Source organism: Leuciscus leuciscus (genome assembly GCF_965113295.1).
Source record: "Leuciscus leuciscus genome assembly, chromosome: 16".
NCBI classification, from domain to species: Eukaryota; Metazoa; Chordata; class Actinopteri; order Cypriniformes; family Leuciscidae; genus Leuciscus; species Leuciscus leuciscus.
Genome location: NC_138740.1, coordinates 16,066,105 through 16,127,052, shown reverse-complemented (window position 1 = coordinate 16,127,052; position 60,948 = coordinate 16,066,105). Strand labels below are relative to the sequence as shown.

At 38.0% G+C, this 60,948-nt stretch overlaps 3 protein-coding genes and 2 long non-coding RNA genes across 9 annotated transcripts; 4 read left to right on the top strand and 1 right to left on the bottom strand.

The window, feature by feature from the left end:
• Nucleotides 1-1,811: 1,811 nt before the first annotated feature.
• hnf1bb (HNF1 homeobox Bb) lies at nucleotides 1,812-13,448 on the top strand. Of its 3 annotated transcripts, none has more exons than XM_082140419.1 (10): nucleotides 1,812-2,327; nucleotides 3,672-3,871; nucleotides 6,394-6,598; nucleotides 7,072-7,292; nucleotides 9,112-9,257; nucleotides 9,627-9,750; nucleotides 10,278-10,334; nucleotides 11,510-11,659; nucleotides 11,745-11,842; nucleotides 12,733-13,448. In XM_082140419.1, the coding sequence occupies exons 1-10, from the start codon at nucleotides 1,957-1,959 to the stop codon at nucleotides 12,751-12,753; spliced, it is 1,593 nt and encodes a 530-aa protein (XP_081996545.1). In that variant the 5' UTR covers nucleotides 1,812-1,956; the 3' UTR covers nucleotides 12,754-13,448. The 3 variants fall into 3 exon arrangements, with proteins under 3 accessions (XP_081996545.1, XP_081996543.1, XP_081996544.1); XM_082140417.1 differs by having other exon boundaries at nucleotides 1,813-2,327; nucleotides 6,322-6,598; XM_082140418.1 differs by lacking the exon at nucleotides 10,278-10,334 and having other exon boundaries at nucleotides 1,814-2,327; nucleotides 6,322-6,598.
• A 1,292-nt stretch (nucleotides 13,449-14,740) lies between these two features.
• Nucleotides 14,741-26,767, bottom strand: tlr22 (toll-like receptor 22). 2 transcript variants are annotated; one of them, XM_082140413.1, is made up of 3 exons: nucleotides 26,640-26,767; nucleotides 22,502-22,584; nucleotides 14,741-19,290 (listed from the first exon to the last, which is right to left on the bottom strand). In XM_082140413.1, the coding sequence occupies exon 3, from the start codon at nucleotides 19,207-19,209 to the stop codon at nucleotides 16,321-16,323; it is 2,889 nt and encodes a 962-aa protein (XP_081996539.1). In that variant the 5' UTR covers nucleotides 19,210-19,290; nucleotides 22,502-22,584; nucleotides 26,640-26,767; the 3' UTR covers nucleotides 14,741-16,320. The 2 variants fall into 2 exon arrangements, with proteins under 2 accessions (XP_081996539.1, XP_081996540.1); XM_082140414.1 differs by having other exon boundaries at nucleotides 22,506-22,584.
• On the top strand, nucleotides 23,464-29,418 carry ddx52 (DEAD (Asp-Glu-Ala-Asp) box polypeptide 52). The gene is made up of 15 exons (XM_082140415.1): nucleotides 23,464-23,623; nucleotides 23,992-24,225; nucleotides 24,311-24,441; nucleotides 24,993-25,178; nucleotides 25,271-25,414; nucleotides 25,540-25,651; nucleotides 26,026-26,098; nucleotides 26,259-26,462; nucleotides 26,660-26,750; nucleotides 26,912-27,034; nucleotides 28,373-28,523; nucleotides 28,603-28,678; nucleotides 28,791-28,862; nucleotides 29,039-29,137; nucleotides 29,272-29,418. Exons 1-15 carry the CDS (start codon nucleotides 23,533-23,535, stop codon nucleotides 29,342-29,344), a joined length of 1,860 nt encoding a protein of 619 aa, XP_081996541.1. The 5' UTR covers nucleotides 23,464-23,532; the 3' UTR covers nucleotides 29,345-29,418.
• Nucleotides 29,419-40,258: 10,840 nt separating this feature from the next.
• Nucleotides 40,259-43,046, top strand: LOC309477243. The gene is made up of 3 exons (XR_014198584.1): nucleotides 40,259-40,485; nucleotides 41,685-41,771; nucleotides 41,846-43,046. It is a non-coding gene; the product is annotated as an uncharacterized lncRNA (long non-coding RNA).
• Nucleotides 43,047-44,283: 1,237 nt separating this feature from the next.
• LOC309477414 lies at nucleotides 44,284-47,126 on the top strand. Of its 2 annotated transcripts, XR_014198628.1 has the most exons (5): nucleotides 44,284-44,887; nucleotides 45,662-45,709; nucleotides 46,645-46,734; nucleotides 46,817-46,848; nucleotides 47,004-47,126. It is a non-coding gene; the product is annotated as an uncharacterized lncRNA (long non-coding RNA). The 2 variants fall into 2 exon arrangements; XR_014198629.1 differs by having other exon boundaries at nucleotides 44,289-45,709.
• The last annotated feature ends 13,822 nt before the right edge of the window (nucleotides 47,127-60,948 follow it).

The following is a 60,948-nucleotide window of genomic DNA, read 5'->3' as shown; positions in this document are numbered from 1 at the left end:
TTTGAGTCCAAGTCAAGGTCCAGCTTACTGACCGGAACTCATCTTTCTGGTCACTGATTCCCCAGCTTACCCATCATGTCTAAAATGTGTGTGTAAGTCTAAAAATTTTACTAAATGCATCTTTTTAGCATATTTTAGCCATACTTATAAAAGTTTAATATATCTGTAAACGCCTCATTTAGATCAAATATCTATGAATGGATGCCTATCGATCGACTATGACACCTTTTGGTTCAAACTGCAGGCAAATTAGCCACATTTACAAAAAGAAAAAAACATTCCAGTGGTGGAAAGGGAAGGGGCTTTGATACACAGACAGCAGAGCCTTTCATAGTGTGAATAAACCACATACAAAACCTGGTCAGAAGAGAGAGAGAGAGAGAAAACTAACAAATTATTCATCCGATACAGTCACACTCCAGTGCAGCTTTCACAACAGAAGTAGTTTCACATCCTGGAAAAAAATATGTAATTTCTGTAAGTTTGTTATTAACTGCTGTTAATGATTGAGAACTGACCAGTCCCCAAAATGTGTGAGAAAGGTTGAAATGCAGCGCGCATTAAAATTCTGTTCCAGCAGCAGATTTGATCTTGAAATACTCATATTGTGTCTACGATTTTACATTTTCATAATGATTCTTTTTATGTAGCATTTTGATTCCAGTCTATTTATGAAAAACATGAATGCTGAATTTTCACACACATTTTCTGTTGATGTGCATCTTATCACTGATCAACATTTTTTGCTCATTAAAAAGTCACATTTTGCTTTTCAGGATCAAATAAATGAGAAAATGATTATATACAAAGAAGAAAAGATGGGTCTACGAATGATGAAAAATTAGGTGTTTTTCTCACTGTAAAAAAAAAAGTTGTTGCCTTAAATTTTTAAGTACAATCAACTTAAATGTGTAAGTCATTTCAACTTAAATTACATGAAACTGACTTTAAAAAAGTATTTGAATATTGTATAATTTATAAAAATATAGCAAATGAAAATTGTTAAACTTATTTTGATGAGTTAACTTATTGATCATATAATTTTTATTACTCACATTTGAGTAATGATTATCTCATAATGAAGGCATTATGAACACAACAAAAACTAACCAATAATAACAAATATAACGATTAATAAATTATCTTTTTTATCAGAGGGGGCACGCCTTTCATTCTCAAGTAAAAAAAAAAAAAGAAAAAAAAAGTAATTTAAGCTTATAACAAAGTAAGACATACAAAGCAAATAAATTAAATGAAGAAATACAAATAGATTTGTGACTATTTAAATCACTAAAGAACTTTTCAGAAATGTAAATGTAAAATGTATTAGCCCATTGTTATTAAATGTTAGTAAGTTAGTATTTATTTATTTATAAATAAATACATTTTAATTACAATCAACTTGGATGTGTAAGTCATTTCAACTTATATTACATTGAACTGACTTTAAAAAATGAGTTGAATTTTGTATAACTTACAAAAAAACTTATTTTGATGAGTTACAGCAATATAAAAACATATGTTGTCATAACTTATTGATCATATAATTTTTACAGTGTAGCCTACTATTAATAGGCTGTAGGCTAATAAGGAGTTTATTGAGGCAAAAGTCGTAGTTAATATAGTAAGAATTGGACCCTAATCTAAAGTGTGACCCAAAAGTAGACTAATACAGAATTGGATTCCTCCAAATTTCTCATTTATATTAGCATTATTCATAAAAGTGTAAATCATTTGCATAAGGTGCAACAGCCAATGAGCATGCAGTCAGCTCCGCCCACCGGGAACGTGGAACGACTTCCTTCAGCAGGTGCGCTCGTGCACTGGACAACTGCAAAACTTTGCGTTAAGACACTTTAGTCTCATGTGCTTGCGTCCTTAAAAACACTCTTCGTTTCAGTTAATTTCGCACGTCTATTTACCGAGGCCGCGAGGATTTTCAACGAGACCGGATTGATGTTTACTGACATGGTGTCCAAGTTGACATCGCTTCAGCAGGAGCTCCTGAGCGCCTTGTTGGACTCGGGGGTCACTAAGGATGTGCTGGTCCAGGCGCTGGAGGATTTATGCCCGTGTTCCGCCGAATTCGGAATAAAAATGGAAAAACCCTTGTCCCCATCGAGTGTCAACGGCGGCAGCGACTCCAATGATTCAAAGCCGGTGTTTCTGACTCTGACCAGCGCGCAGGGGAAAGGCGGTAAACTGTCCGGGGATGAAGGCTCTGATGACGGGGATGACTTCGACACGCCGCCGATCCTGCGCGAGCTGCAGTCTCTCAACACAGAGGAGGCGGCGGAGCAGCGCGCGCAGGTGGAGCGCATGTTATCGTGAGTTATTCACATACGGATACTTGACTTTTCAGTTCATTAACTAAATGTCACCTTATTAAAATATTATATGCAAACAATGCAACATGTTAAATTACAATGTAGGCCTACATACTTTTTTTTTTAGTCGCAATACGAACAGTGCGCAATAATGAGCAGCTCTATAAAATAACCGTGAGCCTGTAGGCTAGTTCTTCTACATTTTCTGTAGAAATTTGTCTAATTTTATCCTATATAATTTATTTATTTTCTTTTATTAATAATTTATTTTTATTTTTGCTTGCCCAATTTTTTTTTTTAAATAAAATGATCTAACGAAACCAATACCAAAATTTGCCTATTGCGATGAAGCATTTTTTTCTTATTTCAGTATTATTTTAATATTGTTTTAATTAGCCTACTTAATTATGCAACTTTAGGCACAAAAAAAAATCGAATACATTTTAAATTTCGGCAAAAATAAATAAATAAATAAAAATATCGAAATGTTCCTGTGCAAAAGTATAAAGAGGACAAGATATGTATATTGACGTAAAGTCAAAACGAAACCACGTGTAGTTGTTATTAATTTATTTCTATAAATCATCAACAGAAAGATACACAATGTCGTATGAATAGAGGGAAAAGATATCTAGTTATTCATTGTCCAAAGTTATAGTCTTAAATCAACATCCTCGAGCACACTAATGTGAGGGGTTATTTCCCCAAACAAACATTAGCGGATCCGTCAGACATTTTCATTTTCTTTTTTCTTTTTTTGTTTAAACTTATTGAACCGATCACAAGCGTTTTACTTGTTGTATGCTGATTGCTGGTGTTTTTAAAAAAAATTTTTTTTACAAGAGGCCTACAATTAACAGATTTATTAAGGCATTTTGTCGGCTACGTCAAATTAGAGACATTTAAAATGATAGGCTACAACCAATGTCATGCAAATATGGGGCCTATAATTATTTATTTATTATTTTATTGTATGACTATATACAGTTCGTCTATATACAATTATTATTATAGTTATTTATCGCAAATAATCAACTCAGTATTGATAGGAGGGAAAATATTTTTTTGGGGGAAATTAGCTAAACAAAATTAACCTATGAGAGTACTTATACTCATTAGACATCATTAATTGTTTTGATTATGTCTGAGTTACTTTTGAAATTATTATTTTTTTTTTTATGTTTTCAATTAATATTAAATGTTATTGCATGTCAATTTAGACGTTTGAGCCTTTTTTTCATAGTTGGGCTTTTCAAAACAAAAGGCATACTTTTGCACAACCTAACATAACACTTCGACACATGAAAATAATGTGGAGTTGCTGGGTGTGTGTGTCGTTGTCAGCGAGGACCCGTGGCGCGTGGCTCGCACGGTGAAAGGCTACATGCAGCAGCACAACATCCCTCAGCGCGAGGTGGTGGACGTGACGGGCCTCAACCAGTCGCACCTGTCCCAGCACCTCAATAAAGGCACGCCGATGAAGACGGCCAAGCGAGCCGCGCTTTACACCTGGTACGTCCAGAAACAGCGCGAAATCGACAGACGTAAGTCAGCATCTCAATACAATCTATAGGCCTAGCGTATGTAGACTGTTTTGTTCCCTTTGCAAGCTTAAAAAAGCATTATATAACAAAATATCATACAAGTGACATTTATTTTTAAGCTTTAATTATTTTATAATCTCTCGTTTATTTATTTATTTTTGCATCTGGTATTGATGTTTTGTTATATAAAACAATGCAGTGAATAATATTTTTTTTGTATTATTACATTTGTTTACATATTATATTACATACTTGTAAAACATGTATTGTAGCCTTTTGGTGTTTATTTTATTTTATTACAGTTCAATTCAGTTCACGTTTATTTGTATAGTGCTTTTCACAATACACATCATTTCAAAGCAGCTTTACAGAAAGTGCACGAGTCCATATTGCAATTTAGAGTGATCTGTTATTTGAGATAAATGTCTAAGTATTTCGGAAATGTACATTTACAAAGATTCAGTGTTTGCGTCATCTGAAATCTTCGCAGGAAATCTTCACATGCAAAATCAGGGAGAGCGGGGCACAACCTAACACTTTTTGACTTTCTCAGTTTGTGTAAATTCACTTCAGAGTATTTATTTCCCCCCCTCAATTAATTTCACAAGTCTAGTACAATTATGTGGTTTTGTTTCATTAATACAAATACAGTGTAGCCTATACTTTTTTCTTGATTTACCCCGAAATAATGGAAGTGAAATGTGACAACATGCCCAGGTGGGGTCCATTGTAACTTGACCATATGAAAGCTTCAAATGTTATCTGATCAAATAAAAAAATATTTACAAGACACACAAAAATACTTTGTCAATAAAATACAATTCTTACATTTTTCAGATAAAATAATGGCATTTTTTTGTGTGTAATTTTTGAGTTTGACAACAAACACACCACAAAACACAGTTATACAGCATAGTTCAAAACATAATAATAAGAAATGATTTCTTAACATTGACTCTCAGTGTTTATTCACCTTTTTCTCAATAGATTTCTCAAAAGTAAAGAATAGAATAGCATAGTTCTATAGAAGCACATTGTTACGCAGTTACAACATGCCCTATCTGCGCAACTGAAACCCGAAGCATTAAAGAACTATCTCAACTGTTAAATAACAGATATAAGATTAAAATAATTTAAGATTTGTCTAATTTTAAATAAACAAAATAAACAGATGAAAAATTAACTTTTTTTTATGGTTAAAATAATGTTCACTGATATCTTCCAAAGATTTTTTCATTTTGGCAAAATCTAAAACCAGTCGCATGGGTACATTTTTTGAAATTGAGATGTATACATAATATGAAAGCTGAATAAATAAGCTTACCATTGATGTATGGTTTGTTAGGATATGACAATATTTGGCTGAGATACAACTATTTGAAAATCTGGAATCTGAGTGTGCAAAAAAATCGAATCATTGAGAAAATCGCCTTTAAAGTTGTCCATTTATGTTCGTGATTGTGCTGCATTCACTCACAAAAATAAATGTTTTATATATTTACGGTAGGAAATGTACAAAATATCTTCACGGAACATGATCTTTAATTAATATCCAAATGATTTTTGCCATAAAAGATAAATCGATCATTTTGACCCATACAATGTATTGTTGGCTATTGCCACAAATATACCCGTGTGACTTATGACTGGTTTTGTGATCCAGGGTCACATATAGTGTTGATATGCCAACTAGAAAATACAGTACATTTTGTCATGCTGGCATGTGTGGAAAGTTTTAAACCATGTGTGTTACAACAAGTAGCCTCGTGTTAGTTTGTGCCCCACTCACCCCTACACTGTGTCTTTTATAAATGACCTACAGCACTTTTGATTAAATCTATATAAAAAGCCTCTTTTGTGAATGTTTTTATCTTGTCAATTGTTATATACTCTTGTTTCTCAAACTTTGGTCAGATAATTTAGAAGATAATTTATTCATATTTGTAGACTGCATAATACATGTTCTCTACTTGCTCTGAATAGCCTACAGTTATGAAGGACATTCATTTTTCAAGGTCAACATGTTAATTTTCATACAAATTGGTGCTAATTACTTACTTATGTATGTATGTATGTATGTGTATATATATGTGTGTGTGTGTGTGTGTGTGTATACTGTACGTACTTTCATTCAAAGTGACGCTAATTACTTGTGTGTGTGTGTCTGTATACCGTAGATATATATATATATATATATATATATATGTATGTGTGTGTGTACAGTGTGTGTGTGTGTGTGTGTGTGTGTGCGTGTGTGTGTGTGTGTGTGTGTGTGTGTGTGTGTATACACATATATATACATACTCCGTTCTGTAAGCCCCATACTTGGATCTATTATTATTATTACCACCCTCAAAATTGCATCTTCATTATGGGCCTCCCCATCCAACACTATCTATCATGATTCTGCCTTACTCTGCCCCAATCGTGTCCCCCTCTTATTTCCGCAGAGTTCGACCGTGTTCAGGGCTCTGACCTCAGTGACTCAGGCAGTCAGGATCAGGTCCTGTTTTTTTTCCCAGAGTTCAATCATACCGGACACAGTTCGGGCACTCCGGGAGGTTCTGGAGGACCAATCGGAGACGAGGGGGAGCCAGGCTCTAAGAGGATGAGACGAAACCGTTTCAAATGGGGTCCGGCATCTCAAGAGATACTTTATCAGGCTTATGAGCGGCAGAAGAACCCCAGCAAAGAAGAGAGGGAGGCGCTGGTGGAGGAATGCAACAGGTAATGCTCTCTCGCTCTTCTGTTGCTGTCCGTTTCAGTGAAATTACAACGTGAACAACTGCATTCACAGACATGCAACTGGAGTTTGATCTATTTTTATGTTTTGCATTTTATTATATTACATACAATATATACTATATATATTTTTTAATTACCGACACCACATTAATTTTAATGTTTATAAAATCTATGTATAAAGTCTTTTGTTTTTATTTTTGCTCAATTTTCATATTCTCTTGTTTCTCAGACTTTGGTTGGATACTTATTTATTTTATTTATGCTTTAAAACACAGTGGCACTCATGCATTCGTTTTAGTTTTATTAAAAATATGTTTAATATATCTGTTAAATTACATTTAATTAATTACATCTTTTGTTTCTTTTTTTCTGTTCGACAATATAAGATATACATTTATTTGAACACATTTGATCTATTGCAAGCAGCGGTTGGTTATTTTTGGGGATGTTCTCAGGGCAGAGTGTGTGCAGAGGGGTGTGTCGCCCTCTAAAGCTCATGGACTTGGATCTAACCTGGTCACGGAGGTTCGTGTGTACAACTGGTTTGCAAACCGGCGGAAGGAGGAAGCCTTCAGACAGAAACTGGCTATGGACACATATCCACCCCACAGCATGAACCCCCTGCTGTCCCATGTGTCTTCACACACCCAGCACCATCACAGTGCCTCCGATTCAAGTAAGTGCATGTAACAATCACACAGAAAACAGAAGTGCAGACTCTGTTCACACCTGCTATTAACATCTGTCTCAGATGATCCGATGTCATGCTAACCGGAAAAGTTGGAAGAGTTATTTTAGTATTATTTATATGCTATAAATAATACTAAATCGATCTTGGCAACGATTAATTGCATCCAAAATAAAAGTTCGTGTTTACGTAATATATGTGTGTGTACTGTGTATAATTATTTTGTATATATAAATACACACACATGCATGTATATATTTAAGAAAATGTGTTATTTATATATACAATATTTATATTTATATATAATATAAATTATGTGTAAATATATATACAGTATATACATGCAAATGTTTCTTAAATATGTACATGCATATGTGTATATTTATATATACAAAATAATTATACACAGTACACACACATATTACGTAAAAACAAACTTTTATTTTGGATGCGATTAATCGCGATTTATGTTATGTGCTTTTGTCACTTTTATTATTACTTATTAATATTACTATTTAGGTTTAATTTAAAGGTTAAAGATTTTAGTTCAGTTTTAGTTTTTATTGATTTATTTTTGCAGTTACTAATTTCAGTGTTTCAACTTAAACTTAAGACAGCATTTCTGATTTTTGCTTAAACTTTTTCATCTAATATTTATTTCAGTGAACACAACTGTTTTTATTAGTTTTAGTTAATGATAATAACCCTGGTTTACCGCTGTATTTGAGCGTTATGGCCTGGTTTCACAGACAGGGCTTAGATTAAGCCAGGATTAGTTCTTAGTTCAATTATGACATTTAAGTAGCTTTAATAAACATTCCTTAGAAAAAAACATTACTGGTGTGCATCTTGTGACAAAACAATGGCACTGACATATTCGAACACAGTTTAAGATATGCCAATGCAAGTTGCTTTCAGTTAAAACAGCTCAAACATGCATTTTAGTCTGGGACTAGACTTAAGCCGTGTCTGTTAAACCGGGGTTATAATGAGGTTTAGTATCAGGTGTAAACAGGGTCACAAAAGCAGTAAGAGTGTGTTTGTTTCATTGGAATTCTTCCTCCCATTGGTGTGTGAACAAAACACACAGCCACACCCGCAGACACATGTGAGATACAAGGACATAAAATCTTTAGGGTCAAACCAGGGTCAAGTCAAGGTTCGAGCTTTGTGTCTGGGAGGGTGTGTTTTGCTCCCTCAGAAGATCGATAGCTTGTTGGAAAAAAAAGTGTTTTAAACCCAGAAGGATCATGCAGTGGCTTAAAACGATCATATAATAAAATCAAAATGCTTCAGCTTAACTTTTGGCAACTACAAAAGGGCACTTTTCTGTGGAAAAGCCGTATACTGTCAGCCTGTGAAATGGACCGAATTCCGCAGAATGTTTACAAATGGATTAATATTACGTCAAGAGAGTGAGTCAGAGGACAGCGTGTTTGCTCAAGCTGTGTGTTCTGCTACAGTCACTGACCTCCAACGGTTCAAAAGCTCTTTGATTGTATTTGTTTGCCCCGGAGCAAGAAAATGCACAACATTTAGCATAATCAGTTTTCAGGTATGTTTACGAGAATGCGTTTAAGGAATAGACGGCCTCATAAAGGCCTTTCAGTGTTTGGACTGCAGACTCTTATCATTCGAGCTGCATTTACAGCTACGCAACTAGGTCAAATAAAGATAGACGGTATCGGGTCAGCATGTGCCGACTAGCAGCTTTCTCTTTTCCCCAACACAACAAATTGCACATTTTTGTCTTCAAAGCATTCACTGCACAATACTACAGAAGTGTTTCTTGTGTTTTTCGGTGCAGAGCTCAGGTACAGTCAACAAGGAACCAGTGAGGTCACTTCCTCCACAACCATCAGTCACCATGGCAGCAGCCAATCAGTATTGCAACAGGTGTCTCCGGGTAGCCTGGACCACTGCCACGGCTTGTTATCGCCGGACGCCAAAATGGTAAAGAAAAAACCGTCACGACGTGCACGCTTTGACAAGTACGGGTCTGCCAGCCCTTTTTTTCAACCGTGTAGTCGCAGAGATCAATGTACATTTTACAGACATGATTGATAAAGTCGCCTTTATTTGGAAACTGACTCAACTAGGTCAAAGAGAGCATTGATCTAGCATGTGAAGGCAGTATGTTTAACACAGAAACCCTTCCTTTATTCGCTTTCATTCACTTTTATGCTCCCCCCAATAAACATTTGTAATGTTATGTTAGTGCGCTCTCACAGTTCAAAAACTACGTTTTTCACCAGAGGAAAGGAACCACGTCCTTACTTGCAAAGTGTTTGTGTACCTTATATGTATTGACATTGTGTCCAGATCTCGGTCTCTGGTGGAGTCTTGCCTCCTGTGAGCACTTTGACCAACATTCATAGTCTGTCTCAGTCGTCTCATCATCATCATCAGCAAGCACAGAGCCTCATTATGAGCCTGGCCGCTCAAAGTGAGTGTATCGCCATTTTTATTCACTCTTCCTTCTTCTTCTTCATATCTTACATCGTAAACTGTGGTACGTACTGTACACTGTAAAAACATCCTATTAAATTTACGATCAAAACTGCTGCTGTGGTTGCCAAAAATAAATACAGTGACTACATTTCAGGTATTTCTGGATGGCATATTGGTGACTGTATATATTGTTATTTTCCACTGCAATTATACAGTACATAGTTTTTCTGGCAAAAACTCAAATGCAGTATTTACATACAATTGCTATGTTAAACCATTTCCAGTTTTTTTTTTACATATATGTAAGGTATCTTGCAGTTAACAATACAGTTTTACTGTAGCATTTATTTTTTTATTTTTCTCACACATTTTGACATTTTCTGATGTGATGAAAGGTGGCATTTGGCCTGAAACTTTTAAAAACCACTAACCTACACTGTCATTCATTTTTTTTATCAAATGGAATTTCAAAAATAATTCAAACAGGTTCTCTCAACACTCCCTCCTCTTTCTATTGGTCAGACAAACAGATACCCACGCCCCCAAACTCATGTCATTGGTTGAGACACTGCATTACTGGTAGGGATTCTTAAACAGAGCAATGTTTTGATAGCAGGAGCAACAGCATCTTGCTGATCTAGTTAGATCATAAAAAAACGTTTATAGCTAGCTACCTGAGTGATAACACATCTGGTGTAATGACACTTAAAGGTCACTCTATCGCCCTCTTGAGTGCTGGAGTGTCTGACTGCCACAGTAACACTAAAACATTTGATGAGTAGGGCAAGCATTTGAGTCCTTGTTTGCACACTTGCCTAAGCCAGTAAACATACGACAAGCCGATCCTAACAGAGTTCATTTACAGGTTCATTTACAAGCCTTGAAGCTACAATAGCAAAATCATCCTGTTTAATTCTAAGGATCAGATTTGTGAAACAAAGATTTGACAGTTCTGGCGCAAAATGAACATTATAAATGGACTTGTGTAGGATGTGGCCCCTTTAATTCTTTACATTTTTTATTGCAACGTAATGTAACACATTTTTACAGAAATATTGGAGAATGTAAAAGAATACTAACCGGACAAAAAAAAACATAGATAGACGAACATTTCAAAGAAATTACATATCATCTCTATATATGTGAAAAGTACTGTGTGTGCGGTCATAAATATCAGTGTTATTTTAGTATAACTGAGACTATTACAACAACTATTATAACTATTATAGTTGTATTAATATTTTCAATTAGTTTTTATTTTAATATTTTTCATTTTTATGTTAGTTTAGTGCTAAAATTGTAGTAATTTAGTTGTGTATTTTTGCCAGTTAATTTTTTCTCTATGTCTATATGATCTATATTTAAAAATATAGTTTATAGTGTCTATATATAATTTTCATTTCAGTTTAAGGTTTAGTTTTTTTAAGTACATCAAGTTAAACTAAATAAAAATAAGAAAAAATGAAAAGAGTTTGTTTTTTATTTTATTTTTGTTAACGATTATTTCATTTTAAGTAACAAAAATGTTTTCTTTTATGGTTTTAGTTTTAGTTAAATATAATAACCCGTGTGTGTGTGTGTGTGTGTGTGTGTGTGTGTGTGTGTGTGTGTTTGCATGTGTGTGTGTGATTTTAAATAATATATATAGTCTAGTATAAATGATTATTATTATTTAAATTATTTTCTTTTTTAAATCTTTTTGAACAATTTGAACAACAAGTTCTGACTTTGACACGGTTTTTACGTTTCACCAGGTCTGGCTTCGCCTCAGTCTCAGAGCGTGCCCGTCATCAACAGCGTGTCTGGCCTGGCCACCCTGCAGCCGATGCAGTTCCCACAGAACACCAGTCTGACGCAGCTGACCACAGCTCACCTCTCCCAGCAGCCCTTCTCACAGTCACACAGTAATGACCCCTGCTCATTAATGCAGAACGTTCTGTGATTCTGAACGACATTGTGCAAAACTCACATTTCGCTTGTCTTTTTCAGTGTACTCGACCAAACAAGAAGCCGCCCAGTTTTCCCATCCATCTCGATATACGACCATGGACACCAGCACTATCACACACCTCGGCTCCAGCAAGCAGGTCAAACTTCAGTTTCTTGTACTTTCTATCCACCTTACTTCTAATGTAAGAGCGGATGCAGCCATTTGTAACTTGAATGTGCGAGATAAACACTGGTTTGTAGTGTAAATAGTTGTACAGTTTATTGCACTTTGTTATTTTTCTAGTTATTTACCTATAGGCCCTGTTTACACCTGCTATTAAGATGTGTTTTGGTCGATCGGATCACAAGTAGATGACGCTAAATACAGGTGTAAACGGGGTCTAAAACGTTTTGAGCTTGTCCACTTTCATCCACTTCCAGAGGTAGTTGAAAACACATTTGACCGGATTGCTTTCGTAGTGTAAAAGCCACGAAAGACCGTCTACTCTCCGCTTACTGACCTAATGCGTAAACATTATGGGAAGAGCTCTAGCCAGACTGGATTTAAACTTTGTCGGCTGAAGACCCAAGTTTGGTTTGAAGACGAAAAATTCTCTCACCATTCCTGATTTCTAACACAGTCTTGCGTCTGTCAGAGCAGAAACCAAAGCTGATGCTCTCCGTAGGTTTTTCCATCGTCTCCGTGAGCTTATTTTGTCCATTAGAACGAAAGATCTGAAAAAACACATAGACTCTCGCCTCAAAGAAATCAGGACAGAAGTGGTTAAAAGTGGACAAAAGAGACGGATTAAAACGGGTATGTGTCCCTCGTCTACTTGTGAACCGATCAACCAAAACGCATCTTAATACCAGGTGTAAACAGGGCTAATGAATCTGAACAGAAAGTAACTTACTTCCGCATTGCAAAATTAGGTGTATACATTTTTATAAAGTGGTCAATGTTGATATTTCTCTCTCTGTACATAAACAGTGCCTATCTGTATTTGCGTTCCTGATGGATAATCGTTACTCTCTGTTGTCACTGCAGTGTCCATTGCAGGCCTGGTGAACAAACGCAACCGAAGCGAGAACTTCCTCGGCAGCTTAGCAACAGCGGTCCGTGACCTCTGCGTTTCTCAGTTACGCTGGTAACCTGTCAGCATGGAGAAACAATAGGAGCAGAACTGCCTCTGGATTCTGCAACAAATGAAGAATAATGATTGATATATTACAGCTTTAAGCCATATGACAGAACAAAACTGGCGGAACTTGCTAAGACGATTGAATACTGAGCCGAAGCTTTCACACCCATCGGTTTTAGGGGATGGAATCTTCAATGATACTGTACATACGATTTAATGAGGAAATATGGTTTGTTATTAAATACAAGGTCAAGTTTTCAGGCAAAGCAACAACAAAAATAGTCAGTCGATCACGGATGAGATTTTGTTTTCCACACGCACGTTTGAGATTTGAAATGTATCCCATATTCTTAAAGAAAATCATCACATTACTGTGTAAATTCACAACATCAGAGTGGTCTTTCCATTTCAACGCATGGACTTGCACATAAAAGTAATCCCAAAAGATGCTACAAATATAATTGCTTCTCAGGGATTGATTTCACACTACTCCATTGTAGCTAATATTATGAGAATGTGTATAACTGCCTAAAGGCTTTGCTATTTTTTATATAAGTTTTGGAATCACTTCAATCATATTTATATTTGTGTAAATCGATAAATAATACATTTTTGAAGAATACCTCCTGGCTTTAGTGCTCTTTTTTATTAGTTTATGACAATGATGTGTTTATTTCTTTGAAAATTGTTTTGTCAGGTAATGTGCCATAGCAGAACGGGCCACACTTTGCATTTATAATGTGTTCACACACTAATGGAAAGTCAGAGGTGTGAAGGAGGGGTGGAGACAGGACAGAGATGGGCAATAAAAGGGTGTGTATTTGTTTTCCATGCCCCATTAGGCCTATTTCCCTTGTTGTCTCTCTGGTCAAAGGGCATGAAAGTATCATCTGAGTTTACTTTTAGGAAGTGAACAGGTGAAGTCATTTCCTTTCCTCTTCTCACATGACTTCTCTAGCATGTGATTACAGTTTTTCCCCATGGAAACTAAACTAAACTAATTAAAATAGCACCCTGGGGATTCGTTTCTTGATGAAGCAAGTGCATGACTGCAAAAGTGAACGGTATCAGTGTATCAGAAGAAAACAAGTACTGATTTATTACTGAAATTGGCAGTGGTTCTGAATATTTACGAAGTCCCGTTCAGGTTCAGAAATGAAATGATAGGAAAATATGCAATAAATGAATGTATGTAATGTGTAAAGTATTACAGAGTATTGGATCACTTGTGCAAAGTGAAGATAAAAAAAAAAAAAATGTTTCTTGAGCGGCAAATCAGCATATAGAATAATTTCTGAAGGATCATGTGACACTGAAGACTGAATTAATGATACTGAAAATTCTGCTTTACCATCACAGGAATAAATTACATTTTAAAATATATTTATATGGAAAATAGTTATTTTAAATTGTAAAAAATATTTCACAATATTACTATATTTATTGTATTTTTGATCAAATAAATTCAGCCTTGTGATAAATATATATACAAACATTCTGCTGTGCTAGGCAGATGCTAATCAAATGGCTTTTCATTTTTTAATTCAACTTTTAAGCAAAATTTTTTTTTTATGATTCCAATGTAGTTTCTAATAAAAATTATTTAGAAAAAAATTAACAAAATACAAATGTATTTCCACTAGTGGTTTCAGACATTTGAACTACTCTATAAGAATCAGATTTTAAATGGAGGACAGTGAGGGAAGAATAGAATATAGCAAGTAAAAGTTAAGTTATGTATCACTACATTAAAATAACTGTAACATATTTTACATTCCCTCTTTAAAGTCTAAAGAACACAAAAACAAAACCTACAATATGACTGTCCATACATGTTTTGATAAATGTTGAGACTGAGATGTTCTGAAGCACTCATGTTCTGGCTCCTTCATTTAACAATACCAACAACAAACATATTATTGGTAACAAGTTTATTGTAATAGCTATGCTAAGGTTCTGGGCTGGTCTGTTTATGGACAGAATCAACAGTATTGTAATTGTAACATGTTAGCGATTAGCATACTAGCTTCTCCTGTAAAATCCATAGCAGAGGACACATGCTGGGACGTGGACAATAGAGGACAACGTGGAGGCGATGAGCAATGAATGTGCAGACGTCTTTCAGAGCAGGTCGGCAGAAGTGATCTTATGTCAGCTACTGCTGGGGTCAAAGGTCAGAGAGACAGGAGACAGAAAAGCTGACTTTTCCCCTGTAACCCTCTGTTCTCTTCCCACACTGCCATAGCTTGTGTTGAAGGAATGTTCCAGATTCAAAACAAGTTGCTTTATCAACAGATTACCACAGACAAATAATGTTTGAACCATTCCTTAGTTTGTAGAAGCACATTTTTGTAGCCTAAATTGTATTTACAATAATGCATCTGGAGGGTTTAAAAGCATAAATATGATGCGTATTTGTTGACAAACTGATATAGCTTCTTCTGTTTAAAAATGTGTTAATTGTTTAAAAAAGGCTTCAGTGGTGTTCAATGTGGTAGATTTCTGGTCATAACCAACATAACTCTTATAAGAGTATTTTTCTCTATTTTTGAACCAAAGGTTACATACTTTACCTGTTTTACATGGACATCACAGAGGATCAAATATGATGATGGCTTGATGAAATTAGAGAAAGGGCCATTATTCCTTGACCATTTCCACCCCCGTGTCCAGCTATCAGGGGTCAGTGTGTGGGCCGAACATCAGCCCAAAGTGACCCCATACCAAGATCTTCTTGACTTGTTGACTTAGTTTTAAACATGCTGACTCGGGATATTGTTCATTCATCATGTTTTAAGATCTATAGTATGGTATTCATACACAATCCGCCCCCAAAAAACAAAACAAATTTATACACACTCTGTTCAAAAGTTTGGGGTTGGTGCGATTTTTTTATTGATTTTTTTTTAAAGAAAATGTTAGGCTACTTTTATTCTGCAAGGACAAATTAAATTGATCAAAAGTGACAGTAAAGGCATTTACATTGTACATTATAAAATGTCAAATGCTGTCCTTGTGTACTTTCTACGAAAATTCAACTTTGCACACAGGAATAAATTACATTTTAATACATATATATATATATATATATATATATGTGTGTGTGTGAGTGTGTGTGTGTGTGTGTGTGTGTGTGTGTGTGTGTGTGTATTTCACAATGCTACTGTTTTCACTGTATTTTTTATCACATGAATGTAGCCTTGGTGAGCAACAATTCTTATCCGCCCCAAACTTTTGAACAGTTGTAGTCAGTAATAGCGCATTGCACATTTCACCAACCAAATAGAGCAGAATATTGTGAATAAAATGCATGATGATCTACTAAAAGACTACTTTACATATAATGGATGCATTTACACTTCAAAGAATTACAACAAAATGTTATTCCAGTGAATTCGCTCCACAGAGTCTTTAAAAAAAAAAAAAAACATTTGCAGGACAATTCCCATAATTTCTCAAAGGTGATAGTGTAGTACCATATTGTTATAATATCCTTATAAAATTGCTGTCTGATTTATGACTGATTTATGATTTATTTTGGTTTCTAAAGCCATTTTTAGCTTTTGCCAGAAGATCTTAGTATCTTCTCCAGGTTTGGGCCAGCGGAGGTAAGTTTGTTTCTTCACCAGCTTCCGCATCCTGTGGTACGGAGAGAGCTGATGTGTGGGAATATCCTCCAGGAACACCAGAACCAGCACATCCTTCTGCTCATCGAAGAGTCTGAAGCTCGCCATCTGGACCTCGCTTGAACACCAGTTGCTCTTCAGGTAGTTTCTAGTGATCAGGCAGATGGTCTTGCGGCTGCTGTATATGCCATCAATGATGTTTTCTATTATTGGCCTTCCTGGTTCAAAGTCTCGGTGGTGAAGGCACAATCTCCAGCCTTGTTCTCCTTCTAATTTGGGAATGAGTTCCTCCGTGACCCAAGGCTCATCTTGGGTGTTGTAGGAAATGAAGGCGTCGTACTGGAACCTTGAACCGTTCCGCTTCTTCTTGCTGTCGTAAAAGAAGGCTAAGAGGAGGTAGTAGGCATAAATCACCTGATAGCGCAGAAACTGCCAGACAAACGAACAGACGAGGGTGAGAACGACCACAATACTGCTGCAAAGAAAGCAGATGAAGTCGATTTTGAAGGCGCAGGATTCGGTGTCGAAAGCGGACAAGCTCATGCCTCGTAAGGAACGAGGATAGCTACACGTGTACTTGTTGAAATAAAACACCTGAGTAGAATTACTTTTCACGGCCCACTCAAAGAAGAACTCATTGTGACAGTCGCAAGTGAACGTGTTTTTCTGCAAGTCGAGGACTTCTAGTCGAGGCAGTGACTGAATCAGAGTTTGGTTGATCGCGTCAATCTCATTGCCCTGGGCTCTTAAGGTGGAGAGTCTAGAGAGATTTGCATTCAACAGGAAGTTCAGTGAGCGAAGCTGCGTTCTAGAAAGGATGAGTTTGGTTAGCCTCGAAATGGGGTGGAAGGTCTCGGCCGGGATGGAGTTGTCTTCAGACAGTGCGTTCTTGGATAGATCCAAGAACCAGAGCTGGGGGCTGAACTTGAATGTATCAGGATTTAGATGACAAAGATTTGTGTTTCCAGCGTAAAACATTTCCAAGGAGGATAAACCTTGAAGCAGATTTGAGGGTATTTTGCCGATTCCACGGCGTTGACTGTGAAGGGTCAATACCCTGAGTTGCTTCAGCTCCTTAAAAGGAGGGTGTCTCAATGTATCATCTGTAAATAAAATGCTGTTGGCGTACAAATCCAAATTTTGGAGGTTGGGTATGCCTGAGAACACATTCAGGTGTTTGATTAATGTTCTAGCTGTTATTTTGTTTGATGACAGAAACAGAGAGGTCAGGTTCTTCAGTTCTCCAAAAGCATGGGCCTCAATCTCTGAAATCTGATTGTCTTGTAAGGTCAAACTGGTTAACTGTGACAACTTTCTAAAAGTGTATTTTTTTATTTTGCTTAGCTTATTAAAATTAATTTGCAGATCCTTCAGGGAATGTGGCCCTTTGCTGAAAGCATCGTCGATGCTTAAAAGATTATTTGTCCCAAGCTTTAGGACTTCAAGACTCGTGAGGTCCTTGAACAAACAGGAATTAATGAGTGAAATTTTATTACTATACAAGTACAGAGTCTTCACCTGTGTTAAATTGGCAAAGTCATCACAGGTGAGCTCTTTGATGCGGTTTCTACTGAGATCTAGGAACTCAAGAGTGGAGAGAGTTTGAAAGGAGTTCGTTATTCGAGTCAGATTATTGATTTGCAGAAGCAGTTTTTTTAGTTGGGTAAAACCTCGGAACATAGTCTGCGATAACTTGGATATTTCATTTTCTCCTAAATCCAATTCCGTCAGGTTAGAACAGGGATCAAACATGTGGTCGGCGAGGTGTTTTATTTTGTTAGTATTTAGCCGTACAACTCTTAGCGTTGGAGAACATGCGCTCAGCAGAAGCTTGGTCTTGTTGAGCTCAACGTTTCTATTAAGCCTGATTTTATTCAATGAATTCTTGAAGCTCAGAAGCACATCATCAACACGCTGGGGTGATATATGAACATTCATGAAGTATAATGTTTGCACTGAGGTCAAATATGTCTTTTCTGTAACATTCCATGTCATGGTCCCATTTTGACCGCAATAGGATAAATCAAGGTGCTCGAGGGATGGAAATATATTGTCAGTGAGCTGAAATGTTGCAAAAGGGTTGTTGGACAAATCAAGCCTTTTTAACGACAAGGGCTTTGTTGCCATCTCATACGAGTTGAAAACATCAAAATGGTTGCTTCCGATGTAGAGTTCCTCCAAACATGGTGGTGCAAGAACCGGCTTCACTCGGTCTATGTAGTGGAGGTGGTTTTGTGTTAGGTTCAACACCTTTAAATTCTGAAGCGTGCTGAAAGATGACTCTTCAATGTCTTTGATATTGTTGTTATCCAGACGTAGCACTAGCAGGTTGCTAAGGCCGCGTAGCATCCCGCTTGAGACTACTTTCAGTCTGTTGCGGGCCAGATTGAGATGGGTCAAGTTGGAAAGATTGTCAAGTGCGCCCTCTTGAATTTTTGAGATCTTATTGTTGGATATGTTCAAGTCCTGTAAGTTTGACAAATGCTTGAAGTCTCCAATCTGGATCTGTGCAAAAGCATTGAAGGAAATATCTAAAATCCGGGTATTTAGGGGTACCCACGGAATCCTGAAAAAGCCCATTCTGTAGCAAAGCACTTTCGGCTGCGTGTTTTTAAGGGGAGTGCTGATAGTGCAGTTATTTAAGGAAAATGCACTACATGGGGAAATGAAACCACAGAAGGCAATACATAATGTGATTTGTTGTAGTGTTCCCATGTTTTTTCTTGATTCTTTTTTCATGTCAAACAGGAGATACATTGGATTCGCCTTGAATTTTCTCTCTCTTTGAAATGTATTTATTCTGTGCTCTTCACGCAGCAGTGTTTGACTTTGAATTTCCTACAAATAAAAAATAATAAATTAATTATTTAAAATTACTACATAAAAAAATAAAATAAAATAAAAACAGTGCTGTCAAATCGATTAATCGCAATTAATCACATCTAACATAAAAGTTTTTTTATATGAGATATATGTGTGTATATATATAATTATATTATGTGTGTGTGTGTGTGTGTGTGTGTGTGTGTGTGTGTGTGTGTGTGTGTGTGTGTGTGTGTGTGTGTGTGTGTGTGTCTGTGTATATATACATATACACACATATGTACAGTATATACAGTCATGGTCAGAATTAATGGCACCCCTGGTAAATATGATCAAAACTGGCTGTAAAAAATAAATCTGCACTGTTTATCCTTTTGATCTTTCATTAAAAAAATTTGCTAAATTCTAACCTTTCATTTAAGTAAAATAATTGAAAGTGGGGGGGAAATCACATTATGAAATAAATGTGTTTCTCCAAAACACGTTGGCCACAATTATTGGCACCCTTTTATTAATAAATACTTTTTGCAATCTCCTTTTGACAAGATACCAGCTCTGAGTGTTCTCCTATAATACCTGATGAGTTTGGGGAACAACTGACAAGAGATCAGAGACCATTCCTCCATACAGAATCTCTCCAGATCCTTCAGATTCCCAGATCCATGTTTGTGCTTCTTCTCTTCAGTTCAGCCCACTCAGCAGGTCAGGGAACTGGGACGGTCATGGCAGAAGCTTCATTTTGTGCTCCCTAACACATTTTTTTGTTGATTTTGATGTTTGTTTTGGATCGTTGTCCTGATGGAAGATCCGACCACGGCCCATTATAAGATTTCTAGCAGAAGGTGTCAGGTTTTGATTTTTTATCTGTTGATATTTGATAAAATCCACGATGCCATGTATCTGAACAAGAAGTCCAGGACCTCCAGCAGAAAAATATGCCCACAACATTAAAGATCCAACGGTATATTAAATTGTACACATGGGGTACTTTTTATCCTTGTGTGCACCAAACCCATCTAGCGTGTTTGCTGGCAAAAAGCTATTTTTTTTTGTTTCATCTGACCACAGAACCCTGTGCCGTTTGAAGTTCCAGTCATGTCTGTCAATTGAATTTGCTGGAGTTTGTTTTTGGAGGAGCGAGGAGCATTTTTTTTTGAAACCCTCCCAAACAACATGTGGGGATGTAGGTTTTTTTTTTGTTTTTTTGGGGGGGCTTTCTGACCCCCAAGACTCAACTAATCTCTGCAATTCTCCATCTGTGATTATTGAAGAGTCTTTGGCCACTCAAACTTTCATACTCACCGTGCATTAAGGCAATATAGACACACGTCCTCTTCCTGGCAGATTCTTAACATCTTTAGTTGATTGGAACTTCTTAATTATTGCCCTGATGGTCAAAATGGGGATTTTCAATTCTTTAGCTATTTTCTTACAGCCACTTTCTATTTTGTGATGCTCAACAATCTTTTGCTGCACATCAGAACTATATTCTTTGGTTTTACTCATTGTGGTGAATGATTAAGGGGATTTGGCCTTTGTGTTTCCTCATATTTAAACTCCTGTGAAACAAGAAGTCATAGCTGGACAATTTCATGTTCCCAGTCACCCTGGTGTGCTAAAAAAGGTCAATATTAATGGGAATATACTTCAGAGATATTTTACTATAAAATAAAATAAATAGAATAAAAAATTCTAGGGGTGCCAATAATTGTGGCCAACGTGTTTTGGAGAAAAACATTTATTTCATAATGTGATTTCCCCCCCACTTTCAATTCTTTTACTTCAATGAAAGGTTAGAATTTAGCATTTTTTTTGAATGAAAGATCAAAAGGATAAACAATGCAGATTTATTTTTTACAGCCAGTTTTGATCATATTTACCAGGGGTGCCATTAATTCTGACCATGACTGTATGTGTAATATGTGTGTGTATATACATTATACAGTATACACACACACACACACACACACACACGCACACACACACACACACACACACACACACACACACACACACACACACACACACACACACACACACACACACACACACACACACACACACACACACACACACACACATATATATATGCCTGTATATTACTGTATATTATTGTATTTATATATGTATATTATAAATATATATTATAAATATATATATATATATATATATATATATATTTATAATATACATATATAAATACAATAATATACATATATAAATACAATAATATACAGTCAAACCAAAAAATAATCAGGCACCAGTTTTTTTTGTTTTTTGTATTATTATTTTTTTACTAGTGGGTGCAGGACACTATAGTTCATTTATGTAAGTGAGGATAGCAAAATAAAGTAAACTGTGACATATTATACCCAAAATTTCTTCATACAGTGGACTACCAGTAAAATGTATACAAATTTGGGACCAAAAATTATTCAAACACTTTGACCTGACCATGTTTTACTTAAGTGTTTATTGCTAGTGCGACCTTTTTACACCACAGACTGAACAAAATGAAGCATTGCTTGGTAATTTGTTGACCTAAATTGGTATTATCTAATTGTGTAGTTAAATTTAACAGCTGACAGCTATTCAACATAATTCATTTGTGAGACAGTCTAACAGAAGGATGGCCAAAACCAGTGAAATATCAACTGATTTGATAACTCTGAGATCTTGCCATATTTTATTACCATTTTCAAACTATAGCGAATAAACTGTGATAATGTGAGAAATGTTTAAGGTGTCTGAATACATTTAGGGTTTGACTGTATACACACATATATTATGTAAACACAAACTGTTAGATTCGATTAATTGCGATTATTCGATTTGGCAGCACTACAAAAATTACATAAATTATACATTTAAAAGTAATACACAGTAGTAAAAACTGAAAGATAAGTTAACTTTTGCATAGATAATTGTGAGAAATTACAATGAAGTGAATCAGTAAATAATTATATATCAAAAGGTTGATGTTGTCATATTTGCTGTAAAATGGCGAGGCAACCTGAACCTCTCGCAAATATAACAGAGAAACACAACCTGCAATACTTCATTCCATCAGCATAAGCACAAGAGAAAGACTAACTCTCTGTTTCTGCAGTTTTACTTCAGTTTACTTGCAGTTTTCCTGCAAAATTACTACAGTTTTTAGAATAGAAAACTCACAAACATATGCCTCCAACCGTACTGATATACAGAAATAAAACATCTTACTCACTCACAAAGGTTCACCTCTTCATTGAGTTCAAAACAAAAGGCTGATATTGTGTGTTTATGTTGTCTAGCAGGAAGTGAAGTTATCTGTGGGAGGAAAAAAAGCTGAAGTAAAACCTATACATCCACACACCTAGCTTCACACCTACAACACATGTGACATATGAACCTAACTGTGTTAGTGTTTCATATCATTTGATCATGTACAGGTTTGAGTGCTCAGCCAGTATTATCATGTGATGTGTCTGTTGTCATTCTATGGTCATGAAATAGTTATCCTTTGGATGTGACCAACTTGAAGACAATGAGTCACACAAACAGTGAAGTGAGTAATAGTACTTATCTCAATCACATGAGAAGTTGTTCTCTCTACTCTATTTCCTCCAGTCATAGGAAGAGTTTTATTTAAGTTAATGATTCATTACATTGGAATGTTGTGTTTAAACTCTCTTTTGCTCACACTCTTCTTGACGGTTATTACAATAAAATCGTCTCAGGGTATTGCAACACACCTGTTTTGGTGCCTGGCAACATTTTAGATAAGAGGATCTCCAAAGAGAATAAAATAACAAAATCACCTGTCCAAGTCTTCAATTAATTTGTTACAAGATCATACAATTTTACCCCCAAAAGAATTGTAAAACAAACACAGACATCTGTATTAATACTGTTAAAGTTATCTTTGCACTATTATAATAATAAGAACTCACGTATTATATTGTCAATTTATAATTTGTAAAAAATAATAATATATATTTTTTATAAATAAATGCACTTACATTTGTTTATTTATTTATTGGTTGATACTGATTCCTGTTACATTGACATTTATTATAATTGTACAATAAATGTAGGGAAAAAAGAGGCAGGAATTTATAGAAGATTTACACACAAAAATGGATGTTTAAAAAAACTTTAAAAAAGGAAACAGCGCTCTCTTGTGATAGACTAAAGAAACAAAAAAGGCGTAATAGTTGAACGCCGAGAGCGTGTTAGTTAAATCTAGATCGACTATTCACGTCTTTCACTGTATCAATGGACGCCGTAGACTTGTTTAGAAAGCTTGGGTCTGGAGCAAAGTTTGATCTGAAAAGGTTTGCTAAAGATGCAGAGAGGTTTAAGGTAGGTTTTGATGCAAAGTACATAATACATTTAACGTATGCTGGGCTGCCTTTTTATAAAACGAAAGAAATACGTAAATTTCGACTTGAAATGCTGCCACATGGCTAACATGTGTTTTCATTTCCCATTGAATGTCTATGGAAGAGCTAGTGCTAATCCGAATGAACCCAAACAACGCTAATAGAGTGCTTTAACAAGTAGAATGAGGTAGTAATGGACATTTTCCACATTTTAAACGTCATTAGTTTGGTTACTGCGTTGCACAGCCAGTAGAAACAGGAATATTGGTTGTTACTGTACTACAGTAACGTTACTAAATAAACATGTTCATTTGATCACTATTAATTCTTGTGTAACTCTCCTCTCAGGTAGTGAAGTCTCAGAGCAAGAACAGCTCACAACAGCTGGCTGAAACCAGCTTTTTTGGCACAGAGACACAAGAGAATGCTTATCTGGAGTCCAGACTGAGTGAAGATGACGATGAAGAAGAAGAGAAAGAAGGGAGTGATGAAGAGCAGGCCTCTGGTAAACGGACACGTACTGAAGTGGATGAGCCAGTGAAGGCTGCACAGAAGAAAAAGAAAGGAGCTAAGAGAAAATCTGAAGGCAAGTCATCTTTCAATCTCTTCAGATTGCTAGCATGTCTATTATTGTTTTCTGACAGTTCTCTCTTCCTACTTTTGTGAAACAGAAACAGAACCTGAAAAAAGCGGGGAAGAGGGGATCCAGTGGATGTCATCGCAAGACACGGCGAAAGACCCCAAGAAAGAGTCCAAAGACAAGCTCTCTTTGAAAAGACTAAAGCAGCTTCATCAGGAGAAGGTATAATGTGTTAATATTAATCTTCTGTGGTCAGCCACTGTTGAATATTTTTGTTTAATACGGCTGATTAAAATTCTGACCGATGCTAATAATTTCCATAATATGGACAGTATTAAAATTTGATACTCTTTTGTCAACATAAATTACAACACTAAAATCTAAAATCATTTTTAAATGCTACAGGTGAATTTAGACATCACAACATTATAGTGTGCAGTATTAAAAATGGATATTCATTTTTATATTTGCATTTAACAGTGGCTTTAAATAATGAAGCGGTATTATTATTATATATAGTAGAGTAGAGAAATATTTACTTTGTGAAATATGGGGAATGAACATCACATATATATATATACATAAATAAATACATACATACATAAATAAATAAAACCAATAAAACAATATCAATACCAGCCAATCTTGATAAATAAAAAATCTGTCGCAAATAGAGGATGTGTCTTATAGGATCTATGCCACTGATTTGATGTGATCGAATGATGATTCAATTAAAACCCATTATTGTTTTAAACTGGCTGTGTGTGTTTTAGGTGAATCGGGTTCGTAACCAGAACCGGATTAACGTGCACGGGACAGACATTCCAGATCCCGTTTCCACTTTTGAGGAGCTGCAGAAGGAGTATGATCTGGACCCGCGAGTCATTCAAAACATCAAGACAGCGGGTTTCCAAACCCCCACACCCATTCAGATGCAGGCCATTCCCCTCATGATGCATGTATGACACGTGTCTGTTGGGTCAGATATAAATGTGTTTGTTTTCCTGATCCTAATTTGAGTGTTTTGATTCCATTGATCTGTTTGGTTTAGAAAAGGGACATCCTGGCATGTGCTCCTACAGGCTCTGGTAAGACTATGGCCTTCTGTCTGCCCCTGCTGGCCCACCTTCGCCAGCCACTCAACAAGGGTTTCAGAGCCCTCATCATCTCCCCCACCAGAGAGCTCGCCACTCAGGTAAACGCTCAATAAGTTAATAATTGCTGTATGCCACATCAAATAATCTACATGTCGCTGACTGTTTAAACGGATTGACTTACGTACTGACTGCGATAATGACTTGCATCTTATTTTGTCTCTAGACTCACAGAGAGTTGCTCAAACTGTCAGAAGGAGTGGGCTTCAGAGTTCACATGATCAATAAAGGAGTTGATGCTGTGAAAAAATATGGGCCCAAGTCAGCTAAGAAATTTGGTATGTTTTGGCACACAGGCTCTATGAATCCTCATATTTATGTTTTATTTCTATCATTATAACTCTCGGAAGAGTTTAGTCAAGTGTCAAGTCGTCTAAACGTCGTCTTTAAATGTAAAAATGTAATTAATGTAAAAACTTTATGTGCAATTTACATGTTTGCGTTTTTGAGTGTTGATTATTATACCTAAAAACAAATAACAATTAAATGTAATAGTTGGACTTTGTTGTTAATTGTAGCCTTTATTATAGTCATCTGCAAGTAACTGTGCTCCCTATATAGTTTATAGCATTAGCTGAAATATTTTTTTTATCTTTAATTTTCCTTTTTAATCCTTTTTTTTTTTTTTTTTTTTAATCCTTTTGTTTTCCAGATATATTGGTTACGACTCCTAACAGATTGATATATTTATTAAATCAAGACCCTCCTGCGATCAACTTAAGTGGGTGAGTGATTTGCAAAAGCGCTGTAGTTTAGTATAAGTAAATCTCTTCAAGATAAATACATTAAAGTATTCATTCTGTGTGTTGATTTCTCAAGTTCACCATCAAACACAGAAAACCAGTAGCTTCCTCTCTAGCATGAATGTGTGTTTGCTGTCTGTAGTGTGGAGTGGCTGGTGGTGGATGAGTCTGATAAGCTCTTTGAGGATGGGAAGAGGGGTTTCAGAGAGCAGCTCGCCACTATCTTCTTGGCCTGCTCTTCTCCCAAAATCTGCCGGGTTCTCTTCAGCGCAACCTTTGCCATAGACGTAGAGAAATGGTGCAAACTCAACCTAGACAACCTCGTGTCTGTCAACATTGGACCCAGGTATCGAAACACATCATGTCATTTGCTTTGAGTTACGAGCTGAAGTTTTAATGCTTATTTGTAGTAAAAGTTATAACTATTTTGGTTGGAAGCTTGTAAAGACAGCGATAGGACAAAATACATCAATAAATAACAACATGTTGAAATGAAACTAGTAGGGTTGAATTAAACGCATACCTGATTGTCTCCGTCCACAGAAACTCTGCCGTTGATACTGTGGAGCAGCAGCTGCTGTTTGTGGGTTCAGAAAATGGAAAGCTACTGGCCATGAGAAACCTTATAAAGCAGGTCAGTGAAGTTCTCACTTCAGTTATTTGGATGAGCAACTATCAGGTCTTACCTCATAGCAAAAAAGAAATAAAGATCCTGAATTTCACCAGACGCATCATAAGGAGAAGTGTTTTTTTTTAGCACTACGATCGTCATAACGTCACAGAATTTCCTTTCAGGGTTTTTTGCCGCCAGTGTTGATCTTTGTTCAGTCTATTGACCGTGCCCGAGAGCTCTTCCATGAGCTGGTGTACGAGGGGATAAACGTGGACGTGATCCATGCGGATCGTACACAACAGCAGGTGATTAAACCAGACCAGATTTTCATTCAAATAAAGGCATTATTAATCATTTATTAAAATGTTAACATTAATTATGCATAATTTGCTGTTACTAATATAAGAAGTACATGTAACAGGGACACTATAAAATTAAGTGTTACCTAGGGCTGTCACTAACTCTTTTTTTTTTTGGTAATCGATTATTTTGACGATTAATAGAGTAATCAGATTTTTTTTTTTGTGGTAACAAAAATAGACCTAAGTAATTACTTAAAAAATGACTTAAAGTGCCCCATTATGCTATTTTAAAGTTTCCTAATGTTGTTTTGGAGTCTTCTACAGGTTTACATGCATCAAAGGTCAAAAAACTGTTTAATTTTCTCATAATATACATTTGCACATCACCACGTTTTCAGTGATTCTCAAACGACTCGTCAGATGAATCAATCTCTCTAAATCCCTTCTTGAACTCCAAGTGAGAGTTTAAACTTTTGAAATCGCAATGAACAACAATTTGTATATTTAGAAACATATTGATGTATTCTCTTTATAAATGCTTTACGTTACAAATCTGTTGAAATGGCGCGCGCGAGTTGTGTTCCCAGATGAACGTTATAAGCAACCCAAACTCACAGCATATGCAGAGATGGAGTTTGTTAACTGAGCTGCTCCACGCTTGTAACAGTGCAACACTTGAAACACAAAGCGCGACTGACTTTTTTACTATTTGCATTTCCAAATCCACGTTATTGAAAGCCCAAACTCCAGCACATGCAGAGACATCAGAGAGCATTTACTGTGAATGTAGACGCTGGAAGGAACACGTAACCTGCAAACATGTAAATAAAGCATTGGACTTCACTCTGAAACTCGCAGTGCATATATTTATTTAATTGAATCACGACCTTTGTAATTTCACAATAGCACTGTTATATTATGATTTTTAAATAGTTTTTATATATCGTGCAGTTTTATAACTCAGTCTAATAATGCGTTTCATGAATTCTTTTCTGTGGAATGCGGCTCTCCCGGTTAATCGACGGTAAATTTCAATCAAGGATTTTGTCAAATCGAGCACTCGAATTTAATCAAGGAATCATGACAGCCCTATTGTTACTGTTAGTTCATGTTAGCTCAGGTCTGTTAAATATTAACAGATACAACTTTTGATTTTAATAATGTATTGCTAAATGTTACAATTAATAATAAATGATTTTTCATTGAGTTTAACTTGCGTTAACAAATAGAACTATAGTCTACTTTGTTACCTATGGATATATACATTTTAATTTCTCTATTTAGTTTATAGCCCATTCTTATGACATAAAAAGTAATGTTTCTCCTTGTGTCTCTCATCAGAGGGACAATGTTGTGAGCAGTTTCCGTTCGGGGAAGATCTGGGTGCTGATCTGCACGGCTCTGCTGGCTCGTGGAATCGACTTCAAGGGCATCAACCTGGTTGTCAACTACGACTTTCCTACCACTGCTGTGGACTACATTCACCGGATCGGTGTGTGTCTGAGTAGAGGATATGAATTCATGTTGTGGAATTTTATTATACTTAGCTCGGTGCTTTATTTTCTTTGTAGGGCGAACAGGAAGAGCAGGACACAAAGGAAAGGCAATAACTTTATTCACAGAGGATGACAAGCCTCTCCTTCGCAGGTAATAACAGCACTGTTGAACTAGTTATTACAAGGTTAAATCATCATTTGACATTTTTTTTCTTATGGCAAAAGATGCGATAACTTCTCACTTTTTTGTTGTTATGGATCAGCATTGCTACTGTCATAAAGAAGGCTGGATGTCCTGTCCCTGACTACATGATCGGATTGAAGAAAATCAAACGGTGGGGTTACGCCGTTATATTATAGGCTATAGGCGTGTGTTTTCAGTTTATGTATACCATATTATATCACTTTCAAGAATCTGTCTACTGTCAGCTCCTTATTCATTACTGTGGTTTGGAGATAAAGCATGTCTAGCACGCCATCAAACGTCACATTATAATTTTTCACCACACAGGAAATTGAAACATCAGCTTGTGACAAAACCACCCAGACGGTCAACTATTCGCACAACGCCTCGCATGCTCTTCGAGAAAAAGATCGGCAAGGGAAAAAGGTTTGTTCAGGATCACCGTGCATATAGTGAAAAGAGTTTGTTTTAGCCTCACAGAATGAAAAGAACAGGACCAGAATGTAATTGATTTAATTATAATGGTGGTTTTTGTTTTTACTTTCACTGTTCATTTTCAGGAAAAAAAGAAAAGTTGCAGACAAAGAAGCAGAAGCAAAAGGCAAAGTATCAGAAGTTGTTTCTAACAGCTGATGTGGCACACCGTACAGACTGCTCATTTTTTCTATCCATCTTATTGTCTTTAATAAAATGAATGTTTACCAGTGTGTGTGAAGATCTTATTGTTGTGACATTCTGAAGTTGGAACAGAGCTTATTGAAACCTGTAGTGCTCTTCCAGTTTACAGCACATACAATATTTCCATGAGGTACTGGAAGAGGGTCCATTCAGAATGATTTGTTTTTATCAGATGAGACAGGCTTTTAAAAACAGGTCAGAGTCACAGGCCTGGTTTCACAGACAGGGCTTAGATTAAGCCAGGATTAGTTCTTGGTTCAATTAGGACATTTAAGTAGCTTTAATAAACATGCCTTAGAGAAAAACATTACTGGTGTGCATCTTAAGACAAAAGATATGTCGGTGCAAGTTGATTTCAGTTAAACCAGCTCAAACATGCATTTTAGTCTGGGACTAGACTTAAGCCTTGTCTGTGAAACTGGGGGCTAATGTCTATCTCTGATTTTTCATACTTGATTCAGAGCCAGCTCATAGACTTTATATCGATTTTGTCATAACTATGTATGGCACGTTTAAGCATTGTCATTTTTCGGTTCGCAGCCAATCAGATGTTGAGTGGGATTTAGAACTGTGAACTTTTCATTGCATTCATGTGTCCATTAAGACCCTGTTCAATGAAAGTATATTAAACGGTGTGTAAAACATTTGAGCTAAAACCATATTGTATCTGATTAATAACTTTATTAACTGGTGAATGCACAAAAAGTTTCAAACTTTTGTAACTTACTGTGTTATAACCCTTTTATTACTACATTTCCCGTTTTTCTTTTTAACAAAAGAAAAAAGAAGAAATGATATGAAAAGTCAAATTTTAAATAAACTACAGAAAAAACTGTGTTGGATGAAAACTTTTTGTTTTTGTAAGAACATGCTATCTGAGAATTACATTGATGTCAATGGATTTAATTAAATTCATTTGACTGCTCAAAAACTAAAAAAGTGAATAACATAATGTGTAAATCCTCAGCCTGGACCAAATGGACCAGAAAAGTGATATCTTATTTTGATAGTTTTGGTTCATTTGCACTAAAAACTATGCAATAAATTATGCATTTCTTTGGTTATAGGGGAAATCCCTACTTTGTGTGTGTAGCAAGACCATATGCTGGTATTGAGACACTACTATGTCTTAAAAATATTGTCTTGAAACCACATACCCTGTTGTTAATTGCCGTTTACATGCAAGTGTTATAGCTAAATTTATGTTCGAATTTAACATATTACATTTAAACAAGCCAAAAATGGTTTGTTACCATGTTCTTATTGACTCTTGGGGCACAATCAGACCTTCAGTTTCACTTCAATGTTGGACTGTTCGAAAGGCACAACGTTTCAGGAAAGGAACAGTCTAGCAAATAAATCAGAATTCCTGAGTGGCTCTTTATTTTCTTAATTTATTTTCTAAAGTTAAAAAGGCCTTTGTGTTCATTTTTTCTCATGTAAGACAATAGAGAATTGAAAAATTATATCTACTCAATTCTCAGAAGGAAATGATACAAAATATAATAATTTCAGTTTCAGCCTCTGCTTGAAATGGGATGTTCAAATGTTTAAAATGGGTTTAGCTGTTAAACTGAAATAATTATAATGTAATAAACCTACAGTTAATCCTCCATTTGCTGTAATGAGGTAATAGATAACATGATAAGTGTTATTGGGAACTTATCAGAAGTAACTGTTCAGATGTTGTTTGCTTGGTCATTTGCAGTGGGTTTTGGTTTTGCTGATCAGGGCATCCTGTGTTTTTGCTGGCTTGTAACAGTTTCATTTACTGCTAGATAACCACCACATATGCATTTCATGGACCAATCAATCTTTTTTTTATTTTTTTTATTTTGTGAGACCAAAAATAATGGAAGAACCTTCAGAAGACCCTTGAAGACCAACTAAAGGATTGAAGCCTCTTCCCTCATTGAGTTCAAGAAGAAAAGACATAAAACAGCAGCAAACTGGTTGGACTGACTGGAAGTGATCGACACAGAATACGGGTCACAGATAAGTTTGATTAAATTAAACATACAGCTTTTATTAATTTATTTATTGTACCTGTAATAGGCATGTAATAAATGTGTTGTTACACTATTAGACAATATTAGGCTAGTTATTTCAATACAAGTTTGTGACTTAAAAAATGTATGATTATATTAAGGAATAACTATAATATATACATTCATTATATAATTAAACAATATTTGTATAATTTAAAAAGTAGCATAAGGATTATTTTTTATTTGCTAGTCCTGTATTTTTTATTAGTGTTTTATTAGTCTTTGGAGGACCTTCGTTAGGCGGCGCACTTTCTTGCCGTGTTTTGTGAAACAGCACCGTTGTCATGGTATGTAAAAATATTGCTCATGAAATAGTTAATATTTCCATCAAAATCCATTTTATTAATCCATTTTTACTAATAAAGCAGATATTGATAATATTGGGTAATTGAAGCTTTTATTGTATGTGACAATGAGAGCAGCGCTACGTTTAGGTGACTGCAGAAAACAAAATGGTGCTGTTGCTACACTATTAGCCTTGTGGCTTTTCTACGCCGCATGTTACGTGTGTATGTGTGTTTAGAGTCAATCTGGCAAAATCTTATGTTTACTGTCATTATTATTTAGTTGCACATTTTTGGGATTCTTTTATTGTTTCTTGGACACTTGTTCATCCTTCAAGGTCATCAAATGGCTTAACCACTTAAATCAAGGCCTAGTGATGCCCTCTCAATATTATAGTATTGATTTTTTATTTTTTTATTTTGAATATTACTTTATAGCACATGCAGTATTAAACATGCTTTTTGTTCAACTTGTGGTGTAAGGGTTTAAGTTCTGGTCTGAAAACTGAAGGTTGGAAACCCACAAGGCCCGATGCACAAGCTATCGCAATCGCATATGATAAATTAAATAATATTATAATAATTATTACTTGAGCAACATGGTTTTTTAAGTCTTAATTGCCTTTTAACTTCCTTACAGTTCTCACTCTGAATTTGGGTCCTGCTAACTACAACATGTGTTTCATTTGCATTTGTCTGCAGGGTTTGAAATTCAGTTACCCCCATCCACCCACAGTGCGTCAAATTAAGGTACTTGAACTTTTACAGTACAGTGATTGTTTGTGAAATGGTTCATGTTTTTATATGAAGTCAGCAAAATGGCAGAAATCATTATTTAAAAAAAATATAACAGATCTGGCAATCATTACACTCCTTATTAGTATTATGTTGTTTAAAATCATGGCAATGAGGTAATCTCATAAAACTCTGGATTGTTTTCAAGAACTATGGTTACTTTTCATTAGGGCAACTATAGGATAATTTATAAGCTTTTTAGCCTGGATCCCATTAATTTAGGATGAAGCTATGACCTTTTTCTTCTCTGTAGATATGTTCAGTTGTAATAAACTAAAATAAAGTAAAATATTAATTCAGAAATGAAGAGCCAGCAATATTATTATAATTTAACACATTTGCAGTATATTCAAGAATATAGTTTATTTTAATTATATTTATTATTTATTCCAACTGAAAGGCGTGGCCGAGAGAGATCAACACACTGCAACTGAAGAAAATTCAAATTCAAACACCAGCAAACAGAAAACATCTTCATCAGTTTGACAACACGTGTGTTGCAAATACTCACGACGCAACTTATACAAACGCATTGCAAATACTCACAATGCAACCAAATACAGAAACGTGCTGCAAATACTCACAATGCAACCAAATACAGAAACGTGCTGCAAATAGCACAAAGCTCAACGTGCTGCAACTGAAGACAACGCACGCAAATAGAAAAATCCCCAGCAAATTAAGAAAACATCTTCATCAGTTTCACAACTGATGAATCGCATGAATCGCACTGCAAATACTCAAGGCAAACAAATACAAAAATCCACTGCAAATACTCACAAGGCATCAAATACAGAAACATGTAGCAAATACTTACAACTCAACCAAATACAGAAACACACTGCAAATACTCACAACGCAACCAAATACAGAAATGTACAGCAAATACTCACAACACAACCAAATACATAAATGTGCTGCAAATACTCACAATGCAACCAAATACATAAATGTGCAGCAAATGCTCACAACACAACCAAATACATAAATGTGCTGCAAATACTCACAACACAACCAAATACAGAAAAGTGCTGCAAATGCTCACAACACAACCAAATACATAAATGTGCTGCAAATACTCACAATGCAACCAAATACATAAATGTGCAGCAAATGCTCACAACACAACCAAATACATAAATGTGCTGCAAATACTCACAACACAACCAAATACAGAAAAGTGCTGCAAATGCTCACAACACAACCAAATACATAAATGTGCTGCAAATACTCACAATGCAACCAAATACATAAATGTGCAGCAAATGCTCACAACACAACCAAATACATAAATGTGCTGCAAATACTCACAACACAACCAAATACAGAAATGTGCAGCAAATACTCACAATGCAACCAAATACATAAATGTGCAGCAAATGCTCACAACACAACCAAATACATAAATGTGCTGCAAATACTCACAACACAACCAAATACAGAAAAGTGCTGCAAATACTCACAACACAACCAAATACAGAAATGTGCAGCAAATACTCACAACACAACCAAATACAGAAAAGTGCTGCAAATACTCACAACGCAACAAAATACAGAAACGTGCTGCAAATAGCACAAAGCTCAACGTGCTGCAACTGAAGACAACACATGCAAATAGAAACCCCCCCAGCAAATAAAGAAAACATCTTCATCATTTTCACTAAACATGCCATGCAAATACTCACAACACAACCAACTACAGAAACGCGCTGCAAATACTCACAATGCAACCAAATACAGAAACACACTGCAAATAGCACAGACCACAACGAAAATGTTTCAAGGGGACCCCAACAACATGTGGCGAACCTGATTAGGATGTGCTTATTGTTCAATGTCTACTTGTCTGACCTGAAAAAGTGCGTTTTTTTGTTTATTTTAACATCCTGATGCCTGATGAAGTGTGTTTCTGTATTTGGTTATGTTGTGAGTATTTGCAGCGTGCTTCTGTATTTGGTTACATTGTGAGTATTTGCAGCACATGTGTTGTCAAACTGATGAAGATGTTTTCTTCATTTGCTGGTGTTTTTTTCTATTTGCACGTGTTTTCTTCAGAGCATTGAGCTTTCTCGGCCACTGTACCTAAACCTATTCAAACATTAATGGGGAAACATGTAAGCCAGATGGGCTGAAATGTATCCCCAGTCCAGCCCTGATTCTCCTCTTCTAGGGCCAGCATGAAGACTAATGATAAAACTATTTAAAGAAAACTCCTTGTATGCACAAAAGTTGTTGCTGTGTCTGGACACCTGTTTGTTTTGAATTTTTTTTTAAATACCAATTATTCCTGTGGTAGAAAATCTTGTGGCACCCAGATATGCTACAATGAAGGGGGCCCTTGGGTTTGCTATAGCCTCAAGGCCCTATGTGTTCTTAATCAGGGGCCTGTGAATAACTCACAATTAAATCATAATTTGGATTTCTATCGTACTTCTTTTGTAACTTGGCATTTTATTTAATGTTTTACATTAACATGACATTAACAAATAAAGCTGTATATTTAGACCCCTGTCCAAAGTGTGGAGAACCCTAAAGGATTTGGTGGCATGATAATATACGATCAAGAGACATTCACCATTAACAAGCCACACTTGGTAGGTTAACATGCTTTACTCTTTTCACTCCTAATATTGAATGACTAGCGACTTAGTAAAATACTTGTTTTGTCTTCTGCAGGTGGCAGTTCCTGATCATAGAGCCATGATTAGGTGAGATATTATATATATATATATATATATAGTATCTCTTTGTAATATATATATATATATATATATATAGTATCTCACAAAAGTGAGTACACCCCTCAGTTTTTGTAAATATTTTATTATATCTTTTCATGGGACAGCACTGAAGAAATGACACTTTGCTACAATGTAAAGTAGTGAGTGTACAGCTTGTATAACAGTGTAAATTTGCTGTCCCCTCAAAATAACTCAACACAAAACGCTGTTAGGCTATAGGGATTAGGTCTGGAGACATGCTTGGCCAGTCCATCACCTTTACCCTCAGCTTCTATTTGGGGTCGTTATCATGTTGGAATACTGCCCTGCGGCCCAGTTTCCTTGCTCTGCTTCAGAATGTCACAGTACATGTTGGCATTCATGGTTCCCTCAATGAACTGTAGCTCCCCAGTACCAGCAGCACTCATGCAGCCCCAGACCATGACTCTCCCACCACCATGCTTGACTGTAGGCAAGACACACTTGTCTTTGTACTCCTCACCTGGTTGCCGCCACACACGCTTGGCACCATCTGAACCAAATAAGTTTATCTTGGCCTCATCAGACCACAGGACATGGTTCCAGTAATCCATGTCCTTAGTCTGCTTGTCTTCAGCAAACTGTTTGGGGGCTTTCTTGTGCATCATCTTTAGAAGAGGCTTCCTTCTGCAGACCAATTTGATGCAGTGTGTGGCGTATGGTCTGAGCACTGACAGGCTGACCCCCCACCCCTTCAACCTCTGCAGCAATGCTTGCAGCACTCATACATCTATTTTGCAAAGCCAACCTCTGGATATGATGCTGAGCACGTGCACTCAACTTCTTTGGTCGACCATGGCGAGGCCTGTTCTGAGTGGATCCTGTCCTGTTAAACCGCTGTATGGTCTTGGCCACCGTGCTACAGCTCAGTTTCAGGGTGTTGGCAATCTTCTTATAGCCTAGGCCATCTTTATGTAGAGCAACAATTCCCTTTTTCAAATCCTCAGAGAGTTCTTTGCCATGAGGTGCCATGTTGAACTTCCAGTGACCTGTATGAGAGAGTGTGAGAGCGATAACACCAAACTTAACACACCTACTCACCATTCACACCTGAGACCTTGTAACACTAACGAGTCACATGACACCGGGGAGGGAAAATGGCTAATTTGGCCCAATTTGGACATTTTCACTTAGGGGTGTACTCACTTTTGTTGCCAGCGGTTTAGACATTATGGCTGTGTGTTGAGTTATTTTGAGGGGACAGCAAATTTACACTGTTATACAAGCTGTACACTCACTACTTTACAATGTAGCAAAGTGTAATTTCTTCTGTGTTGTCCCATGAAAAGATATAATAAAATATTTACAAAAATGTGAGGGGTGTACTCACTTTTGTGAGATACTGTATATATATATATATAGGACAAATCATTTTCAGCAGTTTTCTCAATAACAATGTTACATTTTATATGACTTTGCTTCTATTTGCTGCTTATAATCATACAACTTTACTAGTGAATAAAAAAAATCTTCCCTTAGGGAGAACAGCTCTGTCAGACCAGGTCTGTTTTAAAGGCAAGTGAAGATAAGCGAGAAAAATGCCTTCCAAGACATGAACATCTCCGCTTCCTTTATACTTCAAATAAAATAATTTCATTTTCACCTGTGTCTGTTAATAGTAATTTCCCACTGAATTTAAACTGTCCATATTTGTCTTTCAGGAGGTAGTGACCAAACAGTTTTTCTCAACTGGTGGGTCATGACCTAAAAGTGGGTCGCAAGACCGTTGTGCAGTCAAAGAAACAACAACAATGAACATAATTCTCATTTTCTTTTCTTTTGATGAGAGACTTTTATTTTGAAAGACGTGTGTGAATGCTGTTGACCCTTCTGGGGCTACTTAGGGAAACGTTGCTATTTACCACAATGCAAAAAATGGTTAAAAAAACTATAAAATTATGATTTTCTTTTCTATTTAAATGCATATTTATTTTAGAAATGTATAGATTTATATACTTGGAACTCATGCAAACCAAAAATAAGTAGATCCCTATCATTTAACCTTCAAAATGGCTAACTCATCCTCACTCTCATCACATTGAAGAGCTAAATCTACACTCTTCCTATTGCCCTTACCATAAAAGGTTGCTGTATTCATTTTCTGAAAAGAATAGGCCTTAATCATTTTGTCATTTATACATAAATACAACTATACTACAATAAAACACTTCAAATAAATAAATAATTGCAATCATATTATTGTTGCTACTATATATATTTAAAAAAAAATCCCAATGGAGAAATACATTAGGCTACTGCAATTGCACTGTGGTACAGTGTTGCCGTATGGCAACAAACCTATTTTTCCGTAGTAGTACAGCATTGCCATATGAAAACATTGATATTTTCTCAATTTACAGTAAAACTATGTTAGACAAAGTTTATTTGTGAATAAAAATATCTAATTTACTTACCATAGAAGTTTAGAAATGAGGTTAAAGCTACAATATGTAATTTTTTTCACTGCTAGGGGTCGGAATTATGGAGCGGAATTATGGAGCTATATAACATTGATGAGTTTAATGTATATTTGCGCGTCTCTGTCAAGTCGAAGTTTATCACGCACGTGGAGCTCTCGCCATCTCGAAAACGCCACGCTGATAATGATCCTCGTTTTAGTTCTCTTTTGTCCCAAAGTCTGCTTGCCATGGTCCATAATGTTTGAACGAAACAACAACAGCGTGAGCGTGCCGCTAGATGTAACGCAGTTGTTCATGTATGTCGCCATGGTTACTATGGCAGTACGAGCGGAAACCAGGGATAACGCGGATATAGAGGGTTTTCACTATACGTCATCAATCCGGAAGTCGGCCATTTTGGAGGCACTGAACGTAAACAATGCCACTGAACTGAATGGACTCGCAAATTTGGCTGATTATTGCTGCTGAAAATGGTCGAGTTTTGGACTGTACTAATCGGTCGCACCGGGAAAAAACATTTCGAGTTCTTTAGACTGTCAGAAGTTAAAGAGAATAGTGCAAAAAAAGAAGGCATTTGTGGTTGAGAGAGGCACAGCATCAGCCACATGTGTAAATGAAGCGTTGACTATGGCTAAAATGTTGACGTAGTTAACTATGGCTACATTCACACTGTCAGTCCAAATCCGATTATCTTTGTATCCGATTGGAATGTGATCTAAAATGATGGCGTGAGAAAGTAACATACCACGAAAAATCCGATCAGAGCGTTCAGACTGAAATGGATTTCCTGATATGTGATTTGAATAGGATTTCAAGTGCTTTTTTGGACTGACAATCTGAATGTAGCCTATGTCGGGATAAGAAATAGAAGGAAGAATTGCAGTAAGGGCTAGAGAATGTAGCTCGTTCGGATCTTTACCACATATTAACTTTAGTTTGGCAAAATTTTGCGCTCTTTCCTGCTTACTAAGTTCTTCTCTATATGATTTTGCAGCTTCCATGTGTTTTTTCCGTGGTTTATTAGTGTAACAGTGTGTTCAGTAGTACATAAATTGTGCAATCTATGCTGTTGTTTACATCCGAGTGCCTCCATAATGGCCGCGCATCCGGGTTACCGCCCAGAACGTGACGTCGGTGAAAACCCTCTATTACGTCGTTGACAGGGGACAAGTGGGACAGGGTCATGTTACTTAAAGGGGACATTACATGAAAAGCTGACTTTTTCCGTGTTTAAGTGCTTTAATCGGGTCCCCAGTGGTGCGTCTACACTCTAAACAAAAATGGTGCTAAATAGCACTAAAAGTGGTTAATTGGCTTGTAATCATAGGGGAACCACTTTAAGTGCCATATAGCACCTACCTTTGTCAAATGGTGCTATGTAGAACCATAAGAGGTGCCATATAGCACCTTAACCACCCCAAAGAACCGCTAAAGAACCGCTGAAGAACCAAACTGGGCTTAACAGGTTCTTTAAATGGTAGTGGTGCTATATAGCACCTTAACCACCGCAAAGAACCCCTGAAGAACCGCTGAAGAACCTTTTTTTTTTAGTGTGTACCAACCCAGAAAACGGGCAAGCATGTAAAAAAAAAAAAAGCCAATCAGATTTCGCTCCACTTCTGACGTAGGAAGGGGCTTATTATAATATTACCGCCCCTTAATCTGCACGTTTCCACCCACAGCGCTGCCATTTGGTTTTCGGAAGCGACAACTGTGTAACCAGTTCTAACGCAATGGTAAAAGTTTGAGCAAAGCAAGCAAACTGTTCTGTCGTCGGCTGCACAGACCTGCACAGAACACTATTTGACCATAAAATGTCACAGCTGTTTTATAAGGAGTATCCGAAGTTCGTGTAAAGGATCCAAGAAAATGTAGGGCGGGACTTGATTTTGTTCATCGGGTATTGATTGGATGGTTGAGGTTTGCTATTGGTTGATTTCATGTGAGTGACAGTTTGTCCCGCCCTTGCGGCAGTAAACACATCATCAGGGTAGAGATGCCACTGTAGGAGGGAGGGGAAATTATTTAGATTTGAGATGACAAGGACACATGATTTCAAAATAAATAAATACATGATGTGTATGGATAAATAATTGGTTATTTATTTGATAAATTATTTGATTATTTGATATAATTGGTTAGCATGATAAGGCCTTTTGTAGTTTTGCCACATCATTGTGAATCAGTGACAGCTGTAAACATTTTCATGGGAAGGCAGTTTCATCATGGTAAAAATTCCCAAATACGCCATTCCCATTATAGCTTTCTAAAAAGGGAAATGTAACTTTTTTTGTGCTTGTTTATTGCTTAGGAAGTTGTTCTGTCTTACAAAATTATGAAAAGAGGGAGTTTGACCCCAAAAAAACAATAAAAAAAACAAACAAGTGGAGTCATAATGACTTGATGATACTAGGACATTTGAAATGATGTTGTGCAATTTCTTGGTTCTTATAACTTTCTAAAGGAAATTGTTGGCTTGTTGGAGCAAGTTCATACCAATGAATTACTGAATCTTTGGGAGGAGTCCTGTTTGCTTCCAGATCATTGGGTTGGGATATAACTGAAGTCTGTCAGTCTTTTCCAGGCACTGACACAGGAAACACAAATCATTTTTCTTTGATTCTTTATTTTTAATTGTACCATTTTCATTTCTGTATTGGATTACTTCTGTATCTTTTTGGCAATGACACCACTCCAATATACAGCTGATCACTGCAATGAAGGTTACGGGTGCTTTGAACATGAAGTCAAGCTCTACAAGGTTAACCAAAGTCTACGAGGACTTAAAAGGTAATGCAAAGTGGTTTGTTTAGCATGCTGAATGTTCATTGGAAGCAGTGTATGAATTGAGAAGACAATCTTCAAATTACACATTGCCACATGTAGAAAGACAAACATGTACATACACTTCAAGCTCTATCGACATCTGTGGTTGAAACTTAAAATTGCATGTTACTTCACAATAAAGTATAACATGCAGAGGATTTCAATGCATGTTATGCTTCATCAATGTGTGATGACGTACACGGCTAGGAAAAAATAAACAAATTGCAAAAATTTGCTAAAATCATAACACTGGGGCAGTACCGTCAAAATGCCCACCTTTCTGCCGTAGTGGCAATGTAATTTTTGAAAAAAATTCTCACAATTTATCAGATCTCACTAGCTATACCAAGAAAGCCCTACAAGATCTATACATGAAATATATGCTTGAAGAAGTAAGAAGCATAATCTAGCGGACATGACGTAAGCACGCAACAAGATCCACGTCTTTTACAATTTTGGCGCCATTTCACACATGAATGAGTTGACCCGGAAACAAGGAAGACTTCCAAGATTTAGAGAGATTACAATCACATATTAGTAAAAGTAGAATAGATGTGAATTACAAAGAGGTAAAGTCGGATACACCTATTTTTGAGATCCAAACACACCTGTTCAGCGAGTTTTAGTTGGTTCTTCGACATCTCCGTCACTGAAGCCATGGTATGTGAATCAAGGAGAAACATTACTGTCATCACCCAATTTCAGATGTAATGTTTAAAGCTAGAATAATTAGCTTAAATCTGTAGCTCATCATTTACAACGTGTACGCAGAGAGTTTACACTTACGAGCACAGTATCTTCTGACATTGTAAATACTGTGTGTGTTTCATAACTTTTTTTTATCAATTTAATTTCTTAGTTAAGTTACAGAAACATCTTTAAATCATTGTTGGATGTATTTTTAAAGTGTGACATGAGAAGAAAACAGTTCACCCTGAAGTCAGTTTTGATAATACAAACTCATCTGGAGTTAGTAAATAACACCTATTGTTAGTTATACATGTACTATTATTAGATCACTGTTATTTGTTCTGTTATTATAGTTAGAGATTGCAGAACACTGATAGCCAACTCAAAAATGTAATTAAAATTAATTTGTATTTGCTCAAATTTTGTGAAATGTTGTGAAATATTTTTTCGGTTCTGTTGTTTTTTATTTTAAGGGTTCTTTCCGATATGGGGACAACCAAGAAGGGATTTCTGAAGACACATTTGAGGAGGCTAATATATTAATTGAACCTACTGTAAAGGTATGAGGAGAGAGCATGGATCATGATTTCTCTAAATTATTTAAGATTCATTACAAACAATTTCACATTTTCAGCTTTCAGTGCAGTGCGTGGAGAACAAGAGAGGCCTTTGTGGGCATATTATGTATGATGATGTGTCATACTCCATCAATCTCCAACCTCAGCCTGATATTGATGATGAAGGCATTGTAATCGACATGGAAGAAGATTGAGGCCAGAAATTGGATTAATGTGCACCTGATGTCAACTGTATCACGAGGACGATCAGGGGATTAAAAGTATGAAGGGCTTTTCACACTATGCAAACCTCTGGTTAACTGCTTTCAGCATTATTTCACATGTCATTTGAAAGGTTTAGCACCTCTAGGAGATTGATTCCTGGGATTGACTTTGGTAATCCATGTTCAGTAGTGTTGAAACAAAATATTTCACAGGCACTTTTATGTACAATTGTAAATAAAGGAATATATATGAAGGCAGTATTTGTTTGAAATTTTGAACAACGTGTGTTTACAAATGTGTAGATTCTGTTGTTCTGTTGAACTCAAACTCAAACTCTTTAGCTTAACATAACTAAAACATATTGATGTCTGATGAGACTATTAATTAGAAAGGGAGGACCACATATTTTTGGCTAAATAGTGTACACCCTGCTAACTAACAGCAATAGCATATAACATATCATGGCTCATGGCTGTGACAAAAGCAAAGGCTACTAGTTAAAAAGGGACAAGCCCTCCCATTATGTTCAGCCTCAATTTACAGTTTCAATAGGAAATACGTCAGCACAGAAAAACAAAACAAAAAAAAAACATTACATGGGAATCTACATACTGAACAAAGTAAATAGACAGACATATCTTGAATCCCCAGACACATTCCAGTGCTAAACAGCAGCACCATAAAAAATCAGCACTTTATTCTTTGCAAATAAACTGGACAGTGCAATATGAAAAAAAAGAACAAACAAAAAAAAACACATATAGTGCAAGCATGCATTACTTCAAATGCATCAGCACCATATAAATGGTAGAAAACAATCTTTGCATGAAGTCATAACTCCTCCTCGTGGCAACAGACGGGATAAATGCACATGTGATGATGAGACACTACTTCTGAAATGAACCAGTAGGCCTACTACTGGTGTAGTGTGTTATCTAGTCATCTTCTGTTGTCTGTAATGTGTCTCTGTGTTTTTTGTTTTACTGTTGCATTGAAGCATTTGAATGTTTTAGATTGTTTTGTTAGTTGATTAAAACAATTATGTTTTCACTCTCCTGTTGTTCCAAAACTTCTCTTTTTCTTAAGTCATAATAATATTTATGAGAAATTTAGTTTGGACATATTATATGAAATTTGTAAGAACATATCTGAGAATTACCAGTATCATTATGTATATCAATATAGAATAAAAAATAAAAATAAAGAATATTTATGTCTCTTAAAATAAAAAGAAACAAACAACAAATAAAAAATCTTTAAATCTTATTTTAAGAGTCTTGGCTCATTTAATAGTCTTTGCTCAAAAATTATGCAGTAAAATATGTGTTTCGTTGGTCAGGGAATATCCCTAATTAGGGAAAGTCCCTAATTTTGAGTGTGTAGCAAGACAGTATGCTGGTATTGTGACATACAGCTATGTCTTAAAACCACGTACGCGGTTCCAAGCATTATAGCTGAATTTATTTCATTAGAATTTAACATATTACATTAAAACAAGGTAAAAATGGTTTGTAAACATGTTCATACTCAAATCCTTTATAGCTTGACTCAGCAGCTCTGAGTATTGGGGCAGAATCAGGACAGAATTCCTGAGTGGCCATTTTCTCCTATGTATTTATTAGCCATATCACCACATAGCCCAAGACTGGTTGCCCACTGAAGCTAAGCAGGGTTGAGCCTGGTCAGTGCCTGGATGGGAAAACCCTGTGATCTGTGTGTGTCCTAACGCCCCAGTAAAGTGACTGGGACACTATACTGTAAGAAGCAACGTCCTTCAGATGAGACGTTGAACCAAGGTCTTGACTCTGTGGTCATCCCATGATACTTCTCATGAAGATTAGGGGACTTCTCTGTTGGAAATGTGAGGTTTGACTGTTGAAAATGCGCGTAGCTCAGGGGTGCCTACCCCTGTTCCTGGAGATCTACCTTCCAGCAAAGTTCAGCTCCAACCCAGATCAAACACAACTGAAGCAGCTAATTGAGTTCTTCAGGAGCACTTGATCATTACAGACAGGTTTGTTGGATCAGGGTTGGATCTGAACCCTGAAGGTAGATCTCCAGGAACAGGATTGGGCAACCCTGGCTTAGCTGTTTAAATAAACTAATTATTGTAATAAACCTTCAGTTAATCATGCAGTTGTTGTTATAAGGCGATCAATAGCGTATTAAATGTTATTTAATAGGAACTAATAAGAGATGGAATTGTCCAGATGTTGTTTGCTTGCTCATTCGCAGAGGGTTGGTGTGCTGTTGGTTTTGGTTTTGCTCATTAGTGCTGAGCATCCTGTTTTTTTGCAGGCTTGTAATAGTTTCATTTATAGCTAGATAACCACCACAGATGCATTTCATAGACCAGTCGATTACTTATTATTTACAATGTTCACATTTGTCACAGTGATCTTGAGACCAAACATAATGGAAGAACCTTCAGAAGACCCTTGAAGACCAACTAAAGGATTGAAGCCTCTTCCCTCATTGAGTTTAAGAAGAAAAGACATAAAACAGCAGCAAACTGTGGTTGGACTGACTGGAAGTGATCGACACAGAATACGGGTCACAGATAAGTTTATTTCAATTAAACTTTTTGCTTGATCATCTTTCATGGTTGTTTATTTATAATGCCTGTAATAGGCATGTAATAAATGTGTTGTTACACTTTTAGCCAATATTAGTTTCAATAAAAGTTTGTGGCACCTAATTATTATATCCAGGAATAATAGTCATATATAATTATATAGGTAAACAATATATGTATCATTTAAAAAGTGGTGTAATGATTATCAGATTTTTAAATTTGCTATAGACATTTTTATTTGTAGACTTTTATTGTTACCCTTCGTTAGGCGGCGCACTTTCTTGTTGTCCTTTGTTGAACACAAAACACCATTGTTATGGTACGTAGAAATATTTTTCATGAAATAATTTATATTTCCATCAAACCTATGTTCTTATTCTGGTATTAATAATGAAGCAGATATCGATAATATTGAGTAATTACTGAAGCTTTTATTGTGTGACAATGTGACTGGGCTGTTTCAGCATTAGCTATTAGCTATTAGCCTTGCGGCTTTGTAAACCGCTGTATGTTGCGTGTGTGGTTATTTGTTTAGATTCCATAAACTGGCAAAATAATTTTTGCCTTTATTATTAAGTTGCATTTTTTATGGCTTTTTTTATCGTTTCATTGACACTTGTTCATCAAGATCAGGGGTGTCCAATCCTTCTCCTGCCGATCGACTGTCCTGCACAGTTCATCTCCAACCCTAATCAAACACACCTGCCTTTAATTTTAAAGTGATCCTAAAGACCTTAACTGATTGCTTCAGGTGTGTTTGATTAGGGTTGGAGATGAACTGTGCAGGACAGTCGATCGGCAGGAGCAGGATTGGGCGCCCCTGATCAAGATCATAAAACTGCTTTGACCACTTAAATCGAGGCCTTCTTAATATTACAGTATTGATATTATATTTTGAATATTATTTTATAGCACCTGCACTATCAAACATGCTTTATGTCAAACTTGTGGTGGAATGGTTTAAGTTCTGGTTAGGAAACCCACAAGGCCCGATGCACAAGCTATCGCCATCACACATGATGATTTGAAAAATATTATGGTTTTCAAGTCTTACATGGGTTTTCATCTGTGCTTCATTTGCATTTGTTTTCAGGGTTCAAAATGCTGCCACCCCCTTCAATCCACAGTGAGTCAAATTAAGGTATTTGTCCTTTGAAAGTATAGTGTCTGTCTGTGAAATGGTTCATATTTTCATATTTTCAAAATGGCTGAGATCATACATTTTATTATAGAGCTTAGGCTACAACATCTAACAGTTATGGCATTGTGTTATCCCTAATGAATAACTCACAATAAAATTATCGTTTTTGTCACAGTGCATCACATTTAGTCCTTGTTTCACAGACGGGGATTAGATTAAGCCAGGATTAGTTCTTAGTTCAATTAGGGCATTTAAGTAGCTTTTATTCAAAACAAAACAAAAAAACATTACTTGTGTATTTTGAGACAAAACAATGGCACTGACATATTTTAAAACATGTCAGTGCGATCTGCTTTAAGTTAAACCAACTCAAACATGCATTTTAGTCTGGGACTAGACTTAAGTCTTGTCTTACCCCTTTTCCACCAAAAAAGAACTGTTACGTCACTTTGTACGTTGCCATATGTCTTAGCTTTCCCAACTTCAAGCATAACAATTACAATGTTGGACTACATCGTCTTTCTGCAAATGTTTTTCCTGGCTTTGCGATCCTATATTGGGGTCAGAAGACGTTTAGGACACATTTGTGCTGCTCGTCTGAATAACTATAGACGGAGGTTACGTTCGAGAAGTTGTTCAACAATAACCCCGCCCCCAGCCCCCGACGTAAGCATGATGTGGTAAAAGAACGGTTCTAGTCCAGCAAAGAGTTGGTGCCGCTTTGGAACCAATTTTCCTGGCTGAAAACCGGTTCTTTGGCTGTCGAAACACAAAGAACTGGTTCGCGAGTAGGTACCGGCTCCGAACCGGCACCAGCACTAATTGGTGGAAAAGGGGTATCTGTGAAACCGGGGGTAAATGTTTTAAGTTTTTCAAAGCCTTCCTTTTTTCATGACATGTTCTCATGACATTAACAAATAAAACTGCATATTTAGACTCCTGTCCAGTGTGTGGAAAACCCTAAAGGAATAGATGCAGTGATAATACATGATCAAGAGACATTCACCATTAACAAGCCACACTTGGTAGGTTAACATGCTTTACTGTTTTCACTCCTAATATTGAATGACTAGAGACTTAGTAAAATACTTGTTTTGTCTTCTGCAGGTGGCAGTTCCTGATCATAGAGCCTTGATTAGGTGAGATATTATATATATTATATTCCTTGATAATTATATAGGACAAAACCATTTCAGCAGTTTTCTCAATAGCAATGCTTAATTAATTTTGCTGCTGCTATTTATGTCTTGTAATCAAATAGTACAACTGCACTAGTAACCATATCTTCCCTTAGGGGGAAAAGCTCCGTGAGACCAGTTCTGTCTTAAAGTCAAGTGAAGACAAGAAAGACAAATGCCTTCAAAGAGATGAACATCTCTGCTCCCTTTATGGCTCAAATAAAGTCATTTCATTTTCACCTGACCTGTGTCATCTGTTAATAGCATTTCCCACAGAATTGAAGAGTGTCCACATTTGACTTTCAGGAGGTCTACAGTGCATCCGGAACATATTCACAGTGCTTTACTTTTCTTTCTTTCTTTTTTTTTTTTTTTACATTTTATTATGTTACAGCCTTATTCCAAAATTGATTAAATTCATTATTTTCCTCAAAATTCTACAAACAATACCCCATAATGACAGCGTGAAAGAAGTTTGTTTGAAATCTCTACAAATGTATTCAATTTATTCAAAAAATCACATGTACATAAGTATTCTCAGCCTTTGCGCAATGCTTTGATGAAGCTCCTTTGGCACCAATTACAGCCTCAAGTGTTTTTGAGTATGATGCTACAAGCTTGGCACACCTATTTTTGGCCAGTTTCTCCCATTCTTCTTTGCAGAACCTCTCAAGCTCTATCAGGTTGGATGGGGAGCATTGGGGCACAGCCATATTCAGATCTTTCCACAGATGTTCAATCGGGTTCAAGTCTGGACTCTGGCTGGGCCACTCAAGGACATTCACAGAGTTGTCCCATAGTCTTTGTTATCTAGGCTGTGTACTTAGGGTCGTTGTCCTGTTGGAAGATGAACCGTCGTCCCCAGTCTGAGGTCCAGAGCGCTCTGGAGCAGGTTTTCATCAAGGATGTCTCTGTACATTGCTGCATTCATCTTTCCCTCGATCCTGACTAGTCTCCCAGTTCATGCCGCTGTTAAACATCCCCACAGCATGATGCTGCCACCACCATGCTTCACTGTAGGGATGGTATTGGCCAGGTGATGAGCGGTGCCTGGTTTCCTCCAGACATGACGTATGAATCTTTGTTTCATCAAACCAGAGAATTTTGTTTCTCATGATCTGAGAGTCATTCAGGTACCTTTTGGCAAACTCCAGGCGGGCTGTCATATACCTTTTACTGAGGAGTGGCTTCCGTCTGGCCACTCTACCAAACAGGCCTGATTGGTGGAGTGCTGCAAAGATGGTTGTTCTTCTGAAAGGTTCTTCTCTTTCCACATAGAAACGCTTGAGCTCTGTCAGAGTCACCATTGGGTTTTGGCTCCCCCAATCGCTCGGTTTGGCCGAGCGGCCAGCTCTAGGAAGAGTCCCAGTGGTTCCAAAGTTCTTCCATTTATGGATGATGGAGGCGACTGTGCTCATTGGGACCTTCAATGGTGCAGAAATTTCTCGATACAATCCTGTCTCGGAAGTCTACAGACAATTCCTTGGACTTCATGGCTTGGTTTGTGCTCTGACATGCACTGTTAACTGTGGGACCTTATATAGACAGGTGTGTTCCTTTCCAAATCATGTCCAATCAACTGAATGATGAAAAAGTATGCTACTTTTTTTCACAAGGGTAGATAGGACTCCTAACCCTTTAATGTAGTTTCTAATTTTTTGATGATCTCATTAAGCAAACTGTATTCTCAAGTGCTCTGTAAGCGCTAGGCCTGTTTATTGTCATCCTTGCAGCTAGTAATGGATTTCCCAAGGCTTAAAAACGAATGTACTAGCATCCCTGTTTAGAGTCGGGTAAAGTGTGTTAATGAGGAGTGTTAGCGTCTCTCTCTCTCTGCTTCTTGGTGTCCTGTATTTTATAGTGTACTCACTATTGCCCTTTATTTGGACTGTTTTGTGTACTTGAATATTGGATGTTTAATTGTGACTGATTTTCTGTTCCTTCAATTCAGGAGGGGACATGACATATTCTAGGTCACTACCTTCAGTGCATCTGAAAAGCGCTTTGTCAGATTGTGTATGATGATGTGTCATAATCCATCCATCTCCAACCTCAGCCAGATATTGATGATGAAAGCATTGTAATCAACATGGAAGAAGATTGAGTTATTGAAATTTTAAGATTAAGATTGAGCCGACTTTGGTTATCCATGTTCAATAGTGTTGAAACAAAATATTTCACAGGTAAGAAACAAGTACAATTGGAAATGAAGGAATATATATATATACTGTATATGTATATATATATATATATATATATGAAGGCAGTATTTGTTTGAATTTTGAACAACTGTACTTTAACAAATTTTAAATTCAGTCTTTCTCTTCTTGGAAAATTTACCAAAACATATTGATGTCCGCAGTGCAGGGGTGTACACTTCTTTCCTAAATAAAACATTATTTTTCCCAATAAAACACAGTTTATAAAAACACAAGATAAAATGCTAAATATTATTGTGTCCCTGTTGTATTGCAAAACACTTGTGCTGTTGTTGAGGTGGGATACAGGTAAGGTTAGGGACAGGTTTGGTTGTCTGTTATAAGGGTGTGTTAAGTTGGGAAGGGTCAACAGTGTTATTATTATACAATTACATGCAGGTATTTGTGAAATATAAGTACTTTGTAAAAACAAGTATCTTCAGTGCAAGTGCATTGCATCAAATGCAATTATTTGATAGTAAATAGTAATGCAATTACTTATTATAAAGAGGACCCAAACACGATTTACATTTTATCTAATAGCATATAATTCTCTAGTATGTCATTGTGTGCTGCATTGATTGTTATCGTAGAAATTAGTGCAATAACTAAGCCCTTGTTAGAAAGGGAGGACCACATATTTTTGGCTAAATAGTGTACAACCTGCTAACTAACAGCAATAGCATGTAGCAAATCATGGCTCATGGCTGTGACAAAAGCAAAGGCTAGGCCTACTAGTTAAAAAGGGACAAGCCCTTCTATGTTCAGCCTCAATTTACAGTTTCAATAGGAAATATGTCAGCACAGGAAAAAAAAAACTGAAAAGCCATTACATGGTAAGCTTTATACATATTAAAAAAAACATCAAGTGTAGTTGAAGTCACTCATACAACAAATACATACTGCTTCTTTTTTTTTTTTTTTGTCCATCTTCGTCTGCCTTCATTCCTACTAAAGGAGCAATGTGCTCTGCATGCAAGGACTGACGGATGCAAGACATGGGCTATGTTTGCAGTGTAACTTTTTTCATGTTCATGTCTCCTGCACTTCAAGAAATGTGTTAAATGACGTTAGAACTTTATTCAGGAAATTCGTAATAAACTATACTAAAGCAATGTGCATTTTTTAAGAATGTAGATGCACCATTGTTTGAAACTGTGCTAGAGAAGTCATGTAAGTATGTCAGGTGCTTCAACAAACAAGACTTCTGTATTCACCTTATTCCGCCCCACCCACTTTTAATACTTCGCGCTTCCGCATTTTGTCATCCGACTTCCGCTAAACTGACACGGCACATCCGGTAGCTATTTCAGTAGTTAGAAGATTGTTTATAGTTAGCCAAAACTTTAGCAAAATGACAAATAACGTTAATACCGTAAATGTTTTAAATTGGGAGCACGGAGAAAACGTCGTACGACGATCAGTTGGTCTCACATTGTCTCATTCATCGTCATTGTTAACGTGGCCAGAGGTAACCTATGGGGACATATAACTACTTCATCCTGTCAGAAGGAGTTGATGGAGCAACGATGAAAAATTTGTTGTAAATAAGAAGGAATGAGAATATTTAGGGTTAAGGATGGGAGGGGTGTAGGAGTGTAACCCCGGCATCCTGGCCAAATTTGCCCAGTGGCCTCTGTCCATCATGGCCTCCTAATCATCCCCATATACTGATTGGCTTCATCACTGTCTCCTCTCCACCAGTAAGCTGGTGTGTGGTGGGCGTTCTGGCGCAATATGGCTGCCGTCGCATCATCAAAGTGGATGCTGCACATTGGTGGTGGTTGAGGAGATTCAGCCCTTTCATGTAAAGCGCTTTGAGTGCCGAGAAAAGCGCTATATAAATGTAATGAATTATTATTATTATTATTATTAGGAGATTAGGTAATTGGTTAAATATAAATGATTAAATAAGTTGTATAAAATCAGCTGTAAGAAGTGTTCGATGTTTTCATGAAGCTAGAGACACCTTCTACTGACCTTCATGTAGATACATTTCACCATTTAAATTTCATTAACGAGTTCACATGTTAATGAAATCTGATGTAATATTATAATGCGTATTTGGCTTGCTGTCCGGGGGGAGGGCTCCGAGCTCGGAATTCGTCCCGACCCCAGAGTACTCCCCCCTATAAATGTATAGATCATAGGTATCTATGAGCAGACCCAGCCGAATGTGAGGTGATGGGGTGGTGGCGGGATGCTGAGAAATTAGTCATGAGACAGGAGGTAAGGGAAGGCTTTATTTATACTGGCTTCTTCTTGTGCTGATTGGATGATTACCTGAACATGCTCCTCCCGAACTTTGTTACATAAAACTTCCATTTCACGAGTTCACATGTTAATGAAATCTGATGTAATATTATAATGCGTATTTGGCTTGCTGTCCGCGGGGAGGGCTCCGAGCTCGGAATTCGGCCCGACCCCAGAGTACTCCCCCCAAAAAGGCCAGATGAACGCAGGACAGCGAGCGTAGAATTTATCCCCCCAAAATGTGAAGGGTATGTATTTACCAAGGAACGAGCTTGCCTGTTCGACTGGGAAGGCTCTCGCAACGTCCGACGGGAACTTGGATGCTCACAGCATCGGACGGATGAGCCCGTTCTGCAGTTGAACTGACAGCTCGATGACGCAAGAATTATGTGAGCATGAATTTGTGAACGAGTTTAACCGTTCACCCGGGAGGGCTCTCGCAGCGTCCGACGGGAACTTATATGCTCACGGCATCGGACGGGTAAGGCTCGCCAGGTTGGACGGAGGGCGCCCGCTGAACTCGGTCGGGAGGGCTCGACTGGTGTTTCGACGGGGCTGGGGCACGGGAATAGACCCCTCGCGGCCTGACGAATGGGGAGCCCACCTAGCGACACGAGCGCGGCCGTCCGGCGACAACTAAGACGGGCAGGCTCTCACTGCAATTCGAACGGGAGGGCTCGACCAGCGCTTCGGAAGAGGGGCGCAGCCCGGCCTTCGAACGGGTGAGCCATCGCAGCGTGCGAATGGGGGAGTCTGCATATGATTGTAAAAACGTTTCCTATGAATATTAAGCGAGCGTGCAAGCGGCGAGCCCAGATGCAATCGGAAGGTTTGGTGTAACGGATGTAACTAAAAATGAAGCGCAGCAGGTGATAGATATAAACAAACTAATTAGTTAGGGCTTGGTGAGCATTTCTGATGTGAAACGTCTGGATCTGATATAGGTTTTGATATCAGCGGCTGTGGTAGAATGAGTGGCTAGAGAAATTATCTGCTGTGACGCCGGATTTGTTGAGGACTGTTTTAAGGTGCTTTTGGAACCAGAATCCCGTAGCTGGATGATTGGAGTCGTTAGTGAAGAGTGGGTCGAGTGGGGATTTGGACGTGGAACGTTTGTACTGCAGGTAGTTAAAAAGAGCATGGTACGGTTGGATGGGAGTTTGTAGATTGAAAATATATACGAAGTGACCTTTTTTAGCTCTGTCAGTTTTACTTTGTTTAATGAAGAATGATATGGTTTCATTATCTACGATCTGTAAGTCTGAAATTGTAGGATGAATATTTGGGTCGAATAAGGAAGTGATGGTCAGTTCAGAGCAGCGGAGGAAACCGAAGAATGCTAGGATGAACATAGCTTCTAATGTATAGGCGGTGTTGGTGGAGTGGTATCCAAGACGGAATGATGAAATGCATCTGGTGAGTATATCGATTGTGATTGGTTGTCTGGTATCTGGGTGAGTGGGGCGGGTTCTTTGGATTCCCTTAATTAGAAGGGACGTTTGGGAGTTATTTATTGCAGGTGCAGTTTTACCGTGGATTAATTTATGGAAGAACTGAATGGCGCTTAGATAGCTTTTTATGGATCCGGCTTGGAGACCTTTGACTCCATGAAGATGAGATATGAATGAAGTAACTGTTAATTCGGGAAACGACAGGTTGTGAGAGTCAAGTCAAGTCAAGTCAAGTCAAGTTTATTTGTATAGCGCTTTTCACATTACAGATTGTATCAAAGCAGCTTCACAGTATTAAATTTAAATAATACAACAAAGTTTATTTCAAGAGGAATTTATTGATTGATAAAATTAAATTAAATATCCCCAAAATATCCCCAACTGAGCAAGCCAAAGGCAACAGTGGCAAGGAACCGAAAAACTCCATCAAGTGACCTAATGGTGTCCTAAAACTCCATCAGGTGACCTAATGGAGAAAAAAAAACCTTGGGAGAACCCAGGCTCAGTCGGGGGCCAGTTCTCCTCTGGCATTTATGAGATAGAGGCCGGATTGTAGTTTGAACTGTGGGATTATATGAATGCCTGGCTGAAGAGATGCGACTTTAATCTAGTTTTAAACTGGGAGAGCGAGTCTGAGCAACGAACAGTATCAGGAAGACTATTCCAGAGTTTTGGAGCCAAATGTGAAAATGCTCTCCCTCCTTTGGTGGTTCTGAATATCCTAGGTATGACCAAAAGCCTTGAATTTAGTGATCTTAAAGAGCGCGATGGATTATAGGGCGATAGAAGATCCGTTAAATAGACTGGAGCTAAGCCGTTTAGGGCTTTACAAGTCAGTAGCAATACCTTGTAATTAATACGGAACTTTATAGGTAACCAATGCAGTGATGATAAAATCGGTGTTATATGATCATATTTTCTTGATCTCGTAAGAACTCTAGCGGCGGCATTTTGGACTAACTGTAGCTTGTTTATTGAGGATGCAGGACAACCAGCTAATAAGGCATTACAGTAATCCAGTCTCGAGGTCATGAATGCATGAACTAACTTTTCTGCATCAGAAACTGATAGCAGCCTTACGTAGGCTGTTTTTGTAACATATGAAATATGATTTTCAAAAGACAGGTTGCAATCGAGTATAACACCCAGGTCTTTTACGGTAGCGGATAAAGTAACAGGACATCCTATGATGTTAAAGTTGTATTGTGCGAGGTTTTGTGGGCGGTTTTTTGAACCGATAAGTATTACCTCTGTCTTGTCTGGATTTAATAAAAGAAAATTACGCGTCATCCAATCTTTTATATCTTTAACACACTCTGTCAATTTGGAAAATTTAGCGTTTTCATCCGGCCTTGATGAAATATATATTTGAGTGTCATCAGCATAACAATGGAAACTAATTCCATGTTTCCTTATAATATTTCCAAGTGGCATCATATATATTGAAAATAACAGAGGGCCTAACACAGATCCCTGCGGCACTCCATAGTTTACTGGAGTTATGATCGATTTTTCTCCATTTAAATAGACAAAATGGTAGCGGTCAGATAGGTATGATTTGAACCAGCTTAGTGCTTGTCCTTGAACACCAGTATAATTTTGTAGTCGATCTAAGAGTATTGTGTGATCTATAGTATCGAACGCAGCACTAAGATCAAGTAAAACTAGTATTGAGATACAGCCTTGGTCAGAAGCTAAAAGTAAATCATTTGTGATTTTAACGAGCGCAGTTTCAGTGCTATGATGCGGTCTGAATCCAGACTGAAACTTTTCATAGATATCATTTTGTTGCAAGAAAGAGCCCAGTTGAGCGGACACCACTTTTTCTAATATTTTAGACATAAATGGAAGATTTGAAATGGGTCTATAATTTGCTAGATTAGTTGGAATTAGGTGGAGAGAGGTGGAATGATTTGAACGATTTCCACGCGGTGTAATATGTTTGCAGGTTTCTGGGAGAAACTGCTTGGAGGATGGAATCGATGGACGTGTCCAGGAGGGATTTTAGCGGATGGTTTATGGGAAGATCAGCTGAGAATAAGGAGGTACTGGGGTTGGAGTGGGGTCTGCTTCTGATGCCAGCATCCTGAATTTCTGAAAAGAGAAACGGGAGAGAGAGTCAGCGATTTGATTTTAAGCCCCTGGGACGTGTTTTGCAATTATTAAGAACTGGTCACATGCGGAGATCCAGATGAGGCGTCTGAGGAGTGGCATTAGCGCAGGTGAGCGAGAACGACCTTTGTTAATACAGTGTACGGTTGCTTCGTTGTCGCAATGGATTTGAATGCTTTTGGTTGACCACTCTTTCCCCCATAGGGAAGCTGCGACAACGATCGGGTAGAGCTCGAAAAGGGCCGAGGAGGCTGAAGACCTGTGTGTCTAGGAGCTGAGGGGGCCAGGGAGACGCGAACCAGCGTCCTTGGTAGTAGCCGCCGAAGCCGATCGAGGGAGCTGCGTCTGTAAACAGTTTGATATCGAGGGGGAGAGAGATAAAGTCGTCGTAAAAAAAAAGTTAAGCCGTTCCACTGGTTAAGGAAATTAATCCATAATTTTAGCTCGTTTTTGGACTCGCCAGAAAGGATAATCCGATCTTCCAGCGCATGAACGGATGACGTGAGGGCGAGAAGATGCGCGATAAAGGGGCGGCCCTGTGGAATAATGCGCATAGTATAATTTAGGTGAGAAGTTCACGTTTGGAACAATCAGTGCCGTCTGTAAAATTGGATGCGATTAAGATGATACGATAGATTTTTTCCTTAGGCAGTGAGGCCTGGAATTTTACTGAGTCCAGATTGATGCCTAGGAACTCGATGGATGTAGTTGGACCCGATGTTTTCTCCTGGGCTAACGGAATCCCTAGCTCGGCGAAAACTTTTTGCACTGTGAGGAGGTGAGCCTCTGGGATGGCGTCGTATGGTGAAATTATTAGGAAATCATACTTTTTTTTCGCCAGTTTACACCGAAGTGCCACGAATCAGGGTGGATTGGCATTACTTTAAAAGCAGAGGAGATATCTACTTTTGCTAGCCATGTGCCTCGTCCAGCTATTTTAATCATGGTTATGGCTTGTTCGATATCATGATAGTTGAGAGAATATTCTTCGAGAGGGATGAGACTATTGATGCTCGGATATGGAGAATTATGGGGGGCTGAAAGGCCGATTATCAACCGTTTTTTCCCCTAGAATTTCCTGGTAGCCACACCTATAGGGCTGATGCGAAATTTGTCGAACGGGCCTATCATGAAACCGGATTAAATGTCTTTTTTAATTAGTTTATCTACAACTTCAGGCTCCGCTAAGGAGGACTGAAGATTAGCGCAGATGATGTTTTGCGTGGGATGACTTTCTACGCCGGGTTTAAAGCCTTGATTGAGACCTGTCAGCAAATAATTTGTGAAGTTGACATCTGGGTGGTGGGATAATTCCTCAGCCAGGCGGAAAACATTCACAGGAGTCGAGAGATAGTTTTTTGCATTTTTATTGACAGATTTTTTTACTGGGCATACCACGCGGGCATGTGCACCGCCACAGTAATCGCAGACGTGAAGAAAACGACAGCGTTGTCTTGGGCATCTCCCTTCATTGAAGTTTCTACAAACTTGTCTGTCGGGTGCCATGTATGGTGCTCTGATAGAAAAATCTTCTCTTGCGGGTCGCGGAACGTAATTTGTGGAATTTATGGCATTCTGCTCTGGGCAGGGAGGGATCGAGGGATTGATTTGGGGGCATGCTGTGGTGACATGGATTGTGGATCTGCAGATTGCGCAGGAGATGTTTCGGCACCCGAGGAAGACTCGGTTATGGAGATCAGTGTCCAACGCTCCCCAATAGGGACACTGATTCCATTGGGAAATGCGGACGGCGCATTTTGCGGAAAACAACTTATGGTAAGTGTAAAAATGACTACCCCCATAAGACAACGCGAGCTCCGCTATGATAGAAAGATAATCGTTCAGCTCGCGCCGTCTATGGGGGAAAGTCGAGCATATGATTTCTGTATAGCGGCTGAAGGCAATACAGAAATCGGCCAGTGACAATGTACGTGATGAAACCTGTGAATTATTTTTTAGAGTGACTGAAATATCGCCCCACAGTCCACTTGGCGATTGGACTCAGCTGGGGGAAGCAAGGACAGGAGAGAACCTAAATCTACATCTGCACCTGCGAGGATTTGAGCTCTGATGTTGTTCGTCACTGGAGGAGGTTCTGCGGCAACTGCATTTGTGGCGCTTTTCCACTGCATGGTACGGCTCGGTTCGGTACGGTTCGACTCGGCGCGGAACGGTTCGGCTCGCTTCGCTTTTCCACTGCGTGGTACGACTCGGCTCGGTACGGCACGGTTTGGTTCGCTTTAGCTCGGTTGCTTTTCCACTGCAGTTAGTACCGCTTCAAAGTGGGTGGGACTGATCGTTATAGTTGCCGTCTCTACTGCCATGACATCATCATATTAAATGCGAGTTTTTCATTCCGTGTTTCCCCATCCGCTCCTCGGCAACCAACGAGAGGAACGTCTGCACCTCGTCCACTGACCACGATTCAGCCATTTCTTTTTTGAAGTTTATACTCTTTTTTTTGAAGCAAATACTTTTAAAACAGGCGCTACAGTGTTGGCTGTTGTCTACTGGCTATTTAAATCTAGCGGGTTTAGTGTCTTGTGTTGTAAATACAATGACGCTGGTAGTGATGATTCTGTCTGACCAATCAGTGATCTGCAGTGTTTTCACGTCACATTTTAGTATCGGTACGGTACGCTTGGAACCTTAACAGAGGTGGTACCATTTAAAGCAAGCCGAAGCGAGCCGTACCGTACCGTACCATGCAGTGGAAATGCGCCATAAGTGAGCCGTACCGTACCATGCAGTGGAAAAGCGCTAAAGCGTGCCGTACCGAACCAAGCCGTACCGTACCATGCAGTGGAAAAGCGCCATTGGAGGGGCTGGTTGAGGAGTGGCTGAGAAGAGAGAGAAGGGAGATCGCACTTGGAGAGGGTTAAAGGGAGGGAAAGTCGGGGCAGTGGCCGTTTGCAGAGGCATCCTCGCACAGAGATCGGCCCCCGGTATAGGTGGAGGAGGAATAGGAAGAGCATAGTGTGGAAGGGGAAGGGGAAGGAAATGCGCCGGCGATTGACTGGCAAACGGAGGCATCCTCACATTAGGGTGAGCACCTGGCGCTTAGAAAGGAGGAAAACTGAAAGAAGTAGAAGGGAAGAAAAACATTTGGGGATCGTGTGTGAAAGTGGAATTGCAGAGATCTGGAGCGTGAGGTACCACGGTGGGAGGGGCTGAGGAGAGGAGTTGACCCGGAAAAGGTTGGCGCCCTTCCGCGACTGGTTCCAGGGTGCGGCCCAGGCTAGCGGAAGGTCTGCGACGACGTGGCGCGGGGGCGGGGCCTGGCGCTGCAAGTGAGGAAGGTGTAGACGCTGCGGGACGAGCGATTGGGGCCCGGCGGGCCTTGCTCGTTCGAGCCGATGGGATTGGAGCTGAAACAGAAGGGTGAGAAGATTGTAAGGTTACATATAAATTAAACAATTCTGCTTTTTTCATCCTGCTGGAAAAATTTGCATCGGAATTAATTAAGGCTTGTCTCAGCCCCTTAACTGTCCACTTCCCTATGGGAGGGATGTTTGGGTGAACTGAAAGGTGGGAAGGCATGGAGGAAGACGATGAGGAAGATGATGAGTTCCTTGCTGGCGGTGGTGAGGGGAGTCTTCGGCGTCTTGGAGTATGCGGAGAGGATCTGGAGGGCCGGCGTCCCCTGTTTGAGGATGGAGGCTCGATGTTGTTGGCTGCTGGAGAGGAAAAGGTCGCTGGATCGGCGGTTTGCGATGGAGACACCACTGTGATGAAAGACTCATCGTCAGAGGGGAAGAGCTCTAACTCGGACATGACGGCACGAAGGCGGAGTCCGATGCTGAGAAATTAGTCATGAGACAGGAGGTAAGGGAAGGCTTTATTTATACTGGCTTCTTCTTGTGCTGATTGGATGATTACCTGAACATGCTTCTCCCGAACTTTGTTACATAAAGCTTCATTAAGTAATAAACCAAGATGGTATTCATTTGCAAACTTGACGTGACTTATTCCTTCTAACATCTGGTCACACTGTAAAGGTTTATAAAAATAACTATTCATAACAGGTAACATCTGGTCACATTGTAAAGGTTTATAAAAAATAACTTCATAACAGGTAACATCTGGTCACATTTTAAAGGTTTATAAAAATAACTTAATAACAGGTAACATCTGGTCACACTGTAAAGGTTTATAAAAATAACTATTCATAACAGGTAACATCTGGTCACATAGTAAAAGTTTATAAAAATAACAATTCATAACAGGTAACATCTGCTCACACTGTAAAGGTTTATAAAAATAACTTCATAACAGGTCAAATCTGGTCACATTGTAAAGGTTTATACAAATAACTATTCACAACAGGTAAAATCTGTTTTACAAGATTCACAAGAAGGACAGGTTTCACCTTCCTTTCATAGAGGAGATCGGTAATGGTGAAGCCTCTGTCTGCCATTACTTCATTGCCTGGACGAAGTTATTAAGTGCACAATATTGAAGAAAAATGCGATATGCGATAACTCATTAAACAATGCGATATTCGATATGCAATACGATAATGCTTAAAGTGTATAAAATTAACTTAAATTAGATTTCAAATTATATAACCAACATATGTGTTTCACATTCTTTTTGTGACAAGAAAACATCCCTTCAACCTGTGAAAGTGAACAGCAGTGTTTTACTGTATATAAGAAGTGTTATTTTAACATCAGTGTAAACCACGGGGTTTAGGGTTTCAGGTTATCCTACATTAGGTCTATTTAACAACAGAAACTGAATAATCAAATGTAAAAATAAAACACTGCTTAGTTTTTACTGTATGAATTAAATATATATACTGATTCTTATTAAAGATAAAAAAGTTATGCATATTGCGATATATACATTTGCGATATTTTCATATATTGTGTAGCCCTACATGTTGTGTTTGGAAATTACTCTCTGAAACACTTTTCCTCCATGATGTCAAGCCAACGCGAAATCACCTTGCTTACAATGGACTGAGAAACACCAAACCTTTCAGCAAGATCACCCTGCAATAAATTAAGACGCAGCTTCATCAGAGTCATCAGGAGCTGATTCCAAGTGTGTAGCTGAAAGCTGTTGGTGTGTGAACTGGTAAGGTGCTCGGCAACTGAATGGAATGCATCCAATGTCGACCCTGTGTAGAGCTGACAAAGGTGGTCGTTTCTCAGTAGAGTTATGTACTATGGCACTGGCTCAACGCATTGTGTTCCCATTTCAGATGTAGATGGCTTCAGGTTGAGTTGAGATTTTGAATCGTAGTTGTGGTCAGAGACAGATGGATCCTCCCATTGCGTTTCCGCATCACAGGTCTGGGGCATGTGGCTGTGATCATCCTCACAGTTGTCCACTGCAACACTGACGCTCATTGATGATCTATGGAAATGATATAACCATCCATCCATCCATCCATCCATCCATCCATCTTCTTCCGCTTATCCGGGGCCGGGTCGCGGGGGCAGCAGTCTAAGCAGGGATGCCCAGACTTCCCTCTCCCTAGACACTTCCTCCAGCTCTTCCGGGGGGACACCGAGACGTTCCCAGGCCAGCCGGGAGACATAGTCCCTCCAGCGTGTCCTAGGTCTTCCCCGGGGTCTCCTCCCGGTGGGACATGCCCGGAACACCTTCCCGGGAAGGCGTCCAGGAGGCATCCGGAAAAGATGCCCGAGCCACCTCAGCTGGCCCCTCTCGATGTGGAGGAGCAGCGGCTCTACTCTGAGCTCCTCCCGAGTGGCTGAGCTTCTCACACTATCTCTAAGGGATCGCCCAGCCACCCTGCGGAGAAAGCTAATTTCGGCCGCCTGTATCCGGGATCTTGTCCTTTCGGTCATAACCCACAGCTCATGACCATAGGTGAGAGTAGGAACGTAGATTGACCGGTAAATTGAGAGCTTCGCCTTACGGCTCAGCTCCTTCTTCACCACGACAGACCGGTACAGTGACCGCATTACTGCAGAAGCTGCACCGATCCGTCTGTCAATCCCCCGTTCCATCCTTCCCTCACTCGTGAACAAGACCCCAAGATACTTGAACTCCTCCACTTGAGGCAGGAACTCTCC

Coding starts and splice junctions, on each gene's coding strand:
- hnf1bb (XM_082140417.1), top strand. CDS start 1,957: ATGTTTACTGACATGGTGTCCAAGTTGACATCGCTTCAGCAGGAGCTC. Junction 6,599..7,071: donor CTGGTGGAGGAATGCAACAG/GTAATGCTCTCT, acceptor GGATGTTCTCAG/GGCAGAGTGTGTGCAGAGGG. Junction 11,660..11,744: donor GCCCTTCTCACAGTCACACA/GTAATGACCCCT, acceptor TGTCTTTTTCAG/TGTACTCGACCAAACAAGAA.
- tlr22 (XM_082140413.1), bottom strand. CDS start 19,209: ATGTATCTCCTGTTTGACATGAAAAAAGAATCAAGAAAAAACATGGGA.
- ddx52 (XM_082140415.1), top strand. CDS start 23,533: ATGGACGCCGTAGACTTGTTTAGAAAGCTTGGGTCTGGAGCAAAGTTT. Junction 23,624..23,991: donor TGCAGAGAGGTTTAAGGTAG/GTTTTGATGCAA, acceptor CCTCTCAGGTAG/TGAAGTCTCAGAGCAAGAAC. Junction 28,524..28,602: donor GGACTACATTCACCGGATCG/GTGTGTGTCTGA, acceptor TTTTCTTTGTAG/GGCGAACAGGAAGAGCAGGA.